At 39.4% G+C, this 72,089-nt stretch overlaps 2 protein-coding genes, 1 long non-coding RNA gene and 1 other non-coding gene across 4 annotated transcripts; 1 reads left to right on the forward strand and 3 right to left on the reverse strand.

Annotated features, from left to right (window-relative positions):
* Nucleotides 1–10,229: 10,229 nt before the first annotated feature.
* LOC133794237 ((3S,6E)-nerolidol synthase 1-like) lies at nucleotides 10,230–13,026 on the reverse strand. Its single transcript, XM_062231450.1, has 7 exons — nucleotides 12,868–13,026; nucleotides 12,413–12,731; nucleotides 11,938–12,322; nucleotides 11,561–11,779; nucleotides 11,301–11,442; nucleotides 10,899–11,147; nucleotides 10,230–10,764 (listed from the first exon to the last, which is right to left on the reverse strand). Exons 1-7 carry the CDS (start codon nucleotides 12,958–12,960, stop codon nucleotides 10,477–10,479), a joined length of 1,695 nt encoding a protein of 564 aa, XP_062087434.1. The 5' UTR covers nucleotides 12,961–13,026; the 3' UTR covers nucleotides 10,230–10,476.
* Nucleotides 13,027–25,333: 12,307 nt separating this feature from the next.
* On the reverse strand, nucleotides 25,334–27,237 carry LOC133793735 (uncharacterized). Its single transcript, XM_062231028.1, has 5 exons — nucleotides 26,906–27,237; nucleotides 26,578–26,800; nucleotides 26,289–26,502; nucleotides 25,799–26,174; nucleotides 25,334–25,745 (listed from the first exon to the last, which is right to left on the reverse strand). Exons 1-5 carry the CDS (start codon nucleotides 27,235–27,237, stop codon nucleotides 25,334–25,336), a joined length of 1,557 nt encoding a protein of 518 aa, XP_062087012.1.
* Nucleotides 27,238–27,532: 295 nt separating this feature from the next.
* Nucleotides 27,533–27,639, forward strand: LOC133799144 (small nucleolar RNA R71). The gene has a single exon (XR_009876340.1). It is a non-coding gene; the product is annotated as a small nucleolar RNA R71 (small nucleolar RNA).
* A 9,455-nt stretch (nucleotides 27,640–37,094) lies between these two features.
* Nucleotides 37,095–39,653, reverse strand: LOC133793443 (uncharacterized). Its single transcript, XR_009874824.1, has 3 exons — nucleotides 39,079–39,653; nucleotides 37,886–37,954; nucleotides 37,095–37,251 (listed from the first exon to the last, which is right to left on the reverse strand). It is a non-coding gene; the product is annotated as an uncharacterized LOC133793443 (long non-coding RNA).
* Nucleotides 39,654–72,089: the final 32,436 nt, after the last annotated feature.

A 72,089-nucleotide genomic window follows, 5' to 3' on the forward strand; every position in this document is an offset into this window, starting at 1 on the left:
CTTGAGTTAGGGGGAAATAAAATTTTGGACAAAGGTTTTAAACCTTGTTCAAGTTGGTGATCCCCAACCCTCTTCACTTAGGTTGTGTAAGTGAGAGTTTACTATTGTTTTGTTCTTGCATTTTTCTCTATTGCTTTTCTTCTTATTTTCATTTTCTATTTACTTGTAACTTTTGTTTAGAGTTGTAATCTTCTTTTATTTTGTTTCAAACACCTTTCCTTTACTTGTAATATTTTGTTTAGAGTTGTATTTTTCACCATTCTCTTCTTCTCCTTCTTCCTCTTCCTTTGTTTGTTTGTTTGTATTTTCAGTTATAGAGTTGTAACACTCTTTTTTCAATCATTATTTATTTGTAATATATTGCATAGAGTTGTATTATTTTACCTCTTCCATTGAGGCAATTACATATATTCTCTAACAGTAACGGCTCACAGGTCGACCAAAATTGGCCTTCCAATCACAGCATTATATGCTGAAGGACAATCAACTACTATGAAAGTAGTGAGTGATGTCCTATTTGCAGGCGTTGTTCCTGTTGTAACTGGGAGCCTAATCGATCCCGTCAGGGAGAGCCCTTCGCCAGAAAAACCATATATGGTTTGGTTGTACCAGGTCCTTGACGGACAACTTCATCCTTTCAAGTGAGGACTTGTACAATATGTTGACTGAGCTTCCCGTGTCAACCAACACCCTTTTAACCATCATGTTGGCGATTTGGACGTCAACGACCAGCGGATTGGAGTGTGGGAATCAGACGTGCTGAGCATCGTCTTCAGAGAAGGTTATCAACTTCTCCTATGTTTGAGCTTTCTTTGGTGCTCGATCCTCCACACTCATCATCTCGATGTCCTGGTCGTGGCGTAAAGTTCAAGCATATCGCTCCCTTGCTTTCCCACTATCCCCTGCAATATGTGGGGTGCCACAGATGGTGAGTAATGTTCCCGCCACAGGAGCTGATTGTAAAGGTGGCGAGCATTGGCGTGCAAGCACCTGCTCGTTGCCACCTTGAGCCTCTCGTTGAGACCCTCCTGCGGCTCGTACATATCTCCTTAGGTGTCCATGCCTGATCAGGAACTCGATCTCGTCTTTCAACTGGTTACACTCATTGGTGTCATGTCTGTAGTCATTGTGAAAATGAAAGAATTTTGTGGTATCTCTATTGGAGATATCTTTCCTTATAGGCGCTAGTCGCTTATAAGGGACATTGGCATTGGTGCCTGGTAGAACTCTACCCTACTTTTGACAAGGGCTGTATAGTTGGTGAATCTTGGCTCATATTTGTTGCCTTTGGGGCATTTATTCTCAGACGTTGATGGCTCATTGCCTGCCCTTTTTCCACCATTTCTTCCATTTCCGTTCCCGTTGCCTTTTCTGTTGACATTGGGTTTATCCGACCCGTTGGCGGCCTTGGCGGGTTCTTCCTTCGCTCCCTTTTCTTTATTAGGTGACTTCCCCTCGTTGGCAATCACGTCCTCGAGCTTGATGTACCGATCAGCTCGATCCAAAAACTCTTGGGGTACTCTTTACCCCGTTCTTTCTTAGGTTGTTCCTGAGAAGGGAATGACGCCTAACCCCAGCAGTTAGGGTCATCATCTTGCCCTCGTCACCCACCATTTTGGCTCCAACCGCTGCTCGCATAATGCGCTAGAAGTACTTCTTTAAGGGCTCTCCCTCTTTTTGGCGTATCTCCACTAGCTGGTTGGCCTCGGTGAGGTGTACGTGACCCGAGTAGAATTGTCCACAAAATTCCTTTACGAGCATCTCCCACAATACTATACTAGCATTAGAGAACTCAAAGAACCACTCCTGGGAAGTGTCGGATAGGGTGGCGGGGAAGATCTTGTAGCGGGCATCGTCCGACACCTTCTTATTATCCATTTGTATCTCAAATTTGTTGACATGAGATACTGGGTCCCATTACCCATCAAAGTTCGGCAGTACTGGCATTTTGAACTTACTGGGGGTTTCTGTCACAGCAATCCTTTGTACAAACGGAGTGCCTCTCCTCTGGTCATACTCTATGTGGGATGTTTGGCTCCCGACTAGCTACTGTACAGCCTAGTTCAGAGCATTAATCTGAGCCTAAACCGCATCTAAGATTGCTGGGGCGGCTGGTGCTGGAGGAGAGTACTCATCGTGTCTCTCGCACCTGTCGTTGAGTATGTCTCTCAAGTCATTGTCTCGGTGCCTTTGCTCGCTAATGCCTAGGCGATCAAATATGTTATGCTGTCTGGGTTGCCCCCCAGAGTTATGGCTCGTAGGCCTATTATCTCTTGGTGGGGGGTTCCTGTCCCCACCTCTTTCATCCTGCCCGCGACCATCATTCCTTCTACCGGAATCAGCCTCATTATAGTCATGGTCGTCTCTAAACTGTGACCGACTATGGCGCGACCTACTGGTCATGCTGTTTACTCCTCTGGCTGGCATCTCCCGAGCGTTAGGGGGAGGCATGCGTTGGTCGGTGGGTCCCCGTGCATTATTATGCCGTAGGGGGACCCTGACCGCAGATCCTGACTCATTATGCCTTCTGTTGGAAGAAGGACGCTGCCCCCTGCTCAGTGGATTTGGCTCATCATCCCCTTGGTGTCTAGGGCTGCGGGGAGGCTGTCCGGCCCTATTCTGCCTTTCGCGCTGGGGATTGCTGCGACCAGCTTGATAATGCGGCTGTTGCTCAGGATCCCGTATTGGGACATCATCCTGAGCGACAGGTGGCTGCTCCGGCCGTTGATTGCTCGCTGGCTGAATTGGAGGACTCAGATTTTGGGCCCGTTGTGGTTGTGCATTTGGTGGCTGATCCGGTTGCAAGGCCGGCGCAACCTGACCTCGGGCCAACTGAATGGCTGCTTCAAGGGCGGCTGTGGCATCTCTCTGCCGGTGGTCCATTTTCGCTTGCCGCTCGTTCATCTCCTGGCTCTGACGTTCAACCTCCCTTTGCTGTAGTGCCAAGGTCTCTGCTGCATTCTCCTGATTGGCCCTCAGATTGGCCAACTCATCCTACAACACGCTTAGCGTTGCCCTCAGCTACTCAGAATCCATTGCCTCATCTTCAAGATCCAAGTGTGGTTCATTTTCAGCCACATTTGGGGGAGTAGGTTGAGATGACGCAGCGCCAACAACCTGTCCAGCTCTCTTGGATGTCTTCGCCATTTGATTTTCTCACAACTTGTTGAATAATCTCTCAACAAAAGCACCAGAATGTTGACCCTCGATTTGGCCAACGACAGGGAGTCAAAATAACGACAAATAATGAAAATACAATTAATAAGATAATCAAACGGGAAGAAAATGACACAAGTAGTTTATAGTGGTTTGGCCCCAAATGTGTAGTAATAACCTACGTCCACTTAGTGTTCTTATTGAACTTGAATCCCAATGCTGTGATCAAAGAACTAGGGTTCTTGAGTTTCACAAGCCTTAGGAGAATTACAACTTTCAGGTGTATAATCACACTATGCTCTCTCTCCAAGTATTCAGATTCCAGGTTAAAAAGTCCCTCCCTTGAGCCCTCTCATTCATATTTATATGCTCAAGGAGGGTTACACGGGCCAATGGGCCTTAATTATCCTTAATATCAGTATATCAAGGCTATACAGAGAAAATATCATCAGTGTAGTTATTACAAGATTGCGTATCTTAAAGGAAATAAATCGAAGCATGCGACCAGACTGGTCTCATCTAAAAGCGAGATCTAATGAAGCAATAAACATCTGGTCGATAGGCGAACAACATCCCTTTACTTTAACGCTGCCACGTGCCAACCACGTGTAATGAATTATTGCCACGTCATTAGGAGCTATTTTTGGGTAAACAATATAAATATTAAATATCTAGTCTTGTATTAAATATTATTATAATAATAATATTTTATAATATTTGAATTCATATTAATATAATTAGTAAAAATTATGATTATCATAATAATATTTTATAACATTTAAATTTATATTAATATAATTATTAAATATCTAGTATAGTATTATATATTATTATAATTTTTGTAGATTATTCTCCAATTTTTCTATATATTCTCTTGAATGTTGAGGAGGAGCTTGAGACTTGCTGAAGTGAGAGTGTTGGGTAGATGATGACCTTGACCCTGACCCCTTCAATTTGCAGCCCACTCCTTGCTCATGTCCACGCCTTTGGCCCAATACTTTTTGCAGTACCTCCACCTGATCAACTGCTATCGAACCATCATTATTGGAAGCACCAATGGATGTTTCTTGAGTTTGTAACTCAAAATCAGCCTTCAGCTTTTTCTGTTTTCAGAAAATGTTAGACACTAACATTAAATATAACTCTATTAATATTAAAAAACATAATTCAAACTTACATAATCTTGGCGAGCATCGTCGTTCACGAAATCGTTTGTTGTTTTCTTCCAGTGATATTCCTTCCATGACTCAATAAGGTCCGAGTTCGCCTAACAAATATAACCCAAATGTTAGAGAACATATAATTTAAAAGAACATAATTTTGATAATATTTTAACTTTCACTTACTTTTTCGTAACGAATGGCTGCCAGCGATTTTGTACCCTGCGTTGTAGAATACTTATGTTTCTTCTGATTTTCCTTATTCTTTACAGAGTGCGCAATAAATTTTGGACTTGTAAATAACTGACAAACTATCCATGCAGACACATAGCATCCTAGATAATTCGGAGAAGCATATTTAAGAGTTTTTATTGACTCAGCCTCTCCGAACGGGTCTAAGGCTTTTCATGATTAAAAATAATTAAGAAAACATTATCACTAGGTGATAATATATAAAATTTCTATCCTATCTTTGGTGATAAATTTTGATCACCAAAGAAAAGCAACAAAAAATGAATTTTTTTTATTTAACACTAGCTGTTTTATGTTGTCTTATAAAATCTTATGATACCATAAAAAAATTAATTGATTAGTTTTTTTTAATTATCAAACTTATTTTTCATCTCATTTAATTTATGATTTATTTTTAAATTATTCCTCTAATTTTTTAATTTGCATATAAATTATTAAATTTGTTTATTTATTATTTAATTATTTATTATTCCCCTACCGTATTCCGACCTAGAGGATCCCTTGGAGATAGTAAGCAGACATCTACTACTCCTCATTTTTTTCAAAATGTTTGAAGAAACATCTTGAAAAAATGAGGAATACTAGATGAATACATTGACTTGGATTACTATCCTCAATGCATCCACTAGATGTATGTCTATGACTTTTTGTTACTAGAAATAATAACAATTATCAATATGTGATAATAACCATCATATCCTATAAATGATGTTTTATAAGGTCTTATTTTATTATTAAATTCTATTTTAATTATTGTTTAATTAAAATAATTAAAATTAATTATAGATAATTATTTCATAATTAATTATTTTTTTAACTATCAAACTTATTTTTAAATTATTTATCTACAAATTTAATTTATTTTTAAATGATTAAATTTGTTAATATTATTTATCTAAAATTTTATTTTATTTTAAAATCATCTATCTAATTTTTAATTTATTTAATTTTTTAATATTAAATAAAAATATAATTATTTGTTTTAGTTTTAAATTATTTATCTCAATTTTAATTTATTTTTAAATTAATAAATTTGTTAATATTAAATTAAATTATAATTTTTTAAAATTATTTATTAAAAAACATAATTTCTTTTGTAATTATTAAATTTGTTAATATTCAATTAAATTATTTATCTAATTTTTAAAATTATTAAATTTGTTAATACTAAATTACATTATTTATAATTTTTTTAATTTTTTTTAAAAATATCAAACTTGGTAATATTAAATTAAATTAAATTTTTTTGTTAATTCAAATTATTCAAAGTTTTTTGTATTACTTAATTCCCGTAACTCTACCAAAATTTCAGCAGCATAACAACAATATTCTAAACTATCCCAAAAATTAAAAAACTTGCAATTGACATTCAGAAAATTCTCAGAACATTGACAATATATTATACATTTTTTACACATATTCACAATATATTTTTCTACAAATATATTAAAAACAGTAAACACATTATTTTCTACACACATTCACAATACATTTTTCTAAACACATATTAATAAACATTCATAATTTATTTTTTTCTAAATAAATATTAATAACACTAATATTACTTAAACCTAAACACATATTAACACTAATAATTCAAACATTTCAAATATAAATATATTTTTAATCAACTTAATTAAACTAATTAAAATAACATAATCAAATAAAAAACATACCTGCAATTTTCCTACTGTCCTTCAATGTTCTATCTCTCTCCAATTTCTACACACCAACACAAATATATATATATATATAATAGTTATTAAAAATATATAAATAAGAAAAAAACTAATATATATAACCATACTGTATTACAAAATATACATATATATAAATAATAAAAACTATATACAAAAAAAATATATATAAATAATAATAAAATATATATGTATATATAAACTAAATATATATGTATATATATACTTACCTTCGATCGGCGTCGCGTGGTGGTGGATGCCCTAGATCGGCGACGTGGTGGCGTGGTGGTGGAGGCGCAGGGTCGTTGCGGCGGCGGGTGGCGTAGTCGTCAGTGGAGGAAAAGAAGAAGTGGTGAGGGAGATGAAGAAGAAGAAATGGAGAGGGAGATGGAGAAGAAGAGGGAAATGGGGATAAAGAGAGAGAGAGGGGGGGGGGGAGGATTTGAGAGAGAGGATGAGAGGGAGAAGAAAGGGAGGGAAATGGGAGAGAGAGGGAGAAGAAAGAGAGAGTGAGGGATCGGTGAGGGAGAAGAGAGAGTTTTAGTATATAAAAGTATTATGGGCGACGGGCCTTAATATTAAGGGCAACACATGGCCCCTAATAATTTTCAATGATTTTCACATACCGTCCAAATTTCCCCAAATATCTAATTATTAGGGGCGACGCCCGTCGCCCCTAATATTTTTCACTTATTTTTACATACCACCCAAATTTCCCCAAAAATTTGATTATCAGGGGCGACTTGTCGCCCCTGATATTGGGGCCCGTCGCCCTTAATACTTTTCCAGAATATTAGGGCGACTCACAATTTCTCGTCCCTAATATCTCTATATTAGACGCGACACTAGGTCGACCCTAATAATGCTCAAGAAGTTTTGGAAACCCACAAAGTCGCTGAACTTTGAAGGCATTGTCGAAAGGGCTAGGCGGCGCGTACAGCTTAGGGCAGGCAATTTCAGGGGCATGGGAACACGCCTGGGCGACGCATGTAGGCGGGCGGTGGCTGGGGAGCCACAAGTCGTGGTTGGCAGAGAGCTTGCGACGAGCTGCCACTGCCACTTTGATGGGTTCGTTAGAAGCCTTAGGTCGTGCGTGAGACAAAGGGCTTGCGGGGGTCAGAGGTCGACGACGTTTTGCATCTCCTGGAGTGGAGTGTGTAGTTGGTGGTGGCCGACATGGTGGTCGTTGGGGCTGGCAGAGCTGGGACGAGAGAGAGAGAGAGAGATAGGCGGCTAGAAGAAAAGAGAGGAGAGAGAAGGGGCTGGTATAATTTTAGGATTTTTCTAATTTTTGTATTATATATTTTTTAATTGAGATATTATTAAAGCTTTGATTTATTTATTTATTATTAATTTTTAGGACCCACTTTGAGTACCCTCAATACTCTTTTAGGACACTCAAAGTGTGCCTTTAAGAATCTCCACTAACTCAAATTTCCTCATAGTCTTAGGACTCACGTCAGTAATTAGTGCTCGCACTGCGTGTCATAAAATGTATTTCTTAAGGACTCTCATTGAGTGCCCTAAAAGGTGTAGGAGATGTTTTTAGGGGTTGCATCTGGTGAGTGCCCTAAAAAAGTGTCCTAAAGACTAATTTTTGTAGTAGTGATTTTAAATACATAAACAACGTCATATATTATAAAAGAATGACATAAACATATTTTAAAAAAATTAAACCAAAATATTGCCTATATTTACTAAAAAATAAAAACACTTAAACTAAAAAATCATTAGATACACATTTTAATAAATATAAAGAAGGAATGATGCATTTAGTTTTAACATTAAATGCGTTTTTTCTAATTTTCTTTTTGAAAAGTATGTATGAATTTCAAGATAATAAAATATTTTAAAAAATTCTAAATTAAAACTATAAATTTAAAATTTTCATTTAATCAAATTTAAAATTTTAATTTAGAAGAATTTAAAGATAATAAAAAGTTATATAAAATATATATTAATTAATTAATGGCTAGAGCAATTAAAATTAAGTAATAATTTCACAATAAAAAAACTAAACGAAAAAAAGAAGGTACATATATTTATGTCTTATTTCACTATTACATATATGTTTGAATAAACAAAATATATTAAATGACAAAATAAATAATTAATAAAAGAATTAAAAGAATAAATTTAAGTACATATATATTTTTTGTTATAGTTTTGAAAACATAATTGATATAGTAATTTAATTACTTTAATATGAGATTTTAAAATATGTAATAAGAAATTATTATGACTCATTTATTACTTTTTATTTTTTTAAATTTATCTACCTTATTTAGATGACTTTAAAACTAATAATATTATAAAACACTAAAAAACGTGAAATTTAATGAAAAATGACAATTTTCGTTAAATTCACATTTATTATATATAAAGATATAAATATATATAAAGCTAAATAAAATATACATAATGAAGACAAAGATTTTCAGGAAAAACTCAAACCCAATTCATTGAAGATGACAAAGGAATAATAAAACCAGCAAAAGATTGAAATGCGTAATTAATTTTTTTTTTTGTTAATATAAAAAAACCAATTGAAGCAGGTCAAAACACGACCCACCATAATTTATAGTGAAATAGGACGAGGTTGGTTGTCGGCCCGACGAAGTGGGGCTTTGATCCGACCCAACTCGAAAATCCAAGTATTTCTTCTATATGTCTAAGAAAGAGTGATCTGGTGGATGAACACTTGTTAAGATTGACTAAGATAGATAATGCATTTTCCTCGTATAGCCTTAATTTTGCAAGAATGTCAACAAATTTACGTCATAATTGATAAATAGGACCGACCTATTTTCTTGAAGGAAAATAGGACCGACCCTCTTACAGTATTGGGGTAATATTAGAAAAATTATTTTTCAATTCATGAAAGATTGTTATCATCGATAAATACAAGTGCAAAACCCTCTCCCTATAAATTGAAGTAGATTGGAAATTCTTAGATGTGAGATTCTAATTAAGCACATGACAAACTGCCTAAGGGTCCCTCCCGCCCGTACATGCGTGTGTTGTGTCAATAGAGACCAAACATCACACATCTAATAGATATGTGTGGATCAGAGTTTGCCGCACTATATATGATAGCAACACTCTGAAAAACAAATAAGGGGAAAAAAAATGCTATTATTTAACTAAAAAAAATTCCACCTCTGTACTAACTTCTTACTCATCAATGAATCGCTACAACAACCATTCTTTTGTTTGTTGAAGCATACAATGTAATTCATTTATATATATATATATATATAGATATCTCTATACAATTTAATCTAATTTAATCCAACACACTATAGATATTCTCAAACTAAAGTAATAAGGGTTTTTTTTTTTGCATAATATATTTCTTAAATTATTGAATGTGAAAATGATTTTTTTTTAATTTAATTTATTTTGCACTTTGACTTAGTTTTAATAATTTTTTGTAAAATAATCTCTGTTTGAATTTTTCTACCAATAAAAATTTCGTCTGAAGTGTGTTAGAGGTTATTTTGCAAAAAATTATAAAAACTATGCGAAAGTGTAAAATGATTTTAAAAAATAAGTTATTTTGCCAAGAAACTTCTAAAAAATATAATACATAAGAGAGTTAAATTTTAAAATTTTAATGAGGATTTTTGTTTACAAAAGAAAAAGAGAGTAGAAGAATTTTTTTTTAATTTTTTTTATATATTAATAAAGTTAATGAAAAGTATTTGATTAATTAGGTTAAGAACATATATATATATATAATCTTTACTATTTAAACTATGTTTACCCTATTGCACAAATCAACTTTTTAGGATTTTTGTTGGATGAGTCATGTGCATTTGAAGAGTCTAATATATAAAAATTTCAAAACACTTTAATGTTATATGAGAATATAGATGTCGAATTATATTTGTGGAAATTTTTATAATTAATTAACTAAAAAATGGGAAGATAGAAATTTTTTTAGTAGATATGTCTCGCACAATAGCTTTCTTAATCCTATAATTAAGCAGCAAACATATACATACTAGTTGATATTTAGGTATAAATTAAGAAAACAAAGCCGATCATGTTGAACGGTACATAATAAACAGCTCATAAATGTAACAACGGCTTTAGCTCTTATTTGAACGGATATATATATAAAGTCATAATTACAACAACCACACTTTAATTATTTTTTTAAAAATATATAATTACTTTCAACCATGTTTTTTTCAACTAATAATAATCTATTTAATTGTTTCAGAGAGAAGTGATTTGATATAGTCCTCGAGGCCTGGAAGGCGATGATTATCATCATAGTCATACATTATTGGAACCATCCGAGCAGCATTAAGACAACCCTTTTTAAAGCACATTGGAAAGTGCTTTGAAGAGAAACACTCCTTATTGAGGCGTTCCCACTCATTTTTAATCATACTGATCACATGGTCTCTTGCTTCTTCCACCAAACAACCTTGGTGTTTTTTCATGTAGCATTCAACGTAGGACCCATCATGCCCATTTTGATATTCATCCTGCACTTAATGGTTATGGAACAACTCATCATTTCACATCTATACAAAATTTGAATACTATTGGTGTTTTCTAATTGCTATTATTGTATCCGTTGATTGCGGTTTCATATAATGCTAATCAATGATGAGGTTACCTTGGCACTTCCCAAGTCATCCCAAAGACGGAGGATTGCGGCTGTAGAAGACACAAGGCCTGGAATGTCGTCGAGTAAGTTTACAGCTTCCTTTGATATACCTTGACCTAAGAGAAAGAACATATGAACTAGCACCACATGGACCCCTGAACTCACAATCGCGTTCTTCAAATACTCCTCTTCATTTGGTAACTTCCCAGAAGCAAACCACTGTGCTTCTAATAAGAACGCATTGCATAGTTTTCCCCACTTTTGAACAGTAACAAAAAAACAATATCAGCATTTTGTATTACACGTACGTCAATACAACAAATAGGTTTTCTTCTTATTATAGATCGCAAATCTGTTTAATATGCATGTTTATTTCATTGGCAAATTAATTGTAATCTGATTTGTCTATACCGATTTTCTTAAGGAGTCAACGGGATTCCATCCATGTTTTCTGTACACCACGTGGCTAATTTCGTTGGTTATACCATCAAGTGCCTTGAAACATATCTTCAAGTAGTCTGGTAACTGCTCTTTATTAGCGGTTATATTCCATCTGCAAAAGCGATCAACAGATTCAAGTTTTATAATACATACACTTTTTTATGCTTTAATTTATTATGGTATATATATGTTAACTAATTGAAGAAAAAAAAATTGTGATGTGTCTGTACTTATTAACTGCGTTTGTGAAAAGTGTGAGTTCGTCTAGTGTCCCATGAACATAAAAAATATCATCTATTATGTAGACAAGAGAAATGGGTTTCGTAAGTTCAATCCTCTCCTCAGACAAGCTTGGATCTGCTAGACTTGCCACTGTCCAGAGGTACCATTTTAATGGTTGGTCTCTTGCAAATTTCAACTCCTTAGCCAATCCAAGCTCTTTCCACCATCTGTTGAACAATGCAATCATAAATATTTGAAAAAAAAACCTTTTTTCTCAGTTCACTATAGTTGAAAAGCCTCATGACTAAACACAAGAAATTCAATTTGGTACCATGTATGATTAAAATTATTGAAAATATATCGAAACACAACAAAACTTAATTACTTGGAAACTTGAACAATTTCCATTCGGTGAATGGACTGAACTATTTTGAAGTCTGTTGTGGCCAGTTTCAGTAAAAGGGTCATCCAGCCTTGGTGTCTGGTGGCCGGGAATAAACTCTCCAAAAAGTTTGGGGCAGTGATCCTGGCCAAGCTTTTATGACATGGCTGCTCTAACGTTACTTGAATAGTCCGAGCTTCACTTGTATGATTATTACGATTTGCCCATTCTTTTAGGTGTTGGCCACTGAAGACCTCAGCTTCCTCTAGCACGTGTTCTCCTTCTATTCTTACTTGTGAGGCTTCAAACAACTCTCTTAGTCCCTCTCTGTCTTCAGCCACTGAAGGATTGAAATTTCCCTTTTTGTCCTTCAGCTCGTTAAACACATCTGTATGCACAGCAATAATTTAATTGGTTAGTAGATTGGTATAAGGTTTTACATATGTATTATTTATAGTAAAATATGTATATATAGTACCTGTAGAGACGTCATAGCCTCCTTGTCTCAGTAATCGAAAACGAAGAGAAACGTCGTAGAGGTAGTCTTGAACATTATTATTATTGTAAAAGCCATGGTTAACAACATCGTCATCACCACTACTGATCTTTAGATGTTCCCTTTCAAGGATAGCGTTAATCTCATCTTGGAAGTGGTAGTCAATGCCGAGTCTTAGCACAGCGTTGACCAAGTTCAAACCTTCTATGGAGTGTTGATGATCATAATCAGCTAAAATAATATTGTTCATTACGTTCTTGATCTCTTGTATATTGCGTGCATATTCCATGTAAAACTTGTCCTGAAATAATTAAGGGAAAGAGTTAATCAATAACATATATAATTAATGATCAGATATATATATATATATGATTCGGCGAAAAACATGAGGAGTAGTATGGCAATATATATATATATATATATGTGCCAAACTTAACTGTGAAACTTTGTAATCCATAGGGTTGTTTAGAGGGAGTTGTAGTAGGATTAATGGCTGTTATTTCGCTAGTTTGGGTTTCTTTAGAAGCCATGAGTATCCGAAGTTTAATAATACGAGAGAGAGAAGATATAATGAGATAGACGATAATATAATTGAAGTTATATCATACACATATAGTTCTGTTTATATAAAGTAAACTGAAACGAAAGGTCCTACGAAAACGAAGGGTCCATTATTTTTTTAAGATAATATATAAAATATTACAATTATACATGTGTTTCTCGAGAGTCCTCCGCACCCGTTTGTAGAGACAAAAAGTCATATCCCGTCCTCATCATGTGTGACCCACACACACACATATATATATATATTCAAATTAATGTGAATAAGTTTCATTAATTATCCGTCTTTCTAATTTAATCATTGTTATTTTGTATTTATATGCTATTATGTTTGTATGAGAGGTGGAAAGTACACCCACTTAAGTGTTTAGTATTCAGCCAAAAAAAATATTATTCATATAATATATAATTATAATTTGTTGGGATTCAAGTCTTTGACATTTTTATTTAAGAAATATCATTTCTTTGATATGATATTAGTTTCTTATGTTTTTTAGTTAGTTTGATATATTAGTATCTTAATTATTGCAAAAGTATATATTATCACCATTTAAAAAAAATTGTTAGATTTTACCCCTAAAAGAATAGAGTTAGCGTATACTTTTTTCTACATTAAAAAAATATTTTTAGGCTTCTAATATATTAAAAGATCAAACGTGCTATTGAAGATTTATGAATTGAAAGAAATTGTTGAAAATGATATTTTTTTTAAATGATTTTGCACTTTGGTCTACTTTTGATAATTTTTTGTAAAATGATCTCTGTCTAAAATTCGACTAGTTGTCTAAATTTTTTGACCAGCGGTCTAAAATTTTCGATCGGCTGTTTGAATTTTTCAACCATCTGTCTAAATTTTCGACTAGCTGTCTAAATTATGAAATGTTATTTTGAAAACAATTATTAAAACTAGACTAAAGTGCAAAATGAATTTAAAAAATAGGTCATTTTGCCAAAAGACTATATTTATATATGGTAGTATACTACTACAAAAACGACTTTCCCGACAGTTTTTAACTGTCGTATTTGCCTGTGCCGGCGTAAGGGTAGCTACGCCGACAGTTAAACACTGTCGCCATTGCTGGCAACACCAACAATTAATAAGTTTCATCGTTGCTGGCTACACCTACAGTTAATAGGTGTCGCCGTTGCTGGCAACGCCGACAGTTAATAGGTGTTGTCGTTGCTGGAAACGTCGACAGTTATTAGGTGTCGCTGTAACATTAAATTTATATAAATAAATAATAGTTTTTCGATATATGTTTTTTAAAACTTTTAATTATATTTTTAACAATTGAAGTTTGATATAAATTTAAATAAAAAATTACTCACATAATTAATTGTTATTACCATAACTTGTAAAAAAAAATTATATTTATCATAATAAAAATTCATATGCATACAAAATTTATTCATACAATTGAAATGTAAATAATACATTACATCCCCATGAGACAATGGGAAATTGATATCACCATGTATGTTGGATTTTGGTTTGGACTTTATTTTCTACCTTCTTGTTTGAATTTGAATTTTGGCTTTTAGACTTATTAGATCTTTAGACTGTACAATTTGAACTTTTTGGTGTGATTTCTCTATTATGTTGTGAACTTAGAATTGATTTGTGTTGTATTAGATTAGTCTATTACTCTATTAGATTTTGGACTTTTAAATATGAGTTATGATTTGTGGTTATGGAATATTGGAATTTTATCTAAGTTATGGTTTTTTTTTATGTGGATGTAGCTATTTGATTTGTTGGAAATGTTGGCTTGAAAGAAACAGTCAAACTTTTCTTTTTGTAAGGACTGGAATCATTGGATGTAGTCATGATTGTAGTTTCACCATTCTTTTTGTAAACAAAGATGACTTCTTATCATCTAATTTAGTTAGAGACTTGAATATTTGGCTTATTATTTGTTGTCATCTGATTATGTTTGCTGGCTTTTTTCATATTATTTCTAAATGCTATAGTTTTAATACATATTCTTTTCTTTTGCTAGATAATCTTGGATAAAATTCCCCTTATTTTTAGAATTTGTTTGAGGTTTGTCAAATATATGCTGACAGAGCAATAGGTAGGTAAATATATCAAGCTGGTCTTGTTGTTAGAATTTCGGTTGTTTTCTTTTGATGTCAATAACATTTGCTAGCAGATGGTGCACGCAGGTTGAACAACATATTTTGTGACATTGGTCTTAGGATTCTTGTTATATATATGCCTTGGTCTTAGCCTAGGAATCTTGGAGCTTTTAAATCATCATGTTTCATTCATCATATGTGTATTTTTCAATGACTTAGTACTTGACTGCATTATGTATATAAATATATTTAAAATTTAATTCCTTGTAGGCCAAGAGTTTTGGTTTGTGATGTTTTGAATATTTTTGTTGCAGTCTTACATGGATTTAGAAACCAGAGGGATAATTGTAGTATATGCCACTGGACATTCGATATTATATTTGTACGCCCTAATTTTCCAACGGGCTATTAGCGAGCTGAGATACGGCCTAAATTATATCAGCCCCGTGGATCCCCCCATGACCGGAGCTGTTGTCGTCAGGTCCTACCTCGTTAGCTCGGGGTATCCAAAGGTTCGCCAAGATTACTTAAGGACCGAGTCAGGACTGTGAGGGCCACAGGTCGAGGCGCCGTCCAGCTCGTGGTACGAGTTGGAGTTGGAGGCTATGACCTTTTATAAAGTCAACCACGCAAGGTAAACGTGCATATATCAGACATCACGTGTCTGATATACCCCTGACTTCTCGGACACGCAGTGTGAACGTGCGTACTCAGGCACCCACAACTGGGTTGGGCCGTGCGGCCCATTATCCCCCTTACCTATTGATTAGACCACACTTCACATGTCAGGGTTTAGGAATTAATCATGAATGTCACAGAAAATGACATGATAGGTAAGAAGGTCACGGGATGACCCCCCTTACCAACTCCCAGGTGCCCTCTCCTATAAATATGGAGACCCTGGGAGTTGCAAGGGGTTGGATTCTATTGTGTAAGGAAATACCCTCTAAAAGATTATTAGGCATACAACAATAATATTGGCTGGTGGAGTAGAAGGATTTTAACCTTTGAACCACCTAAAAACCGTATTTGTGTCACCAGTCCATTAAAAGATCAATCATCTATTTCGGTTCATTATTAAGCACTAATCCCTTCCTCTTATTTTCTTAATTACCTGTTGGCGAAGAACCGCGTCAACAGTTTGGTGCTTTCATTGAGAGCTAGTTAGATTGGTGCTATCGCAAACATCCAACTATGGTGACCACTCGATCAAGACTTGGTAACGAGGCGGAACAACATGATGGGCAGGAGGCTCATCATGCCGCCATCTCTGGTGAACAAAATCCCGAAGTCCAACAGTGGCCAGGCAAGCAGCCGGTTGGCCAGGATGACACTGGAAGTTTGGTGCCCCGGCCACCTAATCCAAACCCAGATTTTTACACTGCGGTAGAAATGGAGAACGCTCAGTTGAGGAGCCAACTGGCGAAAGCTAGTCAGCAGATTAAGGAGGTGTTGGCCCGACTACCCCCTCTTACAACCGACGCTAACGTCGGAAAGAGGCAAGGCGAGACTCGTAAGTCCCGCCAGGGTAATTGGTCCAAGCCTAGCCGCTCGGACAGACCTCCGACATCCAACTCTATTCCCTCATCGCACCGTCGAGAGGCAAACTTCGAAGAAATACCTAGAGCCGAACAACAGTATAGCCGCTCGGTTCGAACTTCAACTCCCAGCTCACAGCCAGCCTCGAGCGCGCCCAGGAGGGCTCGAAGGAATTCCAGAAGGAGATCCGGGGAGGGCTCACAGCACCAGCCCGTCCCCACCAGCCGTACTACGCCTCGTCCAGATCGCCAGGCGTGGGACCCGCAGGTTAGCAGGGCTGAAAGGCCCCCACCTAACTTGATCCGCCCGGACGGAACCAGGATTGCATCTCCGATCAGGCATCCTCCGTCGCCCATAAGATATCCGTCTCCTCCTCGGCCCATCCGAGATATTCCAGCTTATGGAAGCAGCAGGAGAAACCCACCATCCATAGGACCTTCCCGACGTAGCAGGGCACCCAGAGGGAGCCCGAATCCTCACCCCCAGAGGCAGACTCCGAGCTTCTCTAACAGGAGCTACTGGACCGGCAGTCGCCGGAGTGACCTTTCTGGCGGAGACCTGCGTCAACGCTTAAGCTCGGGGCAGAGTCCTCAAGCCACCCCGAGGGGCGACCTTCGAGATCGTCTTAACTCTCATAGAGGGGAACCAATGGGAGGTGGCAGCCATGCTCGCTCAGGGGGAGACCTGTCCGAGGTGCGTAACGGTGGGAACGCCCCAAATAACCTATCTCAAGATAGGAGGGGCAATGACCCACCAAACGTATACAATGGATCCGGAGCTGTCGAGCAGCCCCGGAATAACCAAGGAAGTCAGGACAAAACCCTTGAGCGCCTGGCTCAGATGGAGGAGCTAATGAGGAAGCTCCTGTCGGAGAAAGAGAAAGACGAATATGATTTGGGGGACGAGCTTGAGCTCTTCGCCCCCAGAATAGCAGCAACGGCTTACCCACCCGGTTTCCGTATGCCGCACCTGTCCAAATTCAACGGAGACGGAGATCCGTTGGATCATCTGGGGATGTTCAATACCCTGATGATGGCCCACAACATTAGCCCTGAGCTGAGCTGTCTGATATTTCCCTCCAGGCAGTGGTTCAAACAAAGCAAGAAACAATCAATCAGCTCCTGGAAAACTTTCTCTGCTGACTTCAAAAGGGCATTCCGACCCTCCCAGGCCGCCCGCGTCAAGGCCTACTCTCTGGCTAATGTGAGGCAACAACCCGACGAGCCTCTGAAGGCTTACTTGAGATGGTTCGCAAACGTCGCTGCTCGGGCCAGAGATGCGGATGACAGCTCCAAGCTCATGGCTTTGAGAACTGGAATCCTCGTCGGAGGGGGACTCTGGAACGAAATACAAAGGAAGGGAGTCAGCTCAGTGAATGAATTCCTGAATAGGGCCCATGGATGGATCAACTTGGAGGAGGCCTAAGCCTCAGTAGCAGGAACCAGCCAGGTTCCTGAGCAACCCACTAGAGTGGGAACGGAGGTCATGACAGCAACCCAGAATGTTACACAGAATAACCAGTTTGGTGGAGGCAAAAGAAAGGGGAACGACGAGGGCAACCAGCACGGCCTAAAGAAGAATAAGTCCGTAGAAAAATTTAAGCCAGTCTACGCGACTTATACTGAGCTCACCCACTTTAGGGAGAACATCTTCCTAGCGAACTCTGCTCGCATCCCCTGGAAGAAGCCGGAGCCGTTAAAGCACCAGAAGGGGAAGAGAGACACCTCCAAGTTTTTCCGTTTCCACAACGACGTTGGCCACAATATAGATGATTGTAGACACTTGAAAGATGAGATTGAGACTCTCATCAGAGCCGGCCCATTGGCTCAGTACACACGGAACAGGGTTCCAGCAAGCCGACCTGCTCCGGAAGTCCCGGTCAGTCAGCCCGGGTCTCGGATAGATCAAGACGTCCCTCCTCCGGTGGTAGGAGGAGAGATATCCACAATCTCGGGAGGTCTGCATTTGGCTGGCACGAGCAGGGGTGCCCAAAGAGGTACATAAACGAACTCAAGGCGCATAATGGAGTAGAGTTCGTCCCAGAGCAGCGTCTTCCAAAACAACCGCGATTGGAGAGGCAACCAATCATTTTTACAGAAGAAGATGCTGGCCATTGTTGCGAATTTTTACTACTGCGCAAGTATACGCAATCGAATAAACAAGTAATAGTAGTGGAAATATATTATCGTTCCGTCAGGGAATTGATCTAATAATTACCAATAGCAAACTTTTATTTCTATTTGACTAATGAAATTTTAATGAAAATTAACAATTAATAATAAACTAAGAAAGCACAATTTAATTAACGAAATTTAATATAAGCGAAAGATTAGAGTATTCTAATTTCATCAACCTTCAATTCTATTCAATCAATAATACAACTAATATGTTTCTTTGATCTATGGTTATAGCAAGTTTACTAATGACAATTCTATTCTCTCTCAAGATATAAAATATTCAGTTTACCTGTGAATTTTCTACATGTCTGTGATAAATTCTACACATAAACCGCATTAAGAACAAAAACCTAATTGCTACACAAACCAATTTGATACTTTCGTTCTAAATTGAAATCTATGTCTATTGTCTAAAGCTATTCCAATTCTCACTTTTCAGATATTGAATTAAAACCAATAATCATGCAACAGATGGCCAATCAATTACAAGCATTAAACATAAGAACAATAGATAACCATAAATTCAAAGATTCATAGAAATTGCATTAAAAACGAATAGAATATCCAGCGACTACATTAAAATACTCTAAATAAGAATTTAGTTCATAATATTAAACTTCATCACACAATCTAAAATTCAAAAACATAAAAATAAACACAAACGAAATAAACGTGGATTCTTCTCTGTTTCTTTTCCTTTTGCCGTCAGAATGCTTTTTTTTTCTCTGTCCCTTCCGATCTTCCTTTTATTCTTTTTACAAAAATCTCCAAAAACCTACGAATTTCCATGAAAATTTCCAAAAATGCCCTCGTGCCGATATATCGCCTATGATGCTGCGATATATCTCCTGGTGAATTTTCTCGATGAAAACGCGAGTTTCTGATGTCGTTTCTGCAAAGACAAAATTTGGAATTCCTTCTTATGCCGATATATCGCCTGTACCATATTTCCACATATTGGCCAATTTTCGGCTACTAAAACCAACATTTATCCAAATTCTCGAACAAATCAGAATTATAACGACAAACTGCACAAGTTCACCAAACAGATTAAATAGAAACTTTCTCTTGAGAAAAACAACCAAATCAATATGAAAATGTTATAAATAAACGTACATTTTGTACGCTTATCACACCCCCAAACTTGACTGATTGCTTGTCCTCAAGCAAACAAAAGAAAGAACAAAGAAACAATCCAAAACTAAAAAAAAAAAACTATTGGATGACTTAACTTCACAGAAAAATTTAAACTTAGACAAGGGGCATAATTTTTCTCAAAAATTCCAATTCCTCTTCAATCGCTCAACCAATGCTTCAGATCATGTGACTAGAATTTCAACATATCAATAATTTCTCCAAATACTGTCATTCATGCACATACATATTTCATTTAACAAATGCCATACAAAACATAATTTTACAAGTATCAACATCCATTCATACCACAAACCCATCAAAATTCACCATAAGCTTGCTCAATTAACTTGTCTCCACTAATATAAAATCTGTATCAAGTAGATCAAAAGGACTTTTATAGGCTCATAACATTGGCTTAGGTACAGGTAGATAAATAGTCATTTAAGCTCGAAATTACCATAAGCATATAAACCTTGAAACCAACCAACTTTCTCTTTACCACACCAAAAATCACCCTTTTATACGATTAGAGAGAGAGATTACATACTTTCATCATTTTTTTCTTTTCTTTTTGTATCATTTTTTTCTATACTCATCACTTTTTTTTTTCAAATCACACTCCCCCAAACTTAATTTTTTCTATATATAATCAAGGAGTGTGACAAAGTGAAATTTTTTTTTTCTATTTTCTCAAAAACTTCTCTCTCTCTTCTTTTTGTATAATCATACTACATTCAAATCATACCAATACATCATTATTTTCCATTCCACTTTCCCACAAATTATATGCTTATGATAACAAAGGAAAAGGAAAAATGATGAAGTTAGGAAATTTAGGCTCAATAGTATAATCAAGAACAAAAACCAAAACTTTAGGCTCAAAAAGGGTAACTAAGGATAAATTTTTATGGGTTAGCTAGAAAGGCTCAAACGTTTACAAAGAAAATTGCCTAAATCATCTCTTCTCAATACTTCATTTAGCATTTCGTCTCAACAAATCAACTGAGCAAGTTCTAGCTTATTTCAACATCCACCATACATACCAATTCCCACAATACTTATAAACTTATATAATGTAGAGCATAAATTAAATAAAACACATATACTACACAAATGACAATACTCAGATCAATTATCAACAGGTTAAGCACACAGTCTACATATCCAAAGCATCAGTCTAACAACATCAAGGAATTAGCATATATCATCATTGAAGCCCACCTGTCTCAGTCAATAATAGTTTTGTACAGTCATCCAACATTAAAATTAAAAATAAAAAAAAAATCAAAAGAAAAGTAAATAGTCCCCCAAACTTGAAATAAACAGTGCCCTCACTGTTTCACAAAATCCAAAGGACCTGAACTAAAAGAAAAAAAAATAAAATAAAATAACTAGAAAAAAAAAACCTGACAACCGAACAGTTACTCTTCATCATCTGAATCTGGAGGCGGCTGATATGGCTGGCGCAATTCTGGAGGGCATTGGGGAAAATCATTGAAGCCCGTATAGCGCGCAAATGCCCCACAAAAATCGGCCATGTAATTCGTCATGTGGAATTGACGATCTCGAATGTCCGCCTGACCATGCAACAACAGCTGTTGTTGTCTCTTCAACTCTTCTATGTCTTGTTGCATGGTACTATAATGTCGAGAACTAGAGCCTTCAGTAGCTCTAGAAGTAGATGGTTTCCGCCCCTTTCTCTTCGGCCTTGTGGTCTCAGGCTGTTCATCAGTCGGTGGCAAGGACAGCAGACTCGGATCAACAGGCTCGTATCCCAAACCAGTGGGTCGAGGAACACCCCCATAATTCTCATCCTGATGTAACACCGATTGATGACTAATGATTGGAGACTGTTCACATACTTTATTAATGTTCATTGGGACGCCTTGATCCTTACAGAGACTGGTAATTAATGAAGCATGCCCATGACCACCAGATGTGGCCCCTCGCGCTATGTAACTGATACTCTCAGCAATAAGCCGCCCAACATTAATCGACTTGCCCGAATAGATACAATAGAGCAAGTAAAGACGTTCAGTGGTCACCTCCATTTGTTGAGTGGAAGGCATGAGAGTACTGATGACGAACCTGTTCCACAATCGCCCATATGGACTCAAACATGTAGCCCTAATTGATCTTGGAGTAATCATGTCACTCCCCATATTGTAAGTGGAACCAGGCTTCGTCATTTCCCTTAGAAGCAAATCGTAGTCCTTTTCTGCGGCCCCTGCGCGATAATCATCATCCCAAGGATCATTGAGGCCGTAGAACCTATTGATTTCTTGCGGAGAATAGCACACCTTCTTACCCCGAACTAACACTGTGTGATCATCTCGCTCGACAAAAGCGTTGGCATAAAACTCCCTTACCAAACTAATATTAGCCAAAAGCTTTGGCTCACACAACTGCTTCCAATTTCGATTGATAATCATCTGTGGGAGTATGCCATCCAATTCACTGGGCCTAAAGTGAGACTCTACTATCACTGTTTTATTCTTTACTATCCATTCCTCGAATTTATTTTGCGCAGTGGGATTAACAAAGGTATGGGCAATATTGACATTGGCTCTTTGGACGGTAGACATGGTTTTTGCTTTCTTGGGAGCCATAGAGGAATTGAATCACAAAAATACAAGGTATAGTCTCTGAACACACTAATAATCCCAAAGCAAGTCAGAAACACACAAGAATATCCAAAATAGTCCAAAACCGTTCACTGAGGAATTTTATCAAACACCTAGTGTGCGATCAAGAAAAAGTGGCCAACAAAACTCAATGAACCCCCAATCTGTCCCAACTGTATAAAATATGCTCCCTCAATGATAAAAACAGTAATCAAAAGCCAATCTCCCAATGGAATCTCAAAATTTCGTCCAATGCCCACAAGAAAAGCTAAGTGCTCAAACTCCTCAATATATATCTTTAAACACACCAAACTTAACAATGTACCTTGAGAATCTTGGAGAGGATGAGAAAACTAGTCTTGAATCACAGCTTTAATCGGCCCCTTGAGTGCTTGATGAAGATGATGCTTGAAAGTGAGGTTTTGCTTGAGAAGAAAAATGGGAAAGATAGGAATATTGGAAAGGGAGTTTCGGTTCTGGAATGCAGGAGACGAATTGGGGTTTATGCTGATATAAACTGAGATAAACGGGTCATGTGCTCCCCACGTGACTCTTTTTATTTTCAAAAAACGCAACCAGGCGATATATCGCCTATAAGTGGCGATATATCGCCACAAGCTATATAAAAAACCATGCCTCTGACTTTGCTACCGATATTTCGCCTCCACTATCCCCGATATAGCGCAGCCAATTTTGCTTTAGCCGATATATCGCCTATCAGTGGCGATATATCGCCACATGCAGTATACCAAAACGGCGTCTCTGACTTCCACGGCGATATTTCGCCACTTACACCACCGATATGTCGCCTCCTCATTCAATGTTGCCGATATATCGCCATTGATAGGCGATATATCTCCTGGGACCGAAAAAAATTCCAACTTAAAACCAAAAATCCCCTCCAAAACGGTTGTTCAGGCGACATATCGCCTGGTGTAGGCGATATATCGCCTAAACACTGTTCAAAGTTATTAATTTTTTTTTTGTTTTTGTTTTTTTTTTTCACGTTTTTCACGGTTCTACTGCACTAAAAGAAATTAAAAATAATAATGTCAAACGAAAACGAAAACGAAAACGAAAATAAATTACAAAATAATGAGGTGCCTCTCAAAAGCGCTGTCGTTAACGTCATTTAGCCGGACGCTGCTTTCCTTTCCTTCAAGAATCCACCAGAGTAATATTGACCTTCGTCTCAATTTCTCCTCCATAGTAATGCTTCACCCGCTGTCCATTAACTTTAAACGGCGAAGAATCACCTTGTTGAATCTCCAAAGCCCCATATGGAAAAACTTTTGTAACATTGAATGGCCCCGACCATCGAGACTTTAATTTTCCCGGAAATAACTTGAGACGAGAATTGAATAGCAGCACCTTATCGCCCACTTGAAAAGTCCGATTGACAATATTATTGTCATGCCATTTCTTTGTCTTCTCTTTGTAGATTCTTGCATTCTCGTAGGAATCATGACGCAATTCATCCAGCTCATTCAGTTGAGCTAGCCTTAATGCTTTCGAAGCGGCCGGATTGAAATTCAACTTCTTTAACGCCCACTGTGCCCTATGCTCCAATTCAAATGGCAAGTGCCAAGCTTTACCATATACAAGACGGTAGGGAGAAGTACCAATTGGCGTTTTAAAAGCTATCCGATAAGCCCATAACGCATCATCAAGCTTATTCGACCAATCCTTTCTATTAACTTGCACCGTCTTCTCTAAAATCAGCTTAATCTCACGATTTGACACTTCCGCTTGCCCATTTGACTGCGGATGATGTCCCAATGCCATCTTGTGTTTAATTCCATATTTCTCCATTAAGGAATCAAAAATCTTATTGGCGAAATGAGTCCCTTCGTCACTTATAATAGCTCGAGGTGTGCCAAAACGAGAGAAAATATTCTTTTTCAAAAACTTGACTACCACCTGAGCATCATTAGTTGAAGTAGCAACTGCTTCAACCCACTTACTTACATAATCCACCGCCAATAAAATATACAAATTACCGAACGACGGTGGGTAGGGTCCTATAAAGTCAATACCCCAAACATCGAATAATTCAACCTCCAATATATTAGTGAGAGGCATTTCATGACGTCTTGAGATATTACCTACCCTTTGACAACGATCACACCGTTTCACATAGTCATAGCTGTCTTTATACAGAGTAGGCCAATAGAATCCACATTCAAGGACCTTTGCAGCAGTCCTTGCTCCCCCAAAATGTCCACCAGTCGGCGATGCATGGCAATGAAACAAGATGTCCTTCATTTCTCTTTCCGGCACACATCTTCTGATAATCAAATCCGGACCTTGTTTAAATAAGAAAGGATCATCCCAGTAGTAGTTCTTCACATCATGATAAAACTTTTTCAGTCTCTGCCCAACAAATTCCGGTGGCACTACGTTGGCTGCCAAATAATTCACATAATCCGCAAACCATGGCACAAACTCATCCTCCACTGCAAATAATTGCTCATCTGGGAAACTCTCATTAATCTCTCCTGCAGCAAGTTCCAACTTATCCCCCAACTCAAGTCTTGATAAGTGATCCGCCACCAAATTCTCTGTACCCTTCTTATCCCGAACCTCCATATCAAACTCTTGTAAAAGAAGCACCCAACGAATAAGTCTGGGTTTAGCATCTTTCTTAGAAATAAGATGCCTGATTGCGGAATGATCAGTATACACAATAACTTTGTTCCCCATCAAATACGGCCTGAATTTGTCGAATGCATAGATAATGGCAAGAAGCTCCTTCTCAGTGGTGGCATAATTCAACTGAGCGCCATTTAGTGTTCTGCTGGCATAATAAATAGTCCACCAAAGTTTGGGGGACTATTTACTTTATCAACACGCTGCCCCAGAACCGCACCCACTGCAAAATCACTTGCGTCGCACATTAACTCAAATGGCTGGTCCCAATCCGGTGAAATTACTATAGGTGCCGACACCAACTTCTGCTTTAGTATCCTGAAAGCTTCAAGACACTTCTCATCAAACTCAAATGGCACCCCATTCATCAACAAAGCCGAGAGTGGCTTTGAAATCCTGGAGAAGTCCTTTATAAATCTTCTGTAAAACCCCGCATGACCAAGGAAACTTCTCACTCCCTTAACTGAAACTGGAGGCGGCAAATTCTCAATAGTAGCAATCTTAGCCCTATCGACCTCAATACCATTCTTAGACACCTTGTGCCCAAATCTTCATATTTTCGATTATAAATTGGCCCTTTAGAATTCAACCACTGTACACACTCTTGGACCTCACTGTCTAACTCAGCATCTATATCCCCAATTGTCAAGCTCTTCTGAAGTGAATCCTTTGTGAGATTAATTTCAACCACCGCTTTCTCTACCAGGTCAACTCTGAAACAGTTGTCATTGACATTTGCAAACTTTAAGGCCTTAAACACGTTGAATACTACTTCTTCGCCCTGAACTCGCAGTGTCAGCTCACCTTTCTGAACATCAATCAAAGCCTGCCCAGTAGCTAAAAATGGCCTGCCCAGAATGATTGGTACATCCATATCCTCCTCCATATCCAGAACGATAAAATCAGCAGGAAAAATAAACTTATCCACCTTCACAAGAACATCTTCAATAATTCCCCGTGGATGTTTTACCGATCGATCTGCTAATTATAGAGTGACTGTTGTAGGACTAGCCTCCCCCAAACCAAGTCTTCTGAATACAGACAAAGGCATCAGATTTATACTCGCCCCTAAATCACACAAAGCATGCTTACATTCAAATTTCCCAATTATACACGGTATAGTAAAGCTCCCCGGATCTCTCAACTTTTGGGGCAACTTTCTCTGCAATATCGCACTGCACTCTTCAGTGAGTGCCACCATCTCATACTCCTCCATCTTTCTTTTCTTTGACAGAATCTCTTTCATAAATTTGACATAACTAGGCATCTGCTCTAATGCCTCAGCAAATGGAATATTGATGTGCAGCTTTTTGAATACCTCTAAAAACTTAGAAAACTGTTTATCAAGTGTAGTTTTTCTAAGCCTCTGAGGATATGGAACTTGAACTGGCTGACTATCAACAACGGGAGGACACTTGTTTGAACCCTGGTGGTCTTCAGTAACCCCATTCGCTTTATTATCTGATTTCTCACCCAACTCTTCATTCTGAACCACTGAATTTTGTACACTGGGCTGCTCCACTTGCTTACCATTCCTCAACGAAATTGCTTGACAGTTCTCTTTAGGATTTACCACAGTATTACTAGGCAAATTCCCTTGCGGTCTGTTATTGAGCATGTTGGCCAACTGACCCACTTGTGTCTCAAGGTTTCGAATAGAGGATCTGGTCTCAATCATGAATTGAGTCTGAGTATTAGTGAGGGTCAACAAGGCTGCTTGCAACTCATTAGGCTTTTCTGGTTGATCTTGCGGTCTAGGCTGGTGTGACGATGAGGCTTGATTCATAGGCTGTTGTGGCATGTGCTGCTGGTATGGCCCTTGAAACTGTGATTGTTGGCCCTGATTATTTCTCCATGAGAAATTTGGGTGATTTCTCCACCCAGGATTATAAGTATTGGAGAACGGATTCTGATAAGGCCTCTGAAAATTACCAACTGCCTGTACTTGAGCCTGATTAACTGGCATATTACCATACATGTTGGCCGCTGTACACTGTTCATATAAATGAGGCCCTCCACATATTTCACACCCTGATTGCATCTGTATAGCCTGGGCTTGAGCTGAGATCTTGTTTTGTTGCAACTACTTTGTCAATGAAGCAACCTGAGCAGTTAAAGCAGTTATAGCATCTAATTCATGTACCCCAGCTACTTTTCTCTGTGAAGTATCTCGTTCGGCAGGCCACTGATAGTTGTTCATAGCCATCTCCTCTAACAATTCATATGCCTCATCAGCCCCTTTACTCATGAAAGCACCACCTGCTGCTGCATCTATTATAGTGCGAGTAGTACCGCAAAGCCCATTATAAAAATTGTGGACTAACATCCACTTCTCTATACCGTGATGAGGGCATTTCCTGAGCAGGTCTTTGAATCTTTCCCAAGCATCGTACAATGACTCTCCCTCATTCTGATAGAAGTTATTGATTTCTCCCCTCAACTTCGCAGCTTTTGCAGGAGGAAAGAACTTTGAGAGAAACTTCTGAGCTAGTTCCTCCCATGTATTGATTGAGTTGGCCTGTAGAGAAATAAGCCAACTTTTTGCCCTGTCCCTTAGTGAAAAAGGGAACAATCTCAGCCTTATTGCATCATCGCTCACCCCATTAAACTTAAACGTTGCACATAGCTCAAGGAAATTCACTATGTGCAAGTTAGGATCCTCATTGGGGAGACCACCAAACTAGATAGAAGTCTGGACCATTTGTATCATCGCCGGCTTAATCTCAAAGTTATTGGCAGTAATAGTCGGCGGCCTAATGCACGAGTGTACTCCTGTGACAGCGGGGAGCACATAATCTCTTAATGCTCGCACATTTTGGTCCTGAGCGATATGATTCTGACCATCATTGTTGTTAACCCCGTCTCTTTGGTTGGCAGCCATTGATGCTTCCAACCTCTTTTTCCTTCTGTTTTGTCTGCAGGATCTTTCGATTTCAGGATTAACAGGCACAAGATTTGCAGATCCTTCACGTCGCATACAAAAGATTCACCTATTAAAACAGAATGCGACAACTTGGATTAGTTCAAATAATAAAAACAGCCAAATTAGAATAAAAATTAACTATCTTGATATTAATAGAATATCAATTCCCCGGCAACGGCGCCAAAAACTTGTTGCGAATTTTTACTACTGCGCAAGTATACGCAATCGAATAACAAGTAATAGTAGTGGAAATATATTATCGTTCCGTCAGGGAATTGATCTAATAATTACCAATAGCAAACTTTTATTTCTATTTGACTAATGAAATTTTAATGAAAATTAACAATTAATAATAAACTAAGAAAGCACAATTTAATTAACGAAATTTAATATAAGCGAAAGATTAGAGTATTCTAATTTCATCAACCTTCAATTCTATTCAATCAATAATACAACTAATATGTTTCTTTGATCTATGGTTATAGCAAGTTTACTAATGACAATTCTATTCTCTCTCAAGATATAAAATATTCAGTTTACCTGTGAATTTTCTACATGTCTGTGATAAATTCTACACATAAACCGCATTAAGAACAAAAACCTAATTGCTACACAAACCAATTTGATACTTTCGTTCTAAATTGAAATCTATGTCTATTGTCTAAAGCTATTACAATTCTCACTTTTCAGATATTGAATTAAAACCAATAATCATGCAACAGATGGCCAATCAATTACAAGCATTAAACATAAGAACAATAGATAACCATAAATTCAAAGATTCATAGAAATTGCATTAAAAACGAATAGAATATCCAGCGACTACATTAAAATACTCTAAATAAGAATTTAGTTCATAATATTAAACTTCATCACACAATCTAAAATTCAAAAACATAAAAATAAACACAAACGAAATAAACGTGGATTCTTCTCTGTTTCTTTTCCTTTTGCCGTCAGAATGCTTTTTTTTTCTCTGTCCCTTCCGATCTTCCTTTTATTCTTTTTACAAAAATCTCCAAAAACCTACGAATTTCCATGAAAATTTCCAAAAATGCCCTCGTGCCGATATATCGCCTATGATGCTGCGATATATCTCCTGGTGAATTTTCTCGATGAAAACGCGAGTTTCTGATGTCGTTTCTGCAAAGACAAAATTTGGAATTCCTTCTTATGCCGATATATCGCCTGTACCATATTTCCACATATTGGCCAATTTTCGGCTACTAAAACCAACATTTATCCAAATTCTCGAACAAATCAGAATTATAACGACAAACTGCACAAGTTCACCAAACAGATTAAATAGAAACTTTCTCTTGAGAAAAACAACCAAATCAATCTGAAAATGTTATAAATAAACGTACATTTTGTACGCTTATCAGCCATGTCCAGTTCCCTCATAACGACCCTCTGGAAAAACTCGGGAAAAACCACGGATGGTCAAGCTCGGGAAAAACCTCTGTAGCAAGAGAAAAATGGAACTGATCAAGTTTCTGCAGGATAACCTGGATGTGTTTGCGTGGTCACACGAGGACATGGTGGGAATCAGTCCAAATGTCATCATGCACACCCTTCATTTGGATAAGAGCGTTCATGCAAAGTCCCAAAAACAGAGGCGCCTAGGAACAACTCGGGCTGAGGCCCTAGAGGAAGAAGTAGCCCGGCTCAAGAAATGCGGCTTTATCCATGAAGCTAAGTTTCCGATTTGGGTCGTCAACCCCGTGCTGGTCCCGAAGCCCAACGGGAAATGGAGGACCTGCATCGATTTCTCCGACCTGAATAAAGCCTGCCCCAAAGATTGTTTTCCCTTGTTGAGGATTGACCAATTGGTGGATGTCACGACTGGGCACGAGCTCATGTCCTTTATGGACGTACTCAGGTTACAACCAAATCGCCATGAATCCGGCGGACCAGGAGCACACCAGCTTCATGACCCCGACGAACGTCTATTGTTACAAGGTCATGCCATTCGGGCTGAAGAACGCCGGTGCTACATACCAGAGGTTAGTAAATAGAATGTTCGCCAACCAGATCAGGAAGAACATGGAAGTGTACATTTACGACATGCTGGTTAAGTCAAAGACTGCCGATAACCACGTTTCCGACCTGGAAGAATGCTTCAAGATACTACGGGAGTACAACATGAGGCTTAATCCACAGAAGTGCACTTTTGGGGTCGCATCTAGAAAATTCTTGGGCTTCATCGTCAATACCCGAGGAATCGAGGAAAACCCCGACAAGATCAGGTCATTACTCGAGCTTCCTTCACCCAAGTCGCGTAAAGACGTCCAAGGCCTGACAGGAAGGGTGGCAGCCCTAAATCGGTTTATTTCAAAATCCACCGACAAGTGCCTGCCATTCTACAACCTGCTCCGAGGAAATAATAAGTTTGAGTGGACCAAGGAATGCGAGGGTGCATTTCTCGACCTGAAGGCACATTTGGCCGAGCCGCCCGTATTGTCCAAACCAAAGGCAGGGGAGCCCCTTTTTCTCTATCTAGCTGTCACAGAGGATGCAACTAGTGCTGTATTGGTTCGAGAAGAAGACCGGGTTCAGAAACTGGTCTATTACATTAGTAAAAGACTTCTCAGGGTTGAATCCCGATACCCGTTGATGAAAAAATTGGCGTTCTGTCTTATCACGGCCTCCCGAAAGCTCAGGCCGTACTTCCAGTCCCACTCAGTACACGTCATGATCGATAAGCCTCTAAGGCAGGTTTTGCAAAAACCTAAAGCATCGGGACGCTTGTTAAAATGGGCTATTGAACTCAGTCAGTTCGAGATTTTGTACACCCCCCGAACTGCTATAAAAAGTCAGGCCCTGGCTGATTTTGTGGCGGAGTGCACAGGATTCCGGGAGGATCCTGTAGAAGACTCACCCCAGGTCACCTCGGCCCAGACGTCGTGGAAGATCTTCGTGGATGGCTTGTCCAATGAGAATGGCTCCGGGGCTGGCATCATCTTGATATCCCCTGAGGGACATAGATTCCACTCGGCGCTGAGATTCGAATTCAAGGCTTCCAACAACGAAGCCGAATACGAAGCTTTGCTGGCGGGGCTGAGAATAGCCCAGGAGTTAAAGGCGAGCTCCGTCCAGTGCTTCAATGACTCCCAGCTCGTGGTGAACCAGGTGCTAGGCGAATATCAGGCACGAGGACCCATGATGGCTGCTTACCTGGAAAAGGTAAAAGTCGAGCTATCCGCGTTTGGGCGAGGCTCAATCGAGCAGATACCTCGGGAGCAGAACGCTAACGCGGACGCTCTTGCCAAGCTCGCCACCTCCGGAGAGACGGAGACTTTAGGGTTAGTACCGGTAGAGTTCTTGGAGAAACCAAGCATAGAAGAAGTCAGGGCGGAGGTCGAGATGATCGACGCCAGGCCGACCTGGATGACCCCCATCCTTGAGTATCTCACCAAAGGGAAGCTACCTGAGGGGTGTAATGATGCGCGATGGATACTGTACCAGGCCCCAAGGTATACGGTGGTAGACGGGGTGCTATACCGGCGTGGGCACTCCCTACTTCTCCTACGATGTGTTCTTCTAGGCGAAGCAAAGGCCATCCTGCAGGAAGTGCATGAGGGCTTTTGCGGGTGTAACGCCCTAGTTACCCCAGAACAGTTACGGTGAACGGTGAACTGGAAATTTGTCTCGCTACCCGAGTCCTTTGGTTAAAAACGTGATCTAGGTACCATTAACAGGTTAAGGTGTAAAACCATTAAAAAGGAAAGGGTACATTTCATTAAGTAAATAAACTGCTCATGAGCCTTTTAAAATGTTTACAAGTAGTTTGTATTACAAAAGAGTTGCTACAGTTCCAAATATACAATCCCCGCCGGCTTAAGCGGCAAAAATAGGGTAAACCCCTAGTCCCTCTGAGAACTCCTTGATCGTGGCAGTCAATCGGCCCTGTATGTACATCACATCGCCCAAGCTCTCCACTCAAGGTTGGCCAAGCTTTTCCTTCCCTTTACCTCTGGTTCGAGTGAGGATTATTATATGAACGACCCCTGAGAACGATCAACCTTTAAAATCCTTGACGGTCACCTTAAAACCTGTTTTGAACTTCCCACACAAGCAGAACCAAGTCTACTAACTCAGCCTTGAAGTTCCTTTGGTTGAAACTCCACCAAGAACCCAAAACCCTCCAAGGAGAAGTGAAGAAGATGAAGCAAGGAGAAGGTACGGGAAGAGAAGGGAATTGCCTCTGCTTTTACTCTGTTTATTCTACAGCTTTCTAAGCCCCTAAAGTCACATATATCCTCCCAAAAAGACCAAAATACCCTTGTGTCATCTTAAGCCTCTAAAACCATCACAAGGGCAAAATTGGTACTTTCCGCTAAACCCGTTAATTATAATTAACGCTTCCCAATTCCCGCTAATCTCAATATCCTCAAACACCAATATTTCACATCCCGTTACCCTAAAATCCCCGGTAACGCTATAATCATTAATAACACCCTGAGACTGACCCCGAGCCCCGAGCTCGAACCTGTTATGACCAAACCGATAAATCATGTTTAAAGATCGTCTCATGTCGAAATACTCGAACCAACCCACATTATAATGTGGTCTCACAATATATCATTAACGCACATACAAATATACAATTATACCCTCAACGGGCCAAATTACCAAAATACCCCCTGTAAACAAATGTGAACTCACATGCACGCATTTAACATCATATTATAATATAATTCTCAATAACATGCATAAACACATTTAATGGCGTAATTAAACAGTTATGGCCCTCCCGGCCTACTAATCCAGCCATTAACCATGACAGGGAATCCGGGGCATTACAACTATCCCCTCCTTACAGAGCATACGCCCTCCCTACTAGAAAAGGCGGGGTCCGATACGCTGTGGTGGCCATCGACTACTTCACGAAGTGGGCTGAGGCAGAACCTTTGGCAACAATAACTTCCAAAAAATTCCTCGACTTCGTGGTTAAGAGCATTATCTACCGATTCGGGCTGCCCAAGAAAATCGTTTCCGACAATGGGACGCAGTTCGACAGCGACCTATTCACCGAATTTTGTGAAAGGTATGGGATTGTGAAAAGCTTCTCGTCCGTGGCCTATCCTCAGGCAAATGCCCAGGTCGAGGTCGTCAATAAGACCCTAAAGGTGAGCCTCAAGAAGAGACTAGACAAAGACAAGGGGGTCTGGCCAGAACAGCTCCCCCAGGTTCTTTGGGCATACCGGACCTCGCACCGGACTCCTACGGGTCATACTCCTTTCTCCCTGACTTTTGGGAGTGAGGCAGTCCTCCCTGTGGAGATTAAGGTACCTTCGCATAGGATCCAGGCATATGACCAGGACCGTAACCACGAGCTACTTTGCGCTTCCCTTGACTTGGTTGATGAAAGACGAGAAGATTCGCAACTTCAGCTCGCACACTACCAGCAAAAAATCACTCGTTATTTCAACTCAAAAGTCAAAAAGCGCGCCTTTAACATTGGCGACCTGGTCCTCAGGAGAGTTTTCTTAGCCGGTAAGGATCCCAAAGATGGAGTATTGGGACCAAGCTGGGAAGGGCCATATCAAATCATCGAGGTCATTAAAGAAGGAACTTACAAATTAGCTCGGCTCAATGGAGAGGCAGTCCCACGGACTTGGAACGCCATCCATTTGAAGAGATATTATCAATGACACCCTTGTAAGGCTTAAAGGCCATTTGTTATGTATTGAGCAATGAGAATTAACTTTTCATTCATGATTAAATATATTTGTAAGTGTAATCTAAAGTAACCACGAAAGACCCTTTCCTAGTTACTTGGGGGACATATGGTGCCTGGATATAACCAGGTCGCCTTAAAGGCTTAGAAGTTAATTCAAATCGATTGATCGTCGTTTTTCTTAAAGAACACGAGATATTGATAAAAATTAACGCGAACTAAGCTCTACCCTGGACATAACCAGGTCATAAAAACTTAGAAGTTAATTTAAATTGATTGATCAATGTTTTTCTTAAAGAGCACGAGATATTGATAAAAATTAATGCGAACTAAGTTTTCAAACTAAGGTCTTGGATATAACCTGTTGGCGAAGAACCGTGTCAACAATATTTATTGCAATCTGATGCTTTTTGTTGAGGGGAGAAGCTTCACACACACTTCTCATACACCATTTGGTTTGTCCTTTTATAATTAATGTAAAATTAGAACAATTTTAGAGTGACATTATTTGTAAGATTCATCAATAGAGTATCAGATTGAAATATTTAGATTATTATTAGGACTTATAGTTGGTTTGAGTTTTTTTTTATGTATTTGTTTTATTTTATTGATAAATGTTGAAAGATGTTATAAGCTAGCTTACAATACATGTTAATGAGAAATTTAAATTTCTTTTAATTTTTTTGGCGTTTTTTAGTATCTTCTTTTAATACATTTTGGATACTCAAAGGGATATATTTTTTAAATTAAAATGAAAATTGTAGCTGCATTTAAAAAAAAAAAAAAAAAACTTTTAAGGGCATGCAAAGAATGTCCTAAAAACTTAATTTAAAGATACTCTACTGGATTTTTTAGGACACGCATTGCGAGTCCTAAAAACATTATTTTAGGATTCACGAAGAGAGTCCTAAAACTTACTTAAAAGCACTCAACGTGATTTTTTAAGGCTCTCAAATAGAGGACTCGTACCCCGCAAGTCCTAAATTTTTTTTTTTTTTTTTTTGTAGTACTGCATTATTAAAAGTTTACATATTTTTTTTGTCTCATTGAAATATAATTATTCATTGAAAAAAAAATTACATATTACGTACATTAGTTAACACTTAACATGATATTATTATTTATACTATTTAATTTATAAAACAATTAATGTTTAATAACAATATATATTAGAACAAAAAAAAAAGAAAAAATATATCAACAATGACTACACAGTTGGAATATGTACATCGCTTTATTATTGTGGCTTAAAAATGATCAAATTCCTAAATTTTGAAAGAAAAGAAAAATTGATGATATTGTGGTCGGTATATCATGATTTTTTCATGAATTTAATGATCATTAATTTCATCTAACTTTTTTTTATTTGCAAAAACAACACGTGTGAGCGTAGATGTTGGGTTTCAATCAAATTCAGCCCACAACTTTTGTGTAGTAAGAAATATCGGCGTTATATTATCTTGTGATATAGATAGTTTCTCTCGTTAACATCTGCAACAACCTTGGAATGACAGGTTATTATTATTATAAACATAATGTCAGTCCCGTAATGATAGAGATGTGCCCAAAACTGGGCAATTCAGATTATTATTAGCATTAGCTTTTGGCCAAATTTGCGATAGTTATGGGAGAAAAGAACAAACGAGGAAAAGCAAGCGCGGTGACATGGTAGGCTAGGATGTGTTCACGTTAGGGTAACCGAAATAAGGAGCACCTTATATTTTGACAAGAGATATAGTTTTTCGTGGCACATATTTTAAGAATTGCTTGGATGATATTTTAACTTTTCCAATGAAGTGCTTTTTTAATTATTTTCCATTAAATTTTGGAGCTATTTCTATTTTAAATTATGTGTTGTAAGATTACCCACCATAAATGAGCTAAACTAATTATGTGTTTTTCAATATAAAGAATGGTAAAAATGAGTTTTTAATTAGTTTGCTAAATTTGAACTATTTTATACAATTTTTATCTTAATGAACAATATTAATGTACATGTAGAGAAAACTATTCATTGAGTTAAAATTATTTTATTATTTTTCTTTCTTTCTCTTTCTACATTAAGTATATTTTATTTTATTTTGTTTCATTCTCTTACTTATTTTAGTATTTTAATGAATAAAAAAGAATATTTAAATAATGTAGAGAAAATATATAAAAAAAATCAATTAGGAGTGCTCTAAGTTCTAAGTACGAGTTATTCCCACCTAATTAGGTGACTCATCCCAATTTCTACTTTTAGCAGCGACTAACGCTACGGGTGCACACGAGTCAGGTTTTCGGGTTTCGAGTGCATCGGGTTCGGGTTTTGCGGGTTTTGGGTCGTGGAAAGTGATACCGAATTCGATCCAAAATTTTTGGGTTTTGCGGTGATTTTGGGTTTGGTCGGGTTTCGGGTGGGATTGGTCAAAAAATGGGCTTTGGGCCGAAAATGGGCCTTGGTAAAAAAATTTCAAAAATACCATTTTTGACACTTATTTTATTTTATTTTTTACTTTTCAATGTTTTTTTTAACTTTATTGTTAGTTTGGTAATGTTGATTTTTACAAATTGGGCCTTAGTATTGTTTTTTTTTTTAAAAAAGCATTAATTTTTTCGAAAATTAATTTTTTTTTCATTATGTTCGGGTTCGTGTGTAACTCGAACCCGTGTGTCCTTAATTTCAAAACTCAAACCCAACCCGAACTATGTCGGGTTATGTTTACCAAAAAACAGCTACTTATGACATGGCAGGTATTTTTCACACATGGACGGCATGCATCAGAATTGAAATGAGGCAGTGCTGTTCGGTTATCGACGAGCTACACATTGCTTCATCAAAGCTGACTTTTAGGTACTACCAGACTGGTCGTATAATTTGGTTTATTTCCTTATAAGATTGTAATCCTATAATAACTACGTTGAATATTTCATCTTTATTATCTTGATACGCGGTTATTAAGGAAAGTTAAGGCTCATTGGCCCTTGTAACCCCATTGAGCCTATAAATACGCATGAAATAGCTCAAGGAAGGGACTTTTGATCTTTGAATCTTTTTCCTGAATATTGAGAGAAAAAGCTATAGTGTGATTATCCATCGTTTTATTGTAATTCTCCCAAGGTTTGTGAAACTCAAGAACCCTAGTTTTTTTATCATGGCTGTAACGCCCCGATTTCCCGAGACGTTACTTAGGGAGTTCATTTAAAAATAATAAACAATAAATACTTTAAGACACTAAGAGAAATTATTTATTTAAAATTTAAACAGTCAATGAGATCTCATTATTTAAAAATAAAAATGTTGGACGCTAGGTTTAATAAAAACAACATAAATAAAATAACCATTCAAGTCTGAAAATTTAAAAACATAACATTTATTTCTAAAAACATAAAATAACTGGAGTCCAGCCTCTAACATGTTCTGTCCATGCCTCGAGCCCGCACCATTCATTGCTTTGCTTTGCCTTTACCTGCACACAGAGTACCCGTGAGCTAACGCCCAGTAAGAGGAGCTATGTAGGACATAACCCCCCAAACCAGAAAACATAAACTTTCAACTAAACATAAATAAACATCCTAAGCATAATAATCATAGTGCGATATATAAACACCATATCACACTAACATAATGTGTGTTACACTCACACACATAAATACTAACAAGTCATGTTGATCGGACATGAAATGTAATCTGCCTTGCTTGCCCTGTACTCACACTCGGCATTCCCACGGTGGCACCTAGTCTAGCCTGCGCTGTACTCACACTCGGTCGTTCCCTCGAGACATTGTTTCCCTGCCTGCGCTGTACTCACACTCGGCAATTCCGTGGTGGCATCCTATTAGCTTGAGTTATACACACCCAAGATAATTCCTACAAGTGCTATACTGACACAAGTGCTGTACTGACACAAGCAGCTAAAATCTAGTAGCACGCCTATTCTATCATCTCAGCATGTCTACTAACTAAAATCCCTAGCACTATCCTCATGCTAGTCAACCTAATGCAACAATTCAGGTCACAAATATAATTACATAACTAACAAATAAGAAAACAAGGTTGCACGTATAACGTACACCCTGTGCGCAGATGTCCACTCTTCTTACCTTAAATAGTACGTTTTCTGCTGACGTGTCTCAAACCACTCGCTGCGTCACCTCGACGATCGCTAGCTCCTAGACGTCCAATTACACAGCGAAAAATTCAGGAAAAATAAAAAAATAGGCGTTAAGATTTTATTTCGAAACCCTAATTATTGAAATAATTTAACTATGCCATTTTAACATGCATGGCACGTAAATTAAAATAATTTTTCACAAAAGGTTCAAACCATCATGTCACATGCACAAAAAATGATGTTTCTAACGTATTGCATGAATTCATATAAATACTTTTTATGTGAAAATTACCAAAATACCCTTTAATATCATAATTACATTAAAGACTCAATAATTTTATAAAAATTATCATATGACAACAAAATTTAATAAAAAACTTTTCTAAAACCCTTAATAATCAGAAAATTCTCATATAAGAACAGAAAAATAATTTTTAACATTTATAAATTATTTTTCCTCATTATCTCAAATAAAACTCAAATAATAGAAATAAATACACAACCAGCCCAAAAATCAAACTAACATACAGAACTGTTTAAAAATCCAAAATAAACTTATAAAAATTATTTTAGAATTTTCTGGGAAAAATAACTATTTTTCTTAATTAATTTTATAGAAAAACTAATTAATTAAAGAAAAATTCATAACTGATTAAAAATAAAATTGAACTATACAGATTGGTTTCTACACCCTACAGTAACACACAAAATTACCTAGGGTTCAGAAAAGTAGCATTAATATTTTTTTATATTTAAAATATAAAATAAGCCAAATAAATCATGAAAATTACATAAATGATAAAAATTCGAAATAAAATTACAAAAAGCCTTAGAATCTCATTTTAAACTTATACAAAAATTCTAAGAATTTTTAGAATACTTTAAATAATTTTCACATTTATTTTCTTAAATTACATATTTAAAAGCAAATAATTGAAGAAAATTATCAAATACGATCAAAACTTAAATCTAAACATACAAAGCCATTCTAAATCATACATATATCACTTAATCATAAAATCATATTTTTCTGAACAATAAAAATATTTTTCATGATTAATCTTTTTTTAAACTTCAATAAATCATAATAATTCAAAGAAAAATCAGAAAAATATGAAACCAGTTGTAAAATGCTCTAAAATTAATGTAATAATTTTTAAGATTGAAAAACAAAAAAAACACCTCAGTAAACACCCAGATCGGGTTTGCCGGAGCTCTCGCCGGAGTTGTTGTTTTCTTCGGCGCCGGCGAGGTTGTTTCTTTCGTTTCCGGCTACCCCAACGTTTCAAACCACTTGAAAACTTCCCTCACGTGTTCCAGCAGTCCAAAACGACCCTAAGACACAAAAATCACGCCACAGCCGCCTTGGTCGAAGTCTTCTTCTCCAACGCCGGTGTACCGCCAACAATGGAGCTCAAAATTGCTTTTTCTTGCTCTAGACCATTTCAGCCTGTTTCTTCACATCAAAATCGATTCTTTGAGTACCCTAAGCTTGTTTATCACCAACCACGCACACCATACACTCTTGAACACACTTAAATCCAAAATTATCCAAGAATATGCATTTTCTTGGATAAAAATGGTGAATCACAATCCGAGACTTTATAAATGTATTTCCCACACTCAAAATGTTTATTTCCTCCCCTAAAATAATTCTACAATGTTCATTACTGCCCAGATTTTTCCCAAGTACAAGAACTCAAAAAATTCTTCTCTTTTAAAAAAAAAAAATTGATAATTACACTCTCTCTCTTCAATCCTTTGCTTCCCTCACTATTTCCACGATTTCTCCTTTAGATTATTATGGTAACACGTTTTAGAATATGTTTAGAAAATAAGTTAGCATTTGAAGTGGTAAGATCCTCTTTTCAAGGAATTCTTTAAAAAATAAAATAAAATAACTAAGTTCCACAACTGATATTATCAGTTAAATTTCGAAAATTTAACCAATTTTATGAATATTTAATTATGTTTAAACAGAAGAAATAAAGTCTCTAAAATGCCCCTTGAACCAATCCCAAACTTGAGGGTAATATGGTCTTTTCGCAAATTCAAATACTTAATATTATGGCAAACCAAAAATTACACATAATATGATAAAATAATTTCAAGCATATTATTATTACTATTATGCTCATAATAATAATAATTTTTAATTAAATAAATAACTTAACCCGAGCTATTATTTATTCACTTGACATTATTCTCATGTTGTAATTCCATAAAAACTCAAACATGAGAAACCAAGAATTTTATTTCCATTGGAAGTCATACATATCCAATATTCCATCAAAGGAAAAGAAAAAAAAAATGACAAGGATGCACACAGTGGGAAAATTACGAAATTGCCCTTCCGGGAAAATGGATATTACAATGGCTTTGAGATTCAATATTAATAAAAGCACTAAGTGGACGTAGGTCATTACCATTATTTGGGGCCGAACCACTATAAATCGTTGGTGTTTTCTTCTTTTCCATTAGATTAAACTCTTAATTGTCATTTCATTTCCTGTCGTATATTTAACTCCGTGTCGTTGGCCAAATCGAGGGTCAACATTCTGGTGCTTTCATTGAGAGATTGATAAAAAACTGTAAGAAAATCTAATGGCGAAGACATCCAAGAAGGTTGGACAGACCGTTGGCGCTGCATCATCCCAACCTCCTCCCCCAAATGTGGCTGAGAATGAACCACATTTGGAATTTGAAGAGGAGGAGTTAGATTCGGAAACGCTGAAGGCAACACTGGGGGTGTTGCAGGATGAGTTGGCTAATCTGAGGGCCAATTAGGAGACTGCTGCGAAGACAATGGCGATGCGGCAGAGGGAAATTGAACGCCAACGCCAAGAGCTGAGTGAGCGGCAGGCGGACATGGACCATCGGCGGAGGGATGCCATGGCCGCTCTTGAAGCAGCCATCCAATTGGCTCGGAGTCAGGCTGTGCCAGCCTCTCAGCCAGCTCAGTTGCCGAGTGCGCTGCCTCAGAGAGCTCCCAATCCTAGTCCTCCCCTCCAGCCAGCAAGCCCTCAAAGGCCGGAGCAGCCCCCTGTGGCTCAGGATGATGGCTCAGCTAGGGATCCTGAGCAGTAGCCTCCCTCTCAGGCTGGTCGAGGCAATCCCTAACACCTGAGGAAAAATAGGGCCGGGCAGCTGCCCTGCAGCCCTAGACGCCCAGGGGACGAAGAGCCAAATCCACCGAGTAGGGGGCAGAGTCCTTCTGACAATAGAAGGAACATCAAGTCAGGCTCTGCGGTCAGGGGTCCCCCACGGGATAACAATGCACGGGGACCCAACGATCAGCGCAGGCCTCCCCCTGACACTCAGGAGATGCCAGCCCGAGGAGGAAATAGCGTGAACAGCCAGTAAGCTGTAGTCAGCCACCGTTCAGAGATGGGCACGACTATAATGAAGCCGATTCTAGTAGAGGAAATGCTGGTCGGAGGAACGAGGAAAGAGGTGGAGGCAGAAGCCCCCCACCTAGAGAAAACAGGCCAGCTAGCCATAATGCTGGGGGGCAACCCAGGCAGCAGAACGTCTTTGATAAGCTAGGAGTTAGCGAGCAGAGACGCAGGGACAATGATTTAAGGGACGTACTTAACGACCGTCACGAGAGGCATGACAAGTACACTCCCCCGGCACCAGTTGCCCTAGCTGTCCCAGAAGCGGTTCAGGCTCAGATTGATGCTCTGAACCAGGCGGTACAACAGCTAGATGGGGGACGAACGCCCCATATAGAGTACGATAGGAGGAGGGGCACTCCCTTTGTACAAAGGATTACTGCGACTGAAACCCCCAGTAAATTCAAAATGCCAACACTGCCAAACTTTGATGGGTATGGAGATCCAGTATCTCACGTTAATAAGTTTGAGATATAAATGGATATACAGAAAGTGTCGAAAGATGCCCGCTGCAGGATCTTCCCCGCGATACAATCTGACACCGCCCATAAGTGTTTCTTTAAGTTCCCTCCTGCTAGTATAGTATCTTGGGAGATGTTCGTAAAGGAATTTTACGGGCAATTCTACGTGGGTCACGTACACCTCACAGAGGCCAACCAGCTAGTCGAGATACGCCAGAAGGAGGGAGAGCCCTTAAGAGAATATGTCCAACGCTTTATGCGAGCGGCAGATGGAGCCAAGAAATTGGGCGACGAAGGCAAGATGATGGCCCTAACTGCTGGGGTTAGGCGCCATTCACCCCTCTGGAGTAGCCTCAAAAAGAACGGGGTAAGAAGTACCCAGGAATTTTTGGATCGGGCTGATCTATATATCAAGCTCAAGGATGTGATTGCCAATGAGGGGAAATCGCCAACAAAAGACAAGGGGCCGAAGGAAGAACCCGCCAAAGCCGCCAACGGGTTGGAAAAGCCCAATGGCAATGGCAAGGGCAACGGGAATGGCAATGGAAGGAATGGTGGGAAGCGGGCGAACAATGAACCATCAGCTTCTTACTATAAACGCCCGAAAGGCAGTCGATACGAGTTGAGATTCACCAACTACACGACCCTTGTCGAAAGCTGAGCGGAAGTCTACCAGGCAACCAAATCAAGCGTGCCTTACAAACAACCCGCACCTATAAGGAAAGATATCTCTAAGAGAGATACGACAAAGTTTTGTCATTTTCACAATGACTACGGGCACGACACCAACGAATGCAACTAGTTGAAAGACGAGATTGAGTTCCTAATCAGGCAGGGACATTTAAGAAGATATGTGCGAGTCGCAGGAGGGTCTCAGCGAGAGGTTCAAGGTGGCAACGAGTAGGCGCCTGCGTGTCAACGCTCGCGCACCTTTATAGCCAACTCCTGTGGCAGGCACTTTACTCACCATCTGCGGAGGCCCACATCTTGCAGGGGACAGTGGGAAAGTAAGGGAGCGATACGCTCGAACCCTACATCACGACCAGGACATAGAGATGATGAGTGTGGAGGATTGAGCACCGAAGAAGGCTCGAACAGAGGAGGAGTTAATAACCTTCTCCAAAGATGATGCCCAGCACGTACGATTCTCACACTCTGATCTGCTGGTCGTAGACGTACAAATTGCCAATATGATGGTGAAGAGGGTGTTGGTCAACACAGGAAGTTCGGTCAACATTCTATACAAGTCGTCACTGGAGAGAATGAAGCTGTCCGTCAAGGACCTGGAGCCATGCAACCAAACCATCTATGGTTTTTTCGGTGAAGGGCTCGCCCCAACTAGGTCGATTAGGCTTCCAGTTACAGTAGGTACTACTGCACCTGCTAACATGACATTACTCACTACTTTCATAGTAGTTGATTGTCCTTCGACATGTAATGCTGTAATTGGGAGGCCAATTCTGGTCGACCTACGGGCCGTCACTTCAATGTGGCACCTTGCCATGAAATTCCCAATAGACGCAGGGGTAGGATGCGTATTGGTAAATCAGCGGGAAGCAAGGGAGTGCTACAATTCCTCGATAACCAGGACAAAGAAAGGTGTGTCGAGAGATGTTCCCGAAAAAGAGTTACAAATGGCAATTGAAGCTCATGCCAAGTCAGGTGATAATGTCATCAAATAGGGCGTTGCCCAAAGTGAGGATAAATACTTGGATCCTCGCTTTGGGGATTTTGAGGAAGAAATAGGACCCATCGAGGACCTTGAAGAGGTCCAACTCGATGAAGAAAATCCGACTAGGGTTGTGAAAGTTGGTAAAAACTTAGAGACAACAAAAAAAAAAAGCACTGGTGGATTTTTTGAGAAGGAACTAGGAAGTCTTCGCCTGGTCGCACAAAGACATGGTTGGAATAGACCCTGCAATCATCAGCCATGTCCTGAACATCAACAAGAATTTTCCACCAGTGCAACAGAAAATATGGCTGCTCGATAAAGATAGATCAAAGGCCCTAAAAGAAGAAGCTAAAGGAGAATGGGTTCATCAGGGTGGCGTTTTATCCATCGTGGGTCTCTAATCCTGTGCTAGTTCCCAAGCCAAATGGAAAATGGCAAACATGCATGGATTTCACAGACCTCAATAAAGCCTGCCCCAAGGATTGTTTCCCACTCCCTAGGATCGACCAACTGGTCGATGCCACTGCAGGGCATGGATGCATACTCTGGATATAATCAGATTAGTATGCATCCCCTTCACACTAGCTTTCGGACTGTTACAAAGTAATGACTTTCGGTTGGAAAAACACTGGTGCGACTTACCAGCTACTAGTCAACCACATGTTTAAGGAGCTGATCAGCACAAACATGGAGGTCTATGTCGACGACATGCTGGTAAAGTAAAAAAAAGGTAGAAGGGCATATAGAGGATTTGCAGGAGTGCTTCAACGTCTTGAACAAATATCAGATGAAGTTAAATCCCCTCAAATGCTCCTTCGGAGTAGGATCAGGGAAGTTCTTGGGATTTATAGTTAACTCGAGAGGAATTGAAGCCAATCCTGAGAAAATCAAAGCCCTGATCGATATGAAATCACCAGCAAAGATTAAGGATGTTAAAAGTTTGACCGGTATAATTGTTGCTCTCAATAGAATTATTTTGAAGTCAACGGACAAGTGCGTTCCATTTTTTAATCTACTTAGAGGCAACAAAAAATTTGAATGGATGGAGGAGTGCGAACAGGCTTTCCAAGCATTAAAGACTCACATGGTGCAACCACCCAGCCTATCAAAACCGGTCGATGAGGAGACTTTGTTTGTCTACTTGGCGATTACAAAATATGCTTCTATTGTTGTCTTAGTAAGGGAAGAAGAAGGCCTGCAAAAGGCTGTTTTTTATGTAAGCAAAAGGCTAATTGGAGCGGAGCTGCGATATCCACCAATTGAAAAGTTAGCCTATTGCTTAATTTTGGCCTCAAGGAAGCTACGACCTTACTTTCAAGCTCACCCAATCACATTTTTGACTGACCAACCTCTACGGCAGGTTCTGCAAAAACCAGAAGCCGTGGGGAGATTGTTGAAATGGGCAGTCAAACTTGGGCAGTTTGATATCTCTTACTTACCGCGAGCAGCGATAAAAGGGCAAGCCCTGGCTGACTTCATTGCAGAGTTCACTGAACTTACAGATAGCGAGCTGACCGAAGAGCTTGAAGAGCCTGAGTCTCAAAACCAACCTCCCTCGTGGAAGTTATTTACAGACGCCTCTTCCAATGAGCATCATGCAGGGGCAGGGTTGATCCTGATTACGCCTGAAGGGCATCGATTTCACTGTGCAATCAAGTTTGACTTCACTGTTTCCAACAACGAGGCTGAGTATGAAGCGTTGCTCGCTGGGTTACGATTAGCCAAGGACATGAATATAAAGATACTTGACATCTACAATGACTCTCAGCTGGTGGTAAATCAAGTCATGGGAGAGTACCAAACCCGAGGTTTAAAGATGGTTGCCTATTTAAACAAAACAAAAGATCTATTAGCGCAGTTTCACAAGTACACTCTTCAGCAGGTACCTCGCGACCATAATTCAAACGCTGATGCCTTGGCCAAGCTAGCAAGTGCAAAAGATGCTAATACTCTGAACATAGTGCCAGTTGAATGACTATCTGTGCCAAGCATCCAAGCAGAGGAGACCACTCTGGTGATCCAGGTGGCAGATACATGGATGGCACCATACGCAGAGTATCTGACGCAAGGCATGTTACCAACGGACATAAACAAAGCTAAGACCCTTCAGCGACAGGCTGCTAGGTATATCCTAGTTGATGGAATCTTGTACCGAAGGGGATACTCAATGCCCCTCCTCAGATGTGTTTTGAAAGAGAAAGCCAAAGAATTGATGAAAGAGGTACATGGAGGCTTTTGCGGGGACCACGCTGGGGGGCAAAGCTTGTCAAAAAAGATCCTGAGGCAAGGGTATTTCTGGCCAACAATGAATGAAGACTTGATGGAATTTGTACGGAGGTGTGACAAGTGCCAGAGATTCTCAAAAATCCCGCGAGCAGCCCCTAATGAACTGAAACAGATGCAAAGTCCGTGGTCGTTTGCATTATGGAGTATAGACTTAATTGGATCTTTACCCACAGGAAAAGGCGGTGTCAAGTATGCTGTGGTTGCCGTCAATTATTTCACTAAATGGGCCGAAGCCGAGCCACTCACAACCATAACGACCAAGAAAGTGTTGGATTTCGTGGTCAAAAACATCATTTGTCGCTATGGATGGCCGAAGAAAATCGTCTCAGATAACGACACACTGTTTGATAGTGATTTATTCATGGACTTTTGCGAACGGCATGAGATTATCAAGAGCTTTTCTTCAATCGCCCATCCCCAAGTAATTGGACAAGTCGAAGCAGTCAATAAAACGCTAAAGGATACATTGAAGAAAATACTGGAAGAAGCTAAGGGTGCATGGCTAGAGCAATTGCCTGAAGTCCTTTGGTTATACAGAACTTCTCATCGAACAGCAACATGCCATATTCCATTCTCTTTGACTTATGGGTATAAGGCTATGTTGCCTATTGAGTTAGATCCACCCTCACATTGCAGAATAACGTATGATCAAGGCTCTAACAGCCAACTATTAATGGAATCCCTGGACTTGATTGATAAGAATCGTGAACAAGCCCAACTTCGAGTAGCTGCGTACCAGCAAAAAGTCGCCCGGTATTTCAACTCTAAAGTACGTGAAAGAAAATTCAACGTCAGAGATTTAGTACTTCGAATGGTTTTCCTAAATACCCGCGACCAGGCTGCTAGAGTACTCGGACCTAATTGGGAAGGACCATACCAGATTGAATAAGTACTCCATCTAGGCACCTACAAACTTGCTCGCTTAAATGGAGATCTCGTTCCTCACTATTGGAATGGATAACACCTACGCAAGTACTATCAATAAACAATTCTTCTTAAAGAATTGGCTTGTATTAATTTTACTTTTTACAAGTTATGAAAAAGGGTTGGTCATTTTATGTGACTAATCACTTATAAGTGTAAGATCTTATTGATCACTTGTACAGACATGTTTTTTCCATTTATTACGAGAAATATAAAGGACTGTGTGCAGCCAGTCATTCCTGCCAATTATTGTATTTATTACAAGTATTTGCTCATTACGTGTGTTGTTTTGTTGTATTATCATTTTAATTATTTTGCTCCGAGGAGTAATGTTCGAAGAGGTTCTGGTCGGGGCATATAAGGCATCCAGTAAGCAAAGCATATCGAAAGATATGTAAACACATGAGCAAAATAAGTGAAAGCATGCTGAGGTACTTATAGTAGTTTTCAAATTTTTGTATTTTGTTAAATCAATCCAAAGTACTATGCTAAATTTGGTCATGCGAAGAGATGTTATAATAAAATGCAAATATTATAATATCTTAAGGAAACCTTTTACACCACGAGCAGTTACTGCTCAGATGTAATTATTCAATTAAAAGTAAAAGGTTGCCCATGCAGCAATAAAATTTTAACTAGAAAATTAAAAGTGTCTTTACATCACGACCCATAGGTCGTGTAGTCAAAAAGTTAAAAGATCGAAAGGAAAAAGACTAAGAGGCTGGAGGGTCTTGAGGAGCGTCCTGGTCGACAGCTGCACTAGCTTCAGTATCCGCACCATCTATCGCTGTTGCCAAGGAGATCTCTGGGGAAGCAGGAACTTTAGCCCTCTCTTCTTCCTCCAGGCGAGTGGCACACTGAGACATTAGAGTCCGCCTCAAGCGATCTGACAGGTAGCTTAAGTTGGCCTTCTAGTTGTGCTTCCAAAACTCGTAAAAGCAAAGATGGGTGGCTTCCTTGTACTTCTCCAAGTTATTGGCTTCAAGTTCCTCAAGCTCTTTCACCCATTTTTCCAGCTCCTCCATCTCCTGCCTGCTCGCAATCAAATCAAGCTCGAGCTGTTTGAATTGATGGTAGTGGAGTTTGACGCTTTCCCTAAATTTTTCTTTGTCTTCATTGGATTTATTCAGGGCGTTCTGACTCTCTAGTAGCTCCTCGGTCAAAGTGGCTTTTTGCTCGAGCAGTTCCTCATTCTAATTAGACACCTCTGAACTTTTCTCAAGAAAGTCTCCATTCTACTTGGTTAGCTCATTGTTCTTCTCGAGCAGGTCAGCATTTTTCTCTTCAAGCGCTTTCTTAGCCTCAGCAAGCCTGGTGTCAAATTTTTTAGTCTTGGACACCACTGCACCCGCACGACGCCAGCCAGCAGTCATGGTCAGCAATCCCTGCAATCAGATGAAAAGAGTAAGGCGATGGCAGAAAATAAAAAGCAAATTATTCAGCATCAGGAAGTAACTTACGCTAACTATTTCATTCAGCCCCTGGTTGAGTATTTGGTCGGACTCCATGGAAATGGTGCCTTCAATAGCCTATTGACTGTGTTTGTGTTTGGAGAGCTTGTATATCCTCTCCTTGGCTGAGCTGACCACGGAGCTGGACAAGGAGCCTTCGGGGTGAGGGCGGTATGTTCGGCTGGTAGGGTCCTGAGGTGTGGGGTGCTGGTCAACAGGTGTTGGAGGAGTGGAATGCTGGTTGGCCGGAGGCGTTGAGGCCGACTACTCGAGTGGTGATGGAGGTGGCGTTTTCTTCTTCGAAGGAATAGTGGCTGGAAGGTCCTTAGTTCGGGCCTTCTTTGAGGCGGTTTTACTACTCTCCCCCCGAGTCCTCTTGCTATCCTTCTTCCTGCCTGAAGAAGCAGCATCACCCTTGTAATGCTCGAACACGTCTTCAGATGACATAGCTGAACAAAAAGAAACTACACAAGCAGTGAGACAAGATATATAGATGGAACTAAAAATGAACGTAAAGAGATTATAAGTAAAGTACTTGTGTACAACTACTGGTTGCTACATTACTTACTGAACTACTTATTGCCTGGAAGAAATCTGAACTTAAGTTTGGAGTATACTTAAAGTTGTTGTCCCCGTCAAATAAGTGACAGGGAATTGGAAAACTATCTAAGAGCGAGAGATCAGTACCATTCTCATCTGAAGATTTGTCGATGGGAGCGGGGGGGGGGGGGGGGGGGTCGGTGGCTTTCCTTTTTCCCTATCCTAGTGGGACGGGGGGAGCGGCAGCTCGCGAGATGCTGGAGGGTTCCCTGATTATCACTCCAGCCGTCCTCGTCCTTTGAGGTTGTGACACGTCTGGGTGCTGCTCGGGAATCTCCTCACCAGTGGCACTTCCCGTTGTTGACTGCCTCACATCCTTGTGAGGTGCCAAAAGTCCTACCAACCTAAGGTTAGCGTCCGTGACCAGATGCTTAACACTCTTCTCCACGTCAGTCATACTGGCCAAAAGGGCTGATTGGACCTCCATGTCTGGAGTAGGGTTTGGTTGCAGCCATGGGCCTGAAAGGCGCTAAAAATCTAAGGAAAGTGCAGGAAAAAATTAAAGAAAAATAAACGACCAGGGGTGTTAAAGTAATACCTCCTTGGGTGAAGGTCAGATTGTTGGCAACCATATCCGTAGTCGGGAAGTACTCAAGGTGGTACCTCCCCACATTGGAAATAAAAGTTGTGTCACTCAGGAAAGTACGAGACATTTCTTGGTGGCAGAAGTGGAAGAACTCCGTGTTTTCCTGGTTGGGGTTGGATTTTAGGTCGAACAGATAGTTGACCTTGTTTGGTGTGGGGACAGGTTATTTCTTATGGCTATAAAGGATATAGAGTGCCGAGAGCATTCTATATCCATTAGGGGTTATTTGAAAAGGAGCGACCCCGAAATAGTTGGCCACTCCTTGGAAGAAAGGATGAAGAAGCAGGATAGCTCCTGCCTCTATGTGATACCTCGACCAGGCGCTGAAAGCGCCTCCAGGAAAGTTCACCCATTGGTCTTTGGTGGGTTGAACTAGGGTTACCCCAGGAAGTCCGTATTTTTTAATATATTTGAAATCATCCTAACTGTTACTCGGCTAGTAGGGGCGACGTACCATTCAACATCTGGTTGAATGGCGTTTCGAAGTTAAGCATGGGTTTGGATGCTAGGGTCGGGGATATTTCTTTCTTGACCACGGGTCGAGGGAATTTCAGCCTGAGGAGCAGGCTGATTAGAAGAATTAGAAGGTTTCTTTTTCTGGTCTTCAGTTTTTGCTCGACCCATATTTTGGAGGAGGGTCGATGGAGTGTTTGAAGTGGCGTGAGAAAAGGGAATTTTAGGTATTAGTAACGATGGTTGCTCCTCGTCCTTGAGCAATTGAGCTAGCAAGTCGTCGTTGATGGGTCTCTCACTTCCCCACGGATCTTGCATGAAAAGCTGCGAACAGAAAAAGGGGAGATGAGAACTTAAAGCTTAAAAGCTTGTGTTGAGAGATGGAATAATGTTGCTCGCATATAAAAATTAGGTTTTTATACGACCAGCTGCATTCTAACAAAAACACTAAGTCTCTTACGAGCAATTTGAGAAATAGATTAAAAAGCGGAAGTAAAAAGTTTTCCAGAAAAAACTTTTTCAACTCCGAGAGGGCGGGAGAAACCCAGTTTTTCAACTAGATTAAAAATCAAATTTTTACGTCGATTTTACGCCTTAAATCTACGGTCTCGACTACCAAACTGACTCCTAACTCCTATACAACACTATTTCACTTCCCTATCAAGCATCGATCATTATGCCCATTACCCCAAGACAGTTTCAGTCAAGAACTCAGATACGAAATAAATAAAATACAACTTTGCGTGGCAACTTAAACAACTGAATGGTTTGTAAAACTTACTTGGATGAAAGGTGGATTGTGAACACGGAAAACTTTGAGAGTCTGAACGGAGATTCCTTAGATCAGCGATGAAAGATCTTGGGATTTCTAGGCTCTAGAGGTTGAAGTTCTTTGGAGTTCTTGAGAAGGAGATGACGAGTGAAAAGTGAAAAGTTAAAAAGTGAATTAGGGGCATTATTTATAATGACGATGACACTATAAAAGAAGTAATTATGAATTACTGTTTTCGGAGTATGGGGAACTGTATTAGCCGTTAGACATGTTTTTGGGAAATCAAAAAGTCCTGATTGAGCATGGTTGGTTGCTTTTTTCGAAGAGGCATGACGGCTCTGACAGGTTTCATGGGGCATACGAAAGGTCAGACACCTAAGTTTACTTTATGCTGGTCGCAGTAAAGTAAACTTGGGGGGAAAATGTTTACCAAAAAATGGTTACTTATGACGTGGCAGGTATTTTTCACATGTGGAAGACACGCAGCAGAATTGAAATGAGGCGGTACTATTCGGTTATCGACCAGCTACACATTGCTTCATCAAAGCTGACTTTTAGGTACGACCAGGCTGGTTGTATAATTTGGTTTATTTCCTTATAAGATTGTAATCCTAAAATAATTACGTTGAATATTTCCTCTTTATTACCTTGATACGCGGTTATTAAGGAAAGTTAAGGCCCATTGGCCCTTGTAACCCCCCTTGAGCCTATAAATATGCATGAAATAGCTCAAGGAAGGGACTTTTGATCTTTGAATCTTTTTCCTGAATATTGAGAGAAAAAGCTATAGTGTGATTATCCATCATTTTATTGTAATTCACCTAAGGTTTGTGAAACTCAATTGTTCTTCACAAACTGAATTATAAGAGACAACAAAAACATTAGAGCAACCAAACTGAGAAGTAAGAAGTTTAATAGTCATAATAAATATAAATTATATATCTTAAAATTGTATACAGTGTTATATAAAGACACTGCTATATATTATATTACATTCAAAAGAATAAAATAAATATGTAACAACCAAACATATTTGATAAAAGAAAACTCTGCAAAAACTTTCCGTAAGAAGTTTTTGCCTCCATTATAGATCCAACAAGCAATCGATATATCTTTCAAAAAGCATGCATTAAAGACTAAAGGAATTGTGCATGGTTCTTAATTAAATACAATGCTAGTAGTTGTTATAACTGTTACTTGTAAATTGCATGATGCAAAAATAATTTTTAAGTAATTTGGACGAAACACCTTAAACACAAGAGGAAGAAAAAGATGGGCAAACATGTTGGAATATCAGTTTCTACAACATTGGACCCCACACAAATGATGGTGGTTACATAGTCTGTTTTAAATTCAAGTAATGTTTATATAAATGTCTGCCAAGTAGAGAGGTGGCCTTAATTATATGTAATATATAACATTTCGATTGACTATATAAAACATGCTTAAAGGTGTCTCAAACCTTTAGATTTTGGAGCCTAATATTAAGATTATAGGATAAAACTTGTGAATTTCATCAAACATGTGCTATGCAATAAAATTGTAGAACATGCATAAATTGCTATAATGATATAATCACACAACATAATCTAACTAAGCAAAGCACAACATCAATTAATAGAAATATACTACATGAAAATTTAACAAAAAAATGGGTTACAAAAAAAAAACATATTACATGAAAATTAAAACATAGTAAAATACACATCTTGCACTGAAAATAGAAGAAAAAGAGAAAAGCCAACATGTCACCATCTATAGAAAATCGGACAACATATCCCCTAATTTACTAGCCTAGCCATCTGTCACATTCAACACCAACATGTCAAACAAATCAAACAGCACACAAGTTTTCATCCATATATCACCACATCACACAAAATTCTCAGAACCTACTTCACTAAGACACATGCAAGTTCTCAATCTTCCGTTATCACCGCAGCACACATAATTCTCAGAACCTACTTCACTATGGATGAATATTTAAGATATTCAAACTCCTCTAATGTATAATATTAAAAAGAATATACCTCTTTCAATCAATAGCAAGCTTTGAAAGATGAAGAATATTGGATCGTCCTCCACTTGTTGATGGAGTACTATCATAAAAAATGACAGTACAAAAACTTATTAGTGGCAACTAATTTTGTATAAACTAGTTACATATATAAACATTAAATCAACTAGTTATAAATGTATCATATGTTCTTTGATATAATTTTGTTTAACCAAACCTCTCCATTCTACATCACTCTTTATGGAATTTGGCCTTAGTTCTTATCGTTTAATAGTATTTGTTTTAGCATCAATAATGTCTATGACAATTCTTGATTTTGAGGGTCTTCACAAGTTTCCCATCAATTAAAAAAAGCAACTCTTCATATTTTTCTAATAAAAGCAAGCAATCAAGTAGGTACAAAACAATTATTATAATAAAAGTGATGTTCATATAAGATAAAAGCAATATGATGACTAGAAAAGAAACTAATAAAGGCCTAAAGTCTACACCTAGCATGTAAAAGTAAATGCATACAAGAATCACATGTTATGTTCGTGCTACCTTATAGTTTTGGTTACTATTAGCATAATAATGGATCAACTATATGAATAATATAATAAAAGCAATGCTCATATAATGTAAGCAAGTAAACGTACAAAAAAATATTATAATAAAAGAAATATTCTTATAAGATAAATGCAATATAATTTATGTATTGATTACAACATAAACAAATAATGAGCATTGACTAATAATACTAGGAATTGGGTTAAATTGTCAAATAGTTCTTGCTGGAGAGTATATCTTTCAAATTGTGCCAACAAATCCTTTGCTTTATTCAAGTAAGCAACTATCTTCAGACCTCGAGCTTGATATCCTCCAGTAATTTGATTAACCACCAACTGGGAGTCAATATATATTTTAAGCGACTTTATGTTCATGTCTCTGGCTAATCGTAACCCGGCGAGCAGTGCTTCATACTCTGCTTCGTTGTGAAGAAAAATCTGATTACGCAGTGAAATCGATGTCCTTCAGGCGTTACCAAAATCACCCCGGCTCCAGCGTGGTGCTCATTAGAAAAACCATCTGTAAATATATTCCAAGAGGGAGTTTGGCTTTAAGGTTCAGGCTCTTATGTCTGTTCGTTGTCTGGAAGCCCAGTTAGCTCTGCGACGAAGTCGGCCAGAGCTTGTCCTTTTTATCGCTGCTCATGGTAAGTAAGAGATTTCAAACTGCCCAAGTTCAACCGCCCACTTCAATAATCGCCTGCGACTTCTGGCTTCTGTAGAACTTGCCGTAGAGGTTGGTCGGTTAAAACTGTGATGGGGTGAGCTTGGAAGTACAGCCGCAGCTTTCTGGAGGCTAAAATCAAGCAGCAGGCTAATTTTTCAATGGGCGGATACCACAGTTCTGCCCCTATTAGCCTTTTGCTTACATAGTACACATCTTTTTGCACATTTTCCTCCTCTCTTACTAGAACATCACTAGCATCATATTCTATGATCGCCAAGTAGATGAATAGAGTTTCTTTTTCGACCGGCTTAGATAGAATCGGTGGATGCGACATATGAGACTTTAAATCTTGAAAAGCCTGCTTTCACTCCTCCGTCCACTCGAATTTCTTATTGCCTATAAGTAAATTAAAAAACGGGACGCACTTGTTCGTCAATTTGGAGATAAATCTACTTAGAGCAGCTGTTCTCCCGGTTAAACTTTGAACATCTTTGATCTTCGTTGGCGATTTCATATCGACCAGGGCCTTGATCTTTTCGTGATTAGCTTCAATTCCTCGTGAGTTTACTATAAATCCCAAAAATTTCCCTGATCCAACTCCGAAGGAACACTTGAGGGGATTCAACTTCATTTGACACTTGTTCAAGACGTTGAAGCACTCTTACAAGCCCCCTATGTGTTCTTCTGCCTTCTTCGACTTAACCAGCATGTTATCAACATATACTTCCATGTTTGTAACAATCATCTCCTTAAACATGTGATTGACTTGTCGCTGGTAAGTCGCACCAGCGTTTTTCAAACCAAAGTGTAACGACCCAACTATTCTAGACTTTGGACAATTAATAATTACTATACACAGACACTAATCTTAAGAAAACATATATATGAAATAACCATAACTTTATTAAAACTGTAAAGAGTTAAAATACATCAAATTCATAGTAGGATATGGGATCCCATTGTTTTGAAAATAAAATAGAGCATAACTTAAATAAAATGGTTACAATATTAAGTGCGGAAATACATAAAAATCATAATTTAAAAGACTTAAACAACTTCCTCCTCGAATCGTTCGCGCAGTCCACCGATTTCATTCTCCCTCAATACACATTCTCAAGCTTCCAAGAATCTTCTCGCCACCATAACTATTTTCCTGCACATATAAAACATAAAGGAATGAGCCTAGTTCCCAGCAAGGAAAATCTACTACAAGCATGAAACATAATCATAATCATACACATAAACTATGAACATCTATTATGTACTATAACACATATATCATAATTATAACCCATGTACATAGTGACTATTGGGGTTTGCTAACTAAGCAACTATAAGCCTCGTACTATAATGAGGTTTGCTAGTTAAGCAACTATAAGCCCCAAAAACATATAACTATTGGGGTTTGCTATATAGCAACTATAAGCCCCAAAACATAAATGTGATAGGGTGTTTGCTATATAACAACTATAAGCCCCAAACATACATATATCATACACATAAAATCATACTATAGTATAATCATAACATCTTACATAACTTAGCACATATCACATAAGAACTATCCTATTTTCCTTACCTAAATACCGGGATGATGAGAACAAGGTCAGGATTTTGGAACACTCCTAAAAACCATTAATAGAGAGGTGAGTTTTCTAAAAGAAAGAGATGAGGAGGAATGAACTAAACCATTGAGAAGATACTTACCAACAAGAAATCTCAAGTTCGAAGAACTTAGATGCCTAACCAAGAATAGAGAAGATTGAGTTAGGAATTGAGTAGAGAAAAACTATAAGAACTAATGAAACAATACAGAAAAGGAACTAAGAATAGGAATACCTTTGAAATTGCTATGACCGAACTACACCTCGAAACCGAAATACACATTATGAACCTTACTTCCCAAGTGTCTAATAAGCTTAGAATGATAAAGCTTATAACCCCAACCCAAGTGTTTATCACTCTATAGTCTCACTAGCACCTCGAAGGCTCTGATCAATGCTTGAAGAATGAATGAAAAGGCTTGGTGCTAGAGTTCTAGGAATAAAAATCTTCTTTTTGGCTTTGAATAAAAATAATGAATTTAATTGAAAATATTTGAATATTCTTTAGCCAAAGGCTTAGGACTTGGTACAATTGTTCAGAGAGAGGTTTAAGGAGTCAAAGCTTGATTTTTAAAAACAAAAATAATTAAAACAAATATAATCCTAACTTCTAACTCCCTAAATATCGTAACTCTAAACTCACCTGTAGTAAAATCAACATATCGTTAGAAAGCTAATTAATTATCTACAACTTTCTAGAAATAATATTTTTCAAAATTCATAACATAATTGGGTCAAAAATAGGTCGGAAGTTACAGTACCCTAAAGTTACGAAAAATCCATTTAATTATCTAAATAGCAACCTAATCCACAAATAAATAAAATTATGACAAATGTAATGCTCCTAACAGATTCTGGTGTAGACTAAGTCTTATATTTCCCTTATTTTTATCATTAAAATAATAATTCCTTAATAATCATGCATATGACAAGTGTCATAATCTTATTGGCTCTATCTAAACCTTAGGAATAATTATGCTCATGACAAGTGTCATATTCTTATTGGCTCTATCTAAACCTTAGGTTATAATGATTATCATATGAATAACTAGCAATATTAATCAAACCTTATGTTATAATTAATATTCTTAAACTATAGGTTAAACTTATAAAATCCATAACTATTGCTAGGAGTTTCCAACTAAATCCCGGCTTGAACCAAAATCCACAGTAATAAACATACTATAACTATTACTAGCTATTACTATTACTACTACTATCTAACTAGCTAAGTAAAGTTCTTGGACTCTACACAAAGGGCATTACTTTGTAACAGTAAAGCCCCGTGTCAGTCCGAAAGCTAGTGTGATCTTCATCAGGTGGGTGCATATTGATTTGATTGTGCCTAGAGTATGCATCCATAAATGATAGGATCTCGTGCCCTGAAGTGGCATCGACCAGCTGGTTGATCCTCGGGAGTGGGAAACAATCTTTTGGGCAGGCATTATTAAGGTCCGTGAAATCCACGCATGTTCTCCATTTGCCATTCGGCTTGGGTACTAGTACGGGATTAGAGACCCATGATGGATAAAACGCTACCCTGATGAATCCGTTCTCCTTTAGCTTCTCGACTTCTTCCTTTAAAAGTTTCGATCTACTTTGTCGAGCAACCTTCTTTTCTGTTTCACTGGTGGAAAACTTTTGTCTATGTTCAAGACATGGTTGATAACTACTGGGTCTATTCCAACCATGTCTTTATGCGACTAGGCAAAGACTTCCTGGTTCTTCTTCAAAAATTCCACCAGGTTTTGTTTTATTGTTATCTCTAAGTTTTTAACGACTTTCACAACCCTGGTCGGATCTGCTTCATCGAGTTGGACCTCTTCGAGGTCCTCGATGGGTCCTACTTCTTCATCAAAATCCCAAAAGCGAGGATCCAAATCCCTATCCTCACTTTGGGCAACACCCTATTTGGTGACACAATCACCTAACTAGGTTTGTACTTCATTTGCCGTCTACAACTCTTTTCCGTCGGCTTCCCTCGATCCACCTTACTTCGCCTTAGATATCGAGGAGTTGTTGCACTCCCTTGCTTTTTGTTGGTTTCCTAATATGCATCCTACCCCTGCATCAGTTGGGAATTTCATGGCAAGGTGCCAAACCGAGGTCATAGCTTGCAAGTCGATCAGAATAGGTCTTCCAATTATAGCATTGTACGTGGAAGGACAATCAACTACTATAAAAGTAGTGAGTAATGTCCTGTTCGTAGGCGCAGTTCCTACTGTAACTGGGAGCCTGATTGACCCTGTTGGCGCGAGACCTTTGCCAGAAAAACTATATATGGTTTGGTTGCACGACTTCAGGTCCTTGACGGACAACTTCATCCTTTTTAAAAGAAACATGTTAGAACTTTTTCCTAATAGGCTCTAAGGCAAAAACTTATTCTAAAACAAACATATCTCGGACCTATTTATTATGACTTCTTATGAAAGATTATATAGGTCTTTATTTATTATTAGAGTGGGTTTCTAAACTTAGAAAAAACAAGTCATCTTTATTTTCTAAGTGTGTTTCTAATCATCCTATATGACTTAATTCTCAGGCTCGAAACTTATCTTTGTTCCAAAGTTAACCATATTGAGGGAGGGCTGGGATCAGTAAAATCGTTCCCACTACTAAGGCCCCCTAACTCTCAATAAGGAAACCAGGTTCATTGATTTGTATCCACCCTCACCGAACTTAGTCATTATTCATTTTATTTAGTATTTATTATGATTGCGAAAATAGAATCAAATTCACACATGATATTCAAATAGCATGTTTATTCATTTGGAAAACAATTTCACTTATTACAATCAGAAGTAAATAAAACAAATAAAAACTACTAATCTAAAAATCAGGATCTTCTACATCTGATCCGTCATCTAACATATCATCATCTATTGCCTCATAGTCATCATTATCATGAGCATCAAAATGCCCGCTAGGAAGATTGGTGAGAATCCTATTCTTTTGCTCATTTGTGAACTGAAATTCAAATTTCGCGGTAATCCTAACTAAGAGGAAATAGTATCTCATGGCTAAAGGCAATTCATCCTCCTCACGCATTTCTTCCCATATTTCTTCTAAGGCTGCTATTAAAGAATGAAAATCCTTAAACAACCTAATTACTAATACATATTGTTCCGTTGATCTTAACATTATTTGTTTAGCCTCTTGAAGGCCACCTATCGCTTGGTGAAACAAAAGCAACCTTCGAGTGATCCTTTCTAGGTCTCCTATGGTGTTTCTTGGCTCCCTTATTCTTTTTAAGGCCTTAATGGCTCGGATATCTTGGTAGGTTAAGGCTCCGTTCATTCTTAACTGAAACATAAACACTAAAGTTGTTAGCTATACACATAGACAAAGTAACTTGTAACTTGTAACTTAAACACTTACTTGGCGGTCAGATTCGGAGCTTTGAGCATGTGTATCGAGGAGAACTTCATGCGAAGGAACCGTCGCTCTGATACCAACTGTAACGACCCACTAATCTAGACTAATTGGACCATTATCGAAACTATACATAAAACTTACATTTTTACGAAAATACCATAATTTATTGAGTAACTTGCAAAATAAGAGTTATTTACAAATAAGCAGAATACTAAGGAGGATTATGGGATCCCATTGTCTTTAAAAACAAAAGATGATTTAAAATAAAAGACATTACATAATAATGCGGAAAATACATGTAAAACCATTAAAAACATAAGAAGTGAGACTACATCCTCGAATCGAATAACGCTCGGCCCCTTGACTCCATTCATCATCGATACACATCCTCCAAGCGCCACGAATCTTACCGCCTCTAAGCTTATTTTCCTGCACATAAACAGAAAGGAGTGAGCCTAATGCCCAGCAAGGAAAACCTAACACATAGTCATATACATAATTTCATAAGAAAACATAAAGACATATCATAACACATAATTCACTTATTATAATGGCCATTATTACTTGGGGTCCCATAGACTAAACAAGCTTATGCCCATGAGATTAGTGGGGTCCTACCAGCTAAATAGGCTTATGCCCACAATCTTTTTGGGGTCTTGTTAGTCAAATAGGGCATAAGCCCAAGCCTACAACATACACATCAATAACATATTCATAACAAAACATATAACACATTAATAACATAAAACATATAGATAACATAAGCACATAACATATTAATTCTAGCCTATTCTCCTTACCAAAGTTACCGAGATTATGGACTGAGTTGGGATTGTTGGAACACTCCTAAAACCATAAGAAAGAGTAAGTCTAAAGAAAGGAGATGAAATGAAAGAGATGGAAAGACTAAACCATAGAAAACATACTTACCGACTTATATGCTTAAAAGCTTGGATTCCCTAACCAAAATAAGAATAAGGTTAGGGGACTGAGTAGAAGGTTTTGAGAAAGGAAATAACATAAAATACAGAAAGGAACTAGAGTTTTGGGTTTACCTCAAAGATTGCAAGATCAATCTAACATCCACCGAAATACTATAGCACTCACTTCCCAAAGTGTTTGATAAGCTTATGATGTTTAAGCTTATAGTTTTTCCCCAAACCAAGTGTTTACACTCTCACACTCACTTAACACTAGCAGCCTCTGAACTTAGAGCAAATGGTGAATAATGGCTGGGTACTAGGTCCTATTTATAGAGTTTGGGAATGAAAATATCTTGATTTTACTTGAATAAAAATAATGGCTTTTTAAGTGAAAATCATTTGAATAATCGTTCAGCAGAGGCTGAAGACTCGTTCAAAAGATGCTGGACTGTTGAAGGAGTTTGAATGGCTGAAGGGAAAAGAATTCAAAAGTATTTGAATTCATGCTGGTGGAGGCGATATATCGCCCCCTATAGGCGATATATATCGCCTGGACCTTTGTTCCCGAGGCGACCGTGCATCGATTCGTGTTTTCCGTATCTACGTGCTGCGACATATCGCCCCCTATAGCTGCGATATATCGGCATACGCTGAATATTTAAACACGAATTTACACATTTTTAGCTAAGTTTGAATGGATTAAACAGCCTTGACTAAGCCCTCAACGTACTCAAGGCTGCTGACTGACCCTATAACATTCAAATTTTACCCTTATTTAATTTAATCCTCAAAAATACTTAATCCTTAATTACCATTCATAACATGTGCTTAAAATCCTATTGGTTGATGTCTAAACCTTATAATATAATAATATAATCCTTAATATCAGTCACATTAATCAAACCTTAGGTTATACTTAATATTCTTAAACTATAGATTAAACTTAGAAAATCTATAAGTACTACTATGAGTGTCCAAATAATTCCCGGTCTGAACCAAAAATCCATAGTAACAAAGATAACACTAAACATACTATAATACTACTAAGAATTAGCTAAGTAAAGTTCTTGGACTCTACAATTCTCCCCTACTAAAATGAATTTCGTCCTCGAAATTTACTTACCAAATAACTCCGGATACCGGCTTTGCATGTCCTCTTCCAACTCCCACGTTGCCTCGCGTTCTGAACTATTGCTCCATAGGACTTTAACTATAGGAAAGCTCTTGGACCGCAGCTGCTTCATCCCTCTATCTAGGATGCTAATCGGTCGTTCCTCATAACTTAAGTCTTTCTAGAGCGCTATGGTATCGTACTTGAGGACGTGAGATGGGTCTGACACATATTTGCGTAGCATCGAAATGTGGAAGACGTTGTGACTATCGGCTAGTGCTGGCGGTAGGGCTAGTCTATATGCAACTGGTCCCACTTTGTCCAATATCTCAAAAGGACCTATGAATCGGGGACTGAGCTTGCCTTTCTTCCCGAACCGCTTGACACCCTTCATAGGAGATATCTTCAGGAAGACTTGATCTCCAACTTGGAACTCCACATCGCGTCGCTTGGTATCCGCATAGCTTTTCTGGCGGCTTTGAGCAGCAAGCATACGCTGTCTAATAAGCGTTACTGCTTCTTGAGCTTGCCTAACAGCTTCGGGCCCTAGAAGCTGCCTTTCTCCTACCTCGTCCCAGTGCAACGGTGATCGGCACCTTCTTCCATATAGCAATTCATAAGGTGCCATCTCGATCGTCGACTGGTAGCTATTGTTGTACGAGAACTCGATCAGCGGTAAGTACTTGTTCCATGATCCTCCAAAGTCGAGTACACAAGCGCGTAGCATATCTTCTAAAATCTGAATCGTACGCTCGGACTGCCCATCTGTCTGAGGATGGAAAGCTGTACTAAGACTGAACTTAGTACCCATGGCTTGCTGTAAGCTTCTCCAAAATCTTGACGTAAACACTGATCCTCTGTCTGATACTATCGTCTTGGGGATTCCATGCAATCGTACAATCTCTTGGATGTAGATGTCTGCATATTGGTCTGCCGTATAAGAAGTCTTAACAGGCAGAAAATGAGCCGACTTGGTTAGTCTATCTATGACTATCCAAGCAGAATCATGCTGCTTATTCGTCTTTGGCAGACCCGTCACGAAGTCCATGGCTATATCATCCCACTTCCATTCCGGTATGCTAAGCGGTTGCAATAATCCTGCAGGCCGCTGATGCTCCGCCTTCACTTGCTGGCATACCAGACACTTAGATACATACTCCGCTATGTCCTTCTTCATCCCTGGCCACCAATAGACTGCCTTGATGTCATGAGTCATCTTGGTAGACCCTGGATGAACTGAGTACGGGGTGTTGTGCGCTTCTTCTAGGATTGTCTTCTTAATACTTTGATCGTCTGGCACGCATACCCGATCCTTATACCTCAATAAACCTTGACTGGATATTGAGAAATCTGTAGTCTTGCCTTCTCTGACTGCATCCATGTGTGTTGCTAGCGAGTCATCATGTCTCTGACCATTCCGTATGTCTTCTAGCAGATTTGATTGGATAGACAAGTTAGCCAGCTTGCCTACAACCATTTCGATTACGGCACTGATCAGCTCCCGCTGTAGCGGCTTTTCTATTCTGGATAAGGCTGCTAAGTTCCCATAACTTTTTCGGCTAAGTGCATCGGCGACTACGTTTGCCTTCCCCGGGTGGTATAGGATTTCGCAGTCGTAATCCTTTACTAATTCCAACCACCTGCGCTGCCTCATGTTGAGCTCCTTCTGCGTAAAGAAGTATTTTAAACTTTTGTGGTCCGTATAAATCTCGCACCGTTCTCCGTAAAGATAATGGCGCCAGATTTTTAACGCAAAGACCACCGCTGCCAACTCCATATCGTGAGTTGGATAGCGTTGTTCATACTCCTTTAACTGACGTGAGGCGTAGGCTATCACCTTGTCGTTTTGCATCAGTACGCATCCCAATCCTAACTTTGATGCATCACAGTAGACAACGAACTTGTCGTTGGGTGTTGGGACACTAAGTACTGGTGTTGAGCAAAGCTTATCCTTAAGCAACTGGAAGCTTTCCTCACACTTATCATTCCAGTTAAACTTTTGTTGCTTCCGGGTCAGGTTGGTGAGTGGAGTGGCTATCTTAGAAAAGCCCTCTACAAACTTTCTATAGTAACCTGCTAGCCCTAGGAAGCTTCTTACCTCCGACGCGTTCTTTGGTCTAGGCCAATCCTTCACGGCCTCTACCTTCGATGGATCCACTGCAACTCCGTCTTTTGATATGATGTGTCCGAGGAACGCCACTTGTGAGAGCCAAAACTCGCATTTCTTGAACTTCGCGTAGAGTTGGTGCTCCTTCAATCGCGTCAAAATCATCCTCAAGTGTTCCTCGTGCTCCACTTCATCCTTGGAGTAAATTAAAATGTCGTCGATGAACACAACGACGAATTTATCCAAGTAGTCTTTGAAGACCCTATTCATTAGGTCCATAAACGCGGCTGGCGCGTTAGTAAGACCAAAAGACATAACCAAGAACTCGTAATGTCCATAACGAGTCCTAAAGGCTGTCTTAGGGATATCTTCTCCCTTTACCTTGAGCTGATGATACCCGGACCGCAAATCGATCTTAGAGAATACAGTCGCGCCTCGGAGTTGATCAAACAAATCATCAATCCGAGGTAGCGGGTATTAGTTCTTAATTGTGACTTTATTCAGCTCACGGTAGTCTATGCACATGCGCATACTTCCGTCCTTCTTCTTCACGAATAGTACCGGAGCTCCCCATGGTGAATGGCTTGGCCTAATGAAACCCAAGTCTAGGAGTTCTTGTAGCTGTGTCTTTAACTCCTTGAGTTCCGTAGGTGCCATCCGGTATGGTGCCTTAGAGATCGGCTCGGTGCCGGGTACTAATTCTATCGTGAAGTCTATTTCTCTAGTTGGCGGCAATCCTGGCAAGTCATCGGGGAAAACTTTTGGAAATTCTTGTATAACCCGAACATCTCCAACTTTGAGTGATGTCTCCTTCTCCACATTCGTGATGCTGGCTAAGAACGCTTGGCATCCTTTCTCCATCAATCTCTGAGCTTTGAGAGATGACACTAGTGGTGTGCGTAGTCCTGAAGCTTGTCCCATGTAGCACAGTTTCTGGCCGTCAGGAGTCTCGAACATCACCTTCTTGCGTCTGCAGTCGATCGTTGCGCCATGCCGTGCTAGCCAATCCATGCCTAGTATGACGTCGAAGTCTTTGATCACCAGCTCTATCAGGTCCCCTTCTAGTTCCTTGTCCTCAATCTTGATTGGTACGCCTCGTACAATTCGTGATGATAGAACTACTTTGCCCGAAGGCAACTTGGTTGCAAACCTAGTTCTAAATCTTTCACTAGGTTTGTCTAGTTTATCTATCATTCCTAATGAAATATACGAATGGGTGGCCCCCGAATCAAATAATACATTACAAAATTTATTGAGGATGGAAACCTGACCTGTGACCACCTTGTTGCTAGCATCCGCCTCTCCTTGGGTTAAAGCAAAAACCCGAGCAGGAACCATCTTTTCGTCCTTCTTTCCTTCCGGCTTTTGCTGAGGACAATCTTTCTTGCGATGCCCCTCTTGACCACAATTGAAACACTCCTTGGTGTTGGCACGACATTCTCCGGGGTGCTTCTTTTGACATTTGGCACATAACGGGTACTCCACGTAGCTCGAGTTATTTCCCCCATTATTTGGTCGTGCCCTTTTATTGTTGTTAGCTTGCTTGTTGTCAGGATGCCTTCTCTTCTGTCCGTTACCATTGTTGTTGGACTGACTGTTGCCGCTATTGATAGACTGATTGCTGTTCCGACTGGCCTGAGGTTGGCTCTGTTGTTTGGGTTCAGGCTTGCTAGCTTCTTCTTTGCTTACGTTGGCCTGCAACCTCTCTACTTCAATTGCCGTCTCAAGAACGTCGGCATATGAAGTGTTTCCCGGGTTCGCTAGCTTCACCCCCATCTCGATCTTTGGTCGGAGTCCTCTCACGAATTTGTTCACCCTCAGATATTCGGTCGGAACTAACTCTGCCGCGAACTTGGCTAAGCGATCAAACTGACGAGCATATTCCGCCACTGTTAAATTCCCTTGTTTCAGATTGGTGAACTCCTCAACTCTCGTAGCAAGTACCGCTGAATTGTAGTACTTCTTGTGGAAGAGCTCCACAAATCGAGTCCACGTCATGGTGGCAGCATCGTGGGATTGCTGGACCAAATCCCACCATATCCTGGCATCTTTCTTGAGTAAAGATGAGACGCAGGATATGCGGTCAGCATTATTGAGGTTCATGTGGGCTAGGATCAGCTCCACATTCCTTAGCCATTCTTCTGCTTCAAAGGGGTCCATAGTCCCTTCGAAGTTCGGAGCGTGCTGCTTGCGGAACCTCTCGTACACTGGCTCCATGTGCTGCACAGGATATGGAGCGTAATTCGTCATAGGCCATCCCCCATATGGACCGACTTGTTGGGGTGCTGGGGCCATTGGCTGTGGCTGCGGCTGCGGCTGTGGCGGAGGCTGAGGCTGAGATTGAGCCTGCTGGCGTTGTTGCTGCAGAAGTTCCTCGACTTGTTGTCGCAGTCTGGCAATCTCTGCAGTGTTGTCAGCTGGCTGTGCCGGCGCGTTGCGGCGAGCAGTAGCACGCACTCCCCTTCGGCGAACGGTAGGGACCGCATTGGTCGCTGGAACATCGTTGGAAGCGTTCCCGTTGGTGCGAGCAGATCTTCGGAGGGACATCGTAGCAGAGTTCTAACAGTTAAAAGAAACATGTTAGAACTTTTTCCTAATAGGCTCTAAGGCAAAAACTTATTCTAAAACAAACATATCTCGGACCTATTTATTATGACTTCTTATGAAAGATTATATAGGTCTTTATTTATTATTAGAGTGGGTTTCTAAACTTAGAAAAAACAAGTCATCTTTATTTTCTAAGTGTGTTTCTAATCATCCTATATGACTTAATTCTCAGGCTCGAAACTTATCTTTGTTCCAAAGTTAACCATATTGAGGGAGGGCTGGGATCAGTAAAATCGTTCCCACTACTAAGGCCCCCTAACTCTCAATAAGGAAACCAGGTTCATTGATTTGTATCCACCCTCACCGAACTTAGTCATTATTCATTTTATTTAGTATTTATTATGATTGCGAAAATAGAATCAAATTCACACATGATATTCAAATAGCATGTTTATTCATTTGGAAAACAATTTCACTTATTACAATCAGAAGTAAATAAAACAAATAAAAACTACTAATCTAAAAATCAGGATCTTCTACATCTGATCCGTCATCTAACATATCATCATCTATTGCCTCATAGTCATCATTATCATGAGCATCAAAATGCCCGCTAGGAAGATTGGTGAGAATCCTATTCTTTTGCTCATTTGTGAACTGAAATTCAAATTTCGCGGTAATCCTAACTAAGAGGAAATAGTATCTCATGGCTAAAGGCAATTCATCCTCCTCACGCATTTCTTCCCATATTTCTTCTAAGGCTGCTATTAAAGAATGAAAATCCTTAAACAACCTAATTACTAATACATATTGTTCCGTTGATCTTAACATTATTTGTTTAGCCTCTTGAAGGCCACCTATCGCTTGGTGAAACAAAAGCAACCTTCGAGTGATCCTTTCTAGGTCTCCTATGGTGTTTCTTGGCTCCCTTATTCTTTTTAAGGCCTTAATGGCTCGGATATCTTGGTAGGTTAAGGCTCCGTTCATTCTTAACTGAAACATAAACACTAAAGTTGTTAGCTATACACATAGACAAAGTAACTTGTAACTTGTAACTTAAACACTTACTTGGCGGTCAGATTCGGAGCTTTGAGCATGTGTATCGAGGAGAACTTCATGCGAAGGAACCGTCGCTCTGATACCAACTGTAACGACCCACTAATCTAGACTAATTGGACCATTATCGAAACTATACATAAAACTTACATTTTTACGAAAATACCATAATTTATTGAGTAACTTGCAAAATAAGAGTTATTTACAAATAAGCAGAATACTAAGGAGGATTATGGGATCCCATTGTCTTTAAAAACAAAAGATGATTTAAAATAAAAGACATTACATAATAATGCGGAAAATACATGTAAAACCATTAAAAACATAAGAAGTGAGACTACATCCTCGAATCGAATAACGCTCGGCCCCTTGACTCCATTCATCATCGATACACATCCTCCAAGCGCCACGAATCTTACCGCCTCTAAGCTTATTTTCCTGCACATAAACAGAAAGGAGTGAGCCTAATGCCCAGCAAGGAAAACCTAACACATAGTCATATACATAATTTCATAAGAAAACATAAAGACATATCATAACACATAATTCACTTATTATAATGGCCATTATTACTTGGGGTCCCATAGACTAAACAAGCTTATGCCCATGAGATTAGTGGGGTCCTACCAGCTAAATAGGCTTATGCCCACAATCTTTTTGGGGTCTTGTTAGTCAAATAGGGCATAAGCCCAAGCCTACAACATACACATCAATAACATATTCATAACAAAACATATAACACATTAATAACATAAAACATATAGATAACATAAGCACATAACATATTAATTCTAGCCTATTTTCCTTACCAAAGTTATCGAGATTATGGACTGAGTTGGGATTGTTGGAACACTCCTAAAACCATAAGAAAGAGTAAGTCTAAAGAAAGGAGATGAAATGAAAGAGATGGAAAGACTAAACCATAGAAAACATACTTACCGACTTATATGCTTAAAAGCTTGGATTCCCTAACCAAAATAAGAATAAGGTTAGGGGACTGAGTAGAAGGTTTTGAGAAAGGAAATAACATAAAATACAGAAAGGAACTAGAGTTTTGGGTTTACCTCAAAGATTGCAAGATCAATCTAACATCCACCGAAATACTATAGCACTCACTTCCCAAAGTGTTTGATAAGCTTATGATGTTTAAGCTTATAGTTTTTCCCCAAACCAAGTGTTTACACTCTCACACTCACTTAACACTAGCAGCCTCTGAACTTAGAGCAAATGGTGAATAATGGCTGGGTACTAGGTCCTATTTATAGAGTTTGGGAATGAAAATATCTTGATTTTACTTGAATAAAAATAATGGCTTTTTAAGTGAAAATCATTTGAATAATCGTTCAGCAGAGGCTGAAGACTCGTTCAAAAGATGCTGGACTGTTGAAGGAGTTTGAATGGCTGAAGGGAAAAGAATTCAAAAGTATTTGAATTCATGCTGGTGGAGGCGATATATCGCCCCCTATAGGCGATATATATCGCCTGGACCTTTGTTCCCGAGGCGACCGTGCATCGATTCGTGTTTTCCGTATCTACGTGCTGCGACATATCGCCCCCTATAGCTGCGATATATCGGCATACGCTGAATATTTAAACACGAATTTACACATTTTTAGCTAAGTTTGAATGGATTAAACAGCCTTGACTAAGCCTTCAACGTACTCAAGGCTGCTGACTGACCCTATAACATTCAAATTTTACCCTTATTTAATTTAATCCTCAAAAATACTTAATCCTTAATTACCATTCATAACATGTGCTTAAAATCCTATTGGTTGATGTCTAAACCTTATAATATAATAATATAATCCTTAATATCAGTCACATTAATCAAACCTTAGGTTATACTTAATATTCTTAAACTATAGATTAAACTTAGAAAATCTATAAGTACTACTATGAGTGTCCAAATAATTCCCGGTCTGAACCAAAAATCCATAGTAACAAAGATAACACTAAACATACTATAATACTACTAACAATTAGCTAAGTAAAGTTCTTGGACTCTACATAGAGGGAGACCATGGCAGCCCTCGTAGTAGCTTTACAGTTGGCTAGGAGTCAGGTTGTACCTGCTTCGCAGCCTGATCAGGCTACAAATGGACCGCCCCAAAGGGGTCCTAATCCTAACCCGCCTATCCAGCCCTCAAGCACACAAAGGCCTGAGCAGCCTACAATGCCTCAGGATGATCTCCCACCAAGGGATCTTGAAGCACAACCTATTTCCCAGGCTGGTCGCGGCAATCCCCTGCGGTCAAGGCAGAATAGGGCCGCAGCAGCCCCGCAGTCCTAGACGCCATAGGGGTGAAGAACCAAATCCACCGAGTAGAGGGCAACGTCCTTCTGGAAACAGAAGGAACTCGGAGATAGGCTCTGTGGTCCGGGGCCCCCCACGACATGATAATGCACGGTCGGAGGAATGAAGAAAGAGGAGGGGGCAGAAGCCCACCACCTAGGGATGACCAACCCGACAGGCGCGACGCTGGGGGGCAGCCTAGACATAATAACGTCTTTGATCAGCTCGGAGCCAGCGAGCAGGGGAGAAGAGACGAGGACTTAAGGGATGTACTCAATGATCGCAGAGTACGGAAGGATGAGTACATTCCCCCATCAAAAGTAGAGGCCCCGACTGTTCCTAACGCCATGCAAGCCCAGATAGATACCCTCAACTAGGCGGTGCAACAACTGGTCAGGGGAAAAACATCTTATATCGACCACGATAGGAGAAAGGGCACTCCTTTCTTCCAAAGGATAGCCATGGCAGAAACTCCTAGCAAGTTCAAGATGCCTACGCTCCCGAAATTTGACGGGTATGGTGATCCCGTATCTCATGTCAAAAAATTCGAGATACAAATGGACATTCAGAAAGTGTCTGAAGACGTTCGGTGCAGGATCTTCCCTACAACACTTTCTGATGCTGCACAGGAGTGGTTTTTCAAATTCCCTCCTGCAAGTATAGTTTCCTGGGAAATGTTCGTGAATGAATTTTACGGACAATTCTATGCGGGTCGTGTGCACCCAACTGAGGCAAACCAGCTGGTCGAAATACGCCAGCAGGATGGAGAGCCACTGAAAGACTACGTCCAGCGTTTCATGCAAGCAGCAGCTGGAGTGAAAACAGTGGGAGACGAAGGAAAGATGATGGCCATAACTGCAGGGGTTAAGCGCTGCACGGCTTTATGGAACAGCCTCAGAAAGCATGGAGTCAGAATTACCCAGGAATTTTTAGATCGAGCTGATCAATACATTAAGCTCGAAGATGCCATAGCCAGTGACGGAAAGCCCCCTAGCAAGGATAAGGGGACTGCCGAACCCGCCAAAGCCGCCAATGGGTCAAAGCCCAACGAAAACGGCAAGGGAAACAGGAATGGCAATGGCAAAAATGGTGGGAAACGGCCGCATTATGAGCCTTCCACCTCTGACAAAAAACGAGCCAAGGGTAATCGTTATGAACCACGGTTCACTAACTACACTGCCCTTATTGAATCTCAAGGAGAGGTGTATCAGGCCACGAGTTCTACTGTGCCTTACAAAAAGCCTGCTCCCATTTGAAAGGATATTTCGAAGAGAGACACTACCAAGTTCCGTCGTTACCATAACGACTACAGACATGATACAAATGAATGCAACCAGCTAAAGGATGAAATCGAGTTCCTTATTAGACAGGGACATTTGAGAAGATATGTACGGGCCTCAGGAAATTCCCAATGAGAAGCTCCAGGTGGCAATGAGCATGCACCCACACGCCAACGCTCGCCACCTTTGTAGCCTCACCCCGTAGTTGGCACTTTACTCACCATCTGCGGAGGCCTGCACCTTGCGGGAAGCAGTGGAAAGGCGAGGGAACGATACGCTCGGACCCTGCACCACGATTAGGATATCGAGATGATGACCATGGAGGACAGAGCGTCGAAGAAGGCTCGGTCGGATGAGGGTGAGATAACCTTCTCTGATAGCGACGCCCAGCATGTCCGATTCCCACATGCCAATCTGCTGGTCATGGACATTCAAATCGCCAATATGATGGTGAAAAGAGTACTAGTTGATACAGGAAGTTCAGTGAACATTTTGTACAAATCTTCGCTGGAGCGCATGAAATTGTCCGTTAGGGACTTGGAACCTTGCAACCAGACAATTTACGGCTTCTCAGGTGAAGGACTCGCCCCAGCAGGGTCAATCAAGCTACCAATTACAGCAGGTACAGCGCCTGCTACCAGGACATTACTCGATACTTTTATAGTAGTTGATTATCCATCGGCGTACAATGCTGTCATTGGAAGGCCCATACTGGTTGATCTTCGGGCCGTCACCTCAATATGGCACTTGGCCATGAAATTCCCAACAGACGCAGGGGTGGGACGCGTGTTGGGAAATCAGAGAGAAGCAAGGGAGTGCTACAATGCCTCAGTCACAAAGGCGAAGAAGGGAACATCGAAGAGCGCTCCCGCAGATAGGTTGCAAATGGCTATTGAAACACAAGCCCAATCAGGTGATGGAGTCACCAAATAGGGTGTTGCCCAAAGTGAGGATAGAGATTTAGATCCTCGCTTTGGGGATTTTGAGGAAAATGTTGGACCTGGAAGAGGTCCAACTCGACGAAAAATACTTGACCAGAGTTATAAAGGTTGGGAAAAACTTAGAAGCAACCACGAAGCATGCGCTGGTGGAATTTTTGCGAAAGAACCTGGAAGTCTTTGCCTGGTCACACAAAGACATGGCTGGGATAGATCCGTAGTTATCAGGCATGTCCTGAACATAGACAAGAGTTTTCCACCCGTGCAACAAAAGAGAAGGTTGCTCGATAAGGACAGATCGAGAGCCTTAAAAGAAGAAGTCGAAAGACTAAAGGAGAATGGATTCATCTGAGTGGCATTTTATCCATCATGGGTCTCTAATCCAGTACTGGTTCCCAAGCCTAATGGCAAATGGTGAACCTGTGTGGATTTTACAGACCTTAATAAAGACTGCCCAAAGAATTGCTTCCCACTCCCAAGGATCGACCAACTGGTCGATGCAACTTCAGGGCATGAGATCCTCTCCTTCGTGGATGCATACTCAGGGTACAGTCAGATTAGTATGCATCCCCCTGACGAGGATCACACCAGCTTTCGGACCGATACAGGGTTATACTGTTATAAAGTGATGCCCTTCGGACTGAAAAACGCTGGTGCGACTTACCAGCGACTAGCCAACCACATGTTTAAAGAACTGATCGGAGTAAACATGGAGGTTTACGTGGACGACATGCTGGTAAAGTCAAAGAAAGCAGAAGGACACGTGAAGGATTTACAAGAATGTTTCGATGTATTGAACAAGTACCAAATGAAACTGAATCCTCTCAAATGTTCCTTCGGAGTCGGATCAGGAAAATTCTTGGGGTTCATTATTAATTCAAGAGGAATCGAGGCCAACCCCAAAAAGATAAAAGCCCTGATCGACATGAAATCGCTGGAAAGGATCAAGGATGTGCAAAGCTTAACTAGAAGAATTACCGCTCTAAGTAGATTCATTTCCAAGTCGACGGACAAATGCGTCCATTTCTTTAATCTACTTAGAGGCAACAAGAAATTCGAATGGACAGGAGATTGCGAGTAGGCTTTCCAAGCCCTAAAGGCCCATATGGCACAGCCTCCTATTT

Source organism: Humulus lupulus, chromosome 8, assembly GCF_963169125.1.
Source record: "Humulus lupulus chromosome 8, drHumLupu1.1, whole genome shotgun sequence".
In the NCBI taxonomy this organism is placed as follows: domain Eukaryota; kingdom Viridiplantae; phylum Streptophyta; class Magnoliopsida; order Rosales; family Cannabaceae; genus Humulus; species Humulus lupulus.

Excerpts from the sequence above, each read along its gene's own strand:
- LOC133793735 (XM_062231028.1), bottom strand. The coding sequence starts at position 27,237 with ATGCAATCAGGGTGTGAAATATGTGGAGGGCCTCATTTATATGAACAG. Across the intron at positions 26,503-26,577 it reads TTGATAGTCAGCCAGTTCAA|CTGCACATCAATATTCCATT; the intron begins GTTCCATATCCT and ends GTATTCAAAAAG. Across the intron at positions 26,175-26,288 it reads TATAATTGGGAAATTTGAAT|ATCGATCGGTAAAACATCCA; the intron begins GTAAGCATGCTT and ends TATAATTAGCAG.
- LOC133794237 (XM_062231450.1), bottom strand. The coding sequence starts at position 12,960 with ATGGCTTCTAAAGAAACCCAAACTAGCGAAATAACAGCCATTAATCCT. Across the intron at positions 12,732-12,867 it reads ATGGATTACAAAGTTTCACA|GACAAGTTTTACATGGAATA; the intron begins GTTAAGTTTGGC and ends TAATTATTTCAG. Across the intron at positions 10,765-10,898 it reads ATGACTTGGGAAGTGCCAAG|GATGAATATCAAAATGGGCA; the intron begins GTAACCTCATCA and ends CATTAAGTGCAG.